The sequence below is a fragment of the Prunus dulcis genome, chromosome 4, assembly GCF_902201215.1.
Source record: "Prunus dulcis chromosome 4, ALMONDv2, whole genome shotgun sequence".
Classification (NCBI taxonomy): Eukaryota; Viridiplantae; Streptophyta; class Magnoliopsida; order Rosales; family Rosaceae; genus Prunus; species Prunus dulcis.
The window spans coordinates 19,181,882-19,235,194 of record NC_047653.1 but is presented as its reverse complement, the minus strand read 5'-3'; the positions used below and the strand labels follow the sequence as shown (position 1 = coordinate 19,235,194).

The following is a 53,313-nucleotide window of genomic DNA, read 5'->3' as shown; positions in this document are numbered from 1 at the left end:
TTATACGTGGCAACCGAATCATCGGAAGATCTCTTCCGTATGGCATCTGTGTGCCCATTGTTCCAAACTTTGGCAAACAGTCCACAAGTGTGGAACACCATTTCAATGTCAAAGTACCCATACCATCCTATCTGGTACCGTGCCAGACCTGCGATCCAGCATTTCTTGGAACAATGCAGGGCTTGCGATAACCCTGAGTCCATATTTAGAGAAGCATTCGATATTTTTTTCAAGCACGGTAAGGTGGAAGCGTTGTATGGGATGCGCACTGCAGCCAAGGCAGGCCATATGGAAGCGGCTTATGTAGTTGGACTACTTGGTATGTCCGGAATTGGTCAGTCAAAAGAGGATGCATTACAATTCTTGTGTTCTTTGAATCAGCGTAACAACATTGATATGAAAGGAACCAGGGATGCTTTGACACGAAGATTAAGCCGAGCATGTGTTGCAACACATATCGTAGATATGTTTGACTATGGGAAGATTAAGTTTAATCGCTGCAGCGCTTGTAACAACAATGAATGGTATTTTGTTATTCAAGGGTGGCCTAGTGAAGACAAGATAAATCCTGCCTTCTGGACTTGTTGCAATCGATGCAAATGGCACCGTGAGAGTATTTTTTGGTCCAAACTGATGCGTGAGTATGTTGTGCGAGGGAATCACGTTTTTTTGCATTAGTTTGAGTACGAAATTACGGTTTTGATGCATTGTGGACTTGCTTCTCTTCACTTCTAGGTTGGCTGGCTACGTTGTACATATGTTGTATAAATGTTGTTTAAAAGTTGGTATTTTGTCATAAACCGTTTTATATATAAATGTATAATATTTATTATATAGGGGAATTATTACTTACATCATAGGCGGCTAGGATTGATATTTTACTGACACAGATATTTTGCTCACCGACCCCAATCTTCATATTTCGTAAACGAAAAGTCATGCATGGAGTAAATAGGTGTCTTTTCACCGGTGCTTGGGAATGACATTTTCCCCCTCTGCAATGAAGGATTTGGTTACACGTTTCTTAAGCAAAAGTTGAACACTGATTGACGTTGAATACTTTTTTTGTGTGGAAGGAGTACAATGGATGACTTGTATATTTCCATATTATTTTTCAAAACATCCCTTAAACCTAAAAATTAAAAAAATTAACAAATTGAAGAACAAGTTGGACTAAATATAAGTAACAAAGGGACAGCGTAAAAAGTAATATCATAATAATTATAATAATTGTGGATAAATAATAAGAACATACTAATGTAGCATAACCATGAAACAGGGAATTAAGTAGGAAGATGAAATCTTAATAAGTTCGTAGCAATTTTCGGGTCGTTTTTCTAATTTTTGTGTATTTCGTTCTGATTTTTCCAAGAAAATGGAATAAAAAAATAATTTAGGGTAAAATGGGAGGATGTGGCCATGTTGACTGACGTACACTTGTGCAAGTGCTGAAAGGTGACCGGCTGAGATTGCGCCAGGTGTCTTTTTGCAATTAGGGTTGGCTATTTTCGTGGAAAAGGCATCAGAATACGTAATAAATAGTTGGAAATTCATGAAAAAGGTTGGGAAAATTACCCGGGCCTCCTTGTGACGTCCTAAAACTAGGACAACCTATAAATCATCCGTCTTGCAATGAAATAATCCAAATTGTTTAACATAACTCACTTCCCTCTAAACCCAAAGTATTGATGTTTCTTCACTTGAACTTAAATAACCTACTTGAACAAGCATCTCCCGTTAATGTTCGGAATTATTTTTAAAACTGCGTAACAATGAATTGGAGAATTCAGCAAGGGAGATGGAGTGTCAATGAGATGGTAGCAATTTTCGGATATTTTTTATATTTTTTGTGTAATTAGTTCTGATTTTTGTAAGAAAAAGGAATAAAATAATAATTTATGGTAAAATGGGAGGATGTGGCCATGTTGACTGACGTACACTTGTGCAAGTGGTGAAAGGTGACCTGCTGAGATTGCGCCAGGTGTCTTTTTGCAATTAGGGTTGGGTATTTTCGTGGAAAAATCCTTGATAATAGGTAATAAATATTAGGAAATTCCTACAAATGCCCCGAAAATTACTCCGGCCTCCTTGTGACGTCATAAAACTAGGAGAACCTATAAATCATTCGTCTCGCAATGAAATAATCCAAATTGTTTTACATAACTCACTTTCCTCTTAACCCTAAGTATTGATGTTTGTTAACTTCAACTTCAATAACCTACTTCAACAAGCATCTCCCGTTAATGCCAAGAATCATTTTTACACAGCGTAACAATGATTCGGAGAATTCAGCAAGGGAGATGGAGTGTCAATGAGATGGTAGCAATTTTCGGATATTTTTATATTTTTTGTGTAATTAGTTCTGATTTTTGTAAGGAAAAGTAATAAAATAATAATTTAGGGTAAAAAGGGAGGATGTGGCCATGTTCACTGACGTACAGTTGTGCAAGTAGTCATAAGTGACGGGCTGAGATCGCGCCAGGTGTCCTCTTGCTATTATTTTGGCTTTTTTAGTGCAACAATTTGTGGAAATAGGTAATAAATTATACGAAAATCCAAAATTTGCCCGGATAATGACAAAATCAAAATTATTTGTACATAACTCACTTTCCTCTTAACCCTAATTCACGTTAACAAGTATATTTCGGATAATATTCGATATATAATTTGTAATAATACAATAATTAGTTTCACTATATACAATAATATGTTTTGTTATAAAAGTTGAACATAAATAATAATTGCACATGCTTTGAAGCCATCATTGCAACTACGCCTAGAGCTTTGAACACGTCAGAGGTATTCAATAAGTTGTCCACATGCAACTGCACCTAGAGTTTTAAACACGTCAGAGGTATTCAATAAGTTGTCCACATGCAACTGCACTTAGAGATTTGGTTACACGTCAGAGGTATTCAATAAGTTGTCCAAATGACGCCGCATTGGGAATCAGTAATATATTTTCAATCATGTCCAATCACATAAAATAATGCCATACTTTTTCTCAATAACCTCACACAAGTGAAGCAATTTTAAAACCCTTAGTGAATATTTGTCCTAGTCTATATGAGTGTTTATATATTCAGTCTGCATTTTTTTCACAGTATATGTTAACTTTTAGAGGGATTCCACAAACATAAAATATAAAGAAAGCAAGAAATAGTAGGAGATGAACCAGTACAAAAAACAATATATAAATGGTACATAATAATTCCATAACCTTGTCACAAACGCACTCACAAAAGGTTTTCCATAAACCTTGTCCTAACATATAATAAATAAAGGCAACATTGCATATGATGCAACCATGTCCAAATCTGATACATGATCAAAAAAAAATGGACATGGCAGCAACATATGACTGAAGTAGATGGGCTCTTTGCATCTTGTGTTTTCGTAATTAAAGACATCAAAATATTAAGGTTTAAATCTTCCATAGTAGTTAGCATCAAAATAGCTTTGAAGCAGAGTGTAACGAAAAGTCCAATTCCACTGATTTGCCTCTGCTCAAACACGAGAACCAAAATGGTTACTTCCCTTGCTGAGTATATTTGGTGACATCGGAAACGGTAATAGATGACCAATCAAAAACAGGTACGACGAGTTTTGCATAGGATCGGAAGTAGTCGAATCCAGCTTGCATCACACGCTTCTTTGACTCCACTGCATTAGATGAGTTCTTGTATTTTTGAACAGCTAGACTCCGAAGTCGTTTGTGTCTACGCTTCATGTGCTGCAACTTCGCCCAATCCATATTGGCCTGCCTTTTGTCATCTTCAATTTGGCCTTCAACAAATTCCAAACGTGCCCTTGCCCTTTGGATTTCATCAACAAGTTGAAGATGCCTCTCCTTCCAAAAAGCAACAACTCTTTCAGACTCAAAACTTCCAACAAAATGGTCATTCTGTCTAGGAATGTGACATTGCTTGTCTTGTGACTCACTTGCGTGTCGAAGGCGGTCTTTGTTTGGAGGGTGTTTATTATGCTCACATCAAACTTGGTTAGTAAATCCATTCTTTGGGGGGAATGAGTTTGTTTGGTTGAGAGAGTATCAGTAGATGGAGACAGATTCGGTTGAGGAGTGAGTTTTGTGGGGGAGGAGAATTTATATGAAAGGGGTGATAGTAATACCAAGAAAAGGCTTCCCGCCAAAAATATTTGGTGGACAATGTATAAATTAATTTTTGGTCTGATACAATATAAGTTTAATCCTAACTAGTTTGGTTGAGTTAACTAAGTAGATGTCACTTCCATTGAGTTTCTTTCAACCACTATCAGTGGTGTAAGGAGAGTGTGAGGTTGACATGCTTGAAAAGCAAAACCTGACACCTCTTTTTTAAAAAATTGAAAAAAAGTACATATGTTGACTACACACAAGCTTTGGTATGTTGGTCTATAAACCTATGTTCCCTTTCTCAAACTAAATTGCATATGCAATCCTCATCCTCCCAAAACAAAGAGGATTATTCAAGCATGTCAACCTCTTCAGGCGCCAACAATACAATCGAAGATGACAAATTGGAGTCGCAGGTTCTATTTCCACATTCTACTCGCCGACCCCTTCCTTTTTCAACATCATTTGGGAGTGAGGGGGACTCCGATGATCCATTAGAGGCAATACATGCAGTCAGGGCCAAGCTGGATTATAATTCCAGACTGATCAATTCATGGCACGAGAAATGTGTTGAAGGCGAGGCAATTTTGGCTGATCTTAACATTAGAGTGAACAAAGCGTTCTCCCAAAAGAACAAGTATTTAAAGCTGAGTCATAAAAGGAAGCTGAAAGCTGAGGAGTTGGATACAGTAATGAATGATGAAATGAAAGGTTGTTTGATGAACCATATGCGAAGCGAAGAGCACCATAGTGAACTGGAGTTGGCATTCAACGAAGGATTCGACAAATTCCGAGCATTTGTGGCAACAACTCATACAAGTTATGATTGGAACTATGTGTCCCCGGATGCTGTGAGAGAGATACTAGACGATGGGGGTGACATGAATGAGCATAACCACGTCAAAGCTGCTCGGAAGAAGACGACCGATCCGAGTAAGTGATTGCAGCTACCGCTGTTCAGTTGGTTGAGGGTGACCGTGGTATTGCACATATTCTCCCTTAATGTCATTATCTAATTTAAAATAACACAAATATCAGTTTCATTTGCTTCATATATAATTATTGGGACTATGTATTGCAAGTCATCATGTGTTATAATGTCTAACATTCTATATTGAAAATATGGACATATTATTCAATAAGAAGTCAATATCAGAGCAGCAGGGAATCAGTGAATGCTCCTTATCATGTGCAAAATATTGCTGAAGATTTATTTCGTCTATATCAGTAGGGATATGAGTGGCCATAAGCATGTGAGACCTGCTAAGAAGAAGCTGACGAGTACGACCGAGAGATTGTGGCTACCGTTGTTCAGTTGGTTTGGGAGATCGTGGTATTGCTAAGAGGGAGCACATAATATGTTTTGCAATCAAATGTTCTTTTCTGTGTGGAATTATGAGTATTTATGTAAGTTAGTGTACCCTTTAATATTTGTCATTCAGTATCGAAATGTAATTGGCTGCAATGTTATGTTTCTTTTTTACACGCTGCTTTCTATTTGCTCTGTTCCAACAAAGTGCTTAAAGTATCCTTCAGTTACAAAAGTGTACAAAATCGTGCCCCTATTAACCAGTTGGAAAAAGTGGCTACTGCTGGAAATGATTACTGGTAATGGAAACAACAGAGTAACTGCTGGAAATGCTGCATTAGCCTGAGGATTTGAAAAATGAATCTCTGTTAAAGCATAATTCACCCTAAACTGGCCATTTTAGATGGTAAAAGTCATTCCTTTTAAATATAAATCAAAATTTCATACTTTATCAAATGTCTTTGCAAATTTATAAATAGGGAGAAGACCTAAAATTACCATGTCTCCAAATTTCATGGACGAATGAAACCAAGCAAATTTTCATTTCAATTACCAATGGACATAGTAAGAGCTCATCGGTGGACATGAACAAAAACACAACAATATTCAAAAACTGAATCTATAAAAGTTCACCTGATCATTAATCTTCATAACAACCACATTTCGTCTAATACAAATATAAATCATTCACTTGGTCCGTGCATCCTGTCAAAATCGTCGAATAATGGGTCACTACGATGTATTGGAGTTGATTCGTCGTTGTTCGACGGTGATGTCCTGCATAAACATCAAACACAAGCACATCAAAATTTTACCTATTCAAATTTTAGATGCTATTACAAATAGTGTTAGCATCTTACGGTGTGTTCAAGGCTGGGCATTGTCTTCTATCATGACCAATGTGTCCACACTCCCGACCGTGTCTAATCCCTCGCTTCATTGCCTTTTCCTTTGCTCCCGTTACTCCTTTCGACCTTCCTTTGCACCTCACTCTCTTAGGGTCTTTCATATATTGTGTTTGAGAGCTGGACCTCCAACTTCGTTATTACTTGGTCCATCCTTCAACAACTTCAACTTCACCAGCAAACTTTTTAGAGTCTCTGACAGTAGCTCACATCCTTCTTCACTCATTAATGCATCCTCAACCACATCTGAAGCAAGTCGAGACATTGTACTCCGCTTTATTAGAAGGCCAGGATCTGCACAGTCTTTAATTTCTTTGCCATTTGCATCTGACACCAATCCACATTTCGCAGTTTTCTTCCACCTCTTCAAAATATATTTTTCGGACATATATTCAATCTGGTCCCTTCTGAACAATGCTAGGATGTGCTTGCAAATAATTCCAACAAATTCAAATCTTTTGCAGCTACACGATGCGTGGTTAGAATCTTTGACATATACGACTTCTGCCACTCTTGTTTCCCAATTTTTCCTTTCGCTCACGTTAAAGACAACTTTACAAGCATCCTCTGTTTTGAGCTCTAGGAAACATGCTGTACTTTGTATTAGTTCTTGCTCAAACTTTTGAAACATTGTCCTTGTGTACAAGGTAGCCATTTGTTTGTTCATTGGCATCGGTAGAAGACATTGAGCCACTTCAAATGCATCTACGTGATCAGCAACTAACTCTTTTTCGCGTTGATGAGAAAGTGCCCTCTCAAATCGTATTATGAAATCCATCAACGAATTTCTCCTTGATATGTATTGCTTGAAAAAACCATGAGAACCTTCCGCTCTTTGGCTGCTTGACATTCCAGTGGCAAAAAATTGTCGTGCGTAGGCTGGAACCCAAGATTCCCTTAAATCAAACATTGAACTTAGCCATGGATGGTCAGTCAAACCAGCCTTTGTAACCACAATATTCCATTTTGCATCAAACTCATCCTTATTGTCATTATCCCATATGGCTTTCTGAAATTCACGCCAATACTCATTATAAGCGTCACGTGGTAACTTAACAGAGAACTTTGATGTGATGTGCCATATGCAAAGTCGATGAAATGTAGTCGGGAAGGCTATTGAAATCGCTATGGCCATTACCGCATCTTGATCTGTAATGATCGTTTTAGGTTCCCCACCTGGCATGGCTTTCTTAAACTCCTCAAACATCCAAACAAACGACTCAGTCGTTTCCTTGCTCAAAAATGCGCATGCTAAAACAATTGTCTGACCATGGTTATTAACTCCCAACATTGGTGCAAATGTCAAGTCTTATCGATTCGTGTTGAATGTGGTATCGAATACAACAACATCTCCATAAAACCCGTACGCCCGTCTAGAAGTTGCATCTGCCCAAAAACATCGACTAAACTTGTCATGGCCATCTCCCTCAATCTTGAAATAAAAAGCCTCATTTTTTTCTGTTCAGCCATAAAATACTCGGTCACTAGTTCAACATCGTGGTTCCTCAGCTTCCCATTCACACTACATTCAAGATTGTAGATATCTTTTTTGATAAAACCAATTTTATCCATTCCTCCGGATTGCACCTCAAAAATACTTACCTTCTGATGAATGAGAATATTAACTGAACCCAATTGTTTTGTGAGTACTTTTGTAGAATCTGAAATATGACGGTGTGATCTCAATAAATGCATTCTTTCTAAGGGTGTCATCTTATGATTGTGTCCCTCTGCAAAAAGAGATATGGTATACTTCTTGCTCCCATTTGTCTTCACAGCCACAATCTTAGCTTTGCAATTGCATCTACTTATTCCCCGTTGTCTTTTTCTCTCCCGAGTTTCATCCCTCCTGTATGCACCTTGTTTGCAACATACAAATTCTTTCCTCAAAATCTCTTTCTTATTTTTCCCCCAAAAGCTGGAATGAAGTCGAATACAAAAGCCAGCTAAGAATGCATATCTATTATAGAAATTGTAAACGAGGTCAAGCGAGTCAAACTTCATCCCAACTGCTGGTGTTTCCTCATTTCTTACTTCAGGAATATAAACCCTCCCATTAGCTGTTGCACATTCATCACTGTCTGAGCCCCCAGACATTTTATCTACGTATATTATTGATCCACTTCTATATTACTGCATAGCAATTATTCATTCATTACTCAGTCATTACTGCATCACAACATATCAATGCATTCCACTTACACAAAACATTGCCCAAATTGACACAAAATACGCATAGCCTAACTTCCAATTACACAAAACGCAAACAAAATTTCATAAGTTACTAACATTCTATTGTGAAATAATCTGTTCAAAATAACATTAGAACCAATATGTTCAACTAAGAACACAAATGTAATTCAAACCACCAATTACAGAACTTCACCCAATATCCTCTCGAAATGCTTACTCCTAATGTCATTAAGCCTAAGTTTAGGTTCTTTTACCTACATTTCATAATTTTCCACCCCGATCAACAACAATGAACTAAGTATATTGAATATTCATAAGGAAATGACACATTATTGATTCCAAAAATGACGCATTATTGATGCCACAAATGACAAATTTCCCACCCTCACAAAAAATAAACCAAACCCAATAAAATCAATCTAGCAAGTGAACTTACCTCTCAAAATCAATCGGGACCTCTGAAGTCAGTCAGCTGGAAAGAATGTGGTGGACATTAGAGAAGACTCTTTGGTATTTGAGACTCCATCTCTACCAGAATCGATGACCAACTGCTGCTGCGGCTTCTAGCTACAAAAAGAGATATGCTACTTTGCTTTCATCTGGAATCTTGTCAGCTGAATGAAAAAAAGAAGGGGTTTTCACTTGAGCCATAGAATCAAAACAGGGCAACAGCTAGGTAAGAGACATTCTTCGTAATACCCAGGTTACCATAGATCGCAGGCCTCCCAGCGAGCTAATGACAATCGAGTGACTATACGGTTTGGGAGATTTGGATCCTTCTAATTGTGGGTTTGCTTTACATTCAAAAAGAGAGGATTGTGTTCTTGAGTTTTTCACAGAGAGGGAAAGAGGGGAAGATCTTCAACTGAAGTTGGGTTTCTAACGGGTTAGATTTCAACCCGATTCTACATGCACCCTCTTTTAAAAACTCATCGTTGGATGAAATTCAACGGCTCTTACATACCCCTCAAAAACACCCCTTATAACTTTCCACTCACTATAGAAGCCCCCTTCTAACTCTGTTGTTTCACACTGATGCCCATATTGAGCAAGACAAAGTCTGGCCCAAAGAGCCTTTAGAGCAGTGTTTGTTCCATTTGCGGATCCATTAAGGGACATATAAGGGTCGGACGATCCATGGAGGCCTGGTAAGCTCCTTCGCTGACCCATCGCGGCTGGTGTGCAACCCTTGCGCGCCCACAGCCTGTTTGACAAAAGTCCAGATAGCCTGGCCGAGACAGCAAATGACCTGGATGAAACGACGTCGTTTCATGCCAGGTCTTAAATAAATAAATAAACCACCCCAGCTCTTTTTACTAGCCCAGCCCGACTCACCCCAAAATCGACATTTCTTCCTCCTCGTCAACAAATCCACCCCATGTCCCTCCAGTTGTTGCCGCCGACTCCAGCTGCTGCCGTCGCCTCCAACCGCTGCTGCCTCCTCCTTTGCCGCGCGTATTAGTGGGAAAAAGCTCATATTCAAGTAAATTTTGAACTCTAAAGCCCTAATTGATGATAATGCATAATGTGCTGAATTTAGTGAAAGTTATAATGAGTTATCGCATGAATACTGTTGATTTTGTGTTTGGATAATGATTTATTGGATTGGATGAATATATATATATATATAATGATTTGATTTGTTAATGCCGCTACTCAACATTGCTATAATATCTATTTTCAAATAAATTTTAAACCATAATCGCCAATTGATGATAATATATGAAGTTTTTAATTCAATTGAAATTGAAATCATGGTCTATTGAACTTGGTTTGATTTATTGGATGAGATTTGTATTTTGATTAATTGATTATGGTTTTATTTTTAATACATCATGAAGAGAAAGATGAAAAAAATGAAGTGTAATTCTGATTATGATTGAATAATCATTACAATCTGTATTCATACAGTTCTACAAGAGCTTAACCAATCAAAACAGACTAAACAGATTCAGGTAATGAGAGAGATTAGACTCCAACAGACTAGAACTATAATCTCCTATCTATCAGGCTTATGATAAGCCTGTGCACCTCCATACTATGTGACAGATGGGCCATCTGATGATGAGTCCTTTACAGCCATATTGGTATTTGCTACTATCCTGATTGAGGCAATACAGAGATGGATTTTAACAGAAGGCATAGTGATGCGACTTGAATTCAGTTGAACAAAAGTTATAGGGTCCACCTTAATTCAGCTGTGGTTTGCTTCCCGAGTTTTTCAACTGTTGGTTGCATATTGTTGAGTGATTAATAAGTGCTCCAACAAAGATTGCAATGGAAAGTTCGATTGTTAAGATTTGGTCGTTATTGCTATGTTGTTCTCCATGTTTACATGTTAGTATTCGTCAAGTGTAACTATTACACTTGTCTTAGATTTATTTGCCCATGCTTTTACTCTTTTAGTTGGTAATTTTTCGTCTTCAAGATGTGAAAAGAAAGAAAGAAGTTAACAAATTGTTTGTTCTGCTTGTCTTATTTGTATTTTGGTTTATCTTGTTTCGCTTCCATTTATAAATTATAATATCCTACTATTATGATATGCTATTTTTTCCCTTTATTTTTGTAAACTTGCTGTCTTTACATGCAGTGGTGGATAAGGTATATAGTTCTTGTGATAAGTTCCTTTTACATTCGTAACTTTATGTTGATTTACACCCTTGAATGAGTCTAATGTTATCAGAACTTGAGTTTGAACATTTTCTATGCATAAATAAGATATTTAGATAAAAGAATTTTTCAAACTTAGCAGGGGAATGTATTACGTAATCTGTGTGTCTGCAATAAGCAGTATCTGTGAACCTTGGCTGCTGGATGGTGTGTGAATACGTGGACTCTAATTATGAGCCCCTAACATAGACTTTGTTACAGCGTTGGGAGATGGGATCCATTTTTCTAAAACTCAAAGGAATTCTATTTTATGTATCATAATGCATCTGCCAGACTATTGAAGCTATAACCATTAAAATCCAGTAGCTGAATTCTCGTTTGTTGAATAGTTTCTGTTTCTTAATTTTACATTGAATTTTGAATTTCGACATTTGTCATGCATATAGGTAAAAATAATTTTCTTTGTTGTTTGATAATAATTTTCCTGCGCATGTGGCTTGGGCTGAGGGTCTTCAATTACTACTACTAATCTCCTGCTGCCACCTCCTCTAGCATGCATGAAGTGAAGGGAAATACAATGTTATAAAAAGTTTGGTGATTTGTGTATCTTTGAAACAATAAAAGTTCTGGACTGATGAAATCACTCAGCTGTCTGACCCAACCAGGATATATAAGATCCAAAACCAGTCTTTCAGTATTGAGTTGTATTTCAGATTTGAAATTTCAAGAATGCGAGAGTTCTATTGTTTTCTAATTTCCTGATACCCACTTAGTCAAAATCTCTTGCTATCTTCACACATGATTTTGGGCCCAAGGCTGAAGTGTGTAAATTTATTTAAGTTCTTAATTTTGGTTGCTATGTTTTACATTTTTTGTCTCTCATTTTGACTGTCATTTTGAGGTATATATGTTTCATTGTTCTCCTGTTATAAAAACTGATTCAGTCATTGCTAGTATCCAAAACATGTAGCAATTATGGTTTTGGTTCTAATCAAGTACAGCTGCATCAATGTTTCCAGCCTTCGAGGTATCTTATCAGGGACCTGTTCCACCATGGGTGATTTTAGCATTCAGATTAGCTCCAATCTGGTTGATAAGCTTGTTCATGATGCTGAGAAGTCAAAGAGAAAACCCAGAAGAACTAAAATTAAGGTACCACGAGAGCCTCAACAGCCCCAAATGAAAACAAACCAGAAACAGGTTTCTGATGATTCTGAAACAGCCAAGGGGACAGGTGCTAAAGGATGGCCTCTTCAGCCTCCTATATTCGTGCCTGTAACCCCTCCTTCACAATCTACCTATGCGGAGTTAGATGCTATCAGATCTGTTCTTCAAGAGAGCAGGAGGGTTCTGGAGCGGTTGCAGAAGCAGGAGGAGAATATGGTGCAGGAAGTGACACAAAGAGCAAAGGAACTTCGTGATAAGGAGTTCAAGCTTCCATTCCAGAAGCCTATGCCCTGCTTAACGGAAAAGGATGCTTGCTTGGCTTGCTACAAGGAGCATGCCGACAACCCTCTGAAATGTGCTGGTTTTGTCAAAAGTTTTGAAGATTGTGCTCGCAGAATTAGGCAGCAAGTGGGTTCAGCAGAGAAGTAAATGATTTAGAGAATTGTTCAGGTCATATACTCGAGTGCAAGCTGATTTCCAAGATTTTGGTAGAACTAAATAAACCAAACACTAATTACTAGTGTCCTTGTTATTGGATTGCTTGCTCTGTTCTTATACTCTCGTCACAATTGTGTTAATTTTTTTTTTTTTTTTTTTTACTGTTTCTAAATTCACGAGTGCAAGTGAAATGCTCACTATTTTTAGGGTTGGAAATTAACTTGTCACTTCCAGGATGCCTAGACATGTCCAGCCTCTACTAATTTTTAAGGTTAGACACGGACAATTGCCGAAGGAACTATACGGCCATGTGTTATAACAAATACACTTTGTATTTACAGCACTTGGAAAACTATCAAACTCTGCTCTACACACACGAAAGAAAAGATTAACGACGCAATCTTGGCATTCCCAAAAATAATTAATTACTTTCTAAAGGATAAAGAGGCAACATCTTTGGACAGTCTTTCTCAAATCCAAATCCTCATGAACAACATGAGCTCATTTATAGTAATTAATAATGATATAACTGAGTTTTGATTTGTACCCAGTTAAGCAGCAGAGCAGTTATTTCTTAAGCTCTACAATAATGTAATTTTCATTTAGTAAAGGGACTTTGGTCTGGTATTTTGTTTTGCGAAGGTACTTGTGAGAACATATATTTCACCGGCCAATAAGAAGACGACACGTGAAAAAAGAATATTCCTTAGTTCACACTAATTACCCTAATTAAATCATATTTAATTAGGAAAATTATTTTTTATTTAAGATAGGAATATCTCTCTAAATCAAGGAACCAATTTCTACCGTAATTCCCATAATCTTTTTGGGGAAGAATAATCCTAACCAAATAAGGATTATTCTCCCAAAACCCTAGCACAGAAGGAGATTACAAATACATAGCTACACAAGACATTCAAGGTAATTCCAAAACCCTATGAAAACTTCTCTCTCTCTCTCTCTCTCTCTCTCTCTCTCTCTCTCTCTCTCCTCACTTTCTCTCACACGGCTCCGACCACCCAGCACTCCACGCGAGAGAAAACTCCGATTTTTTTGTTATCTCATCTTTCTCAAGATCATTTAATTGACTTAGGCACCGGAGGGTTTTTGGCCAACTCTACCCAGATGTGATCTATTTACTCATATTTGTTTAGCAGGAATTGAGGAAGAGAGAGAAGGAAGATCGAAGAATCTATCCGCGAATATTCCCCGTGTGGAATTTTGCTCAAACATTTTGGTGCTTTCATTGAGAGCACGAGTTATACTCAATGCTTGTTCTTGAATCAAAGGAATCTGTTTCCCCTTATTCATCACTCAACCGAAGCCTTCCAAACAACCATGGTTGGAAGCAAACGAACGAGAAGCAAGGCAGCCGCGACTGTGCGATCTGGGAGACAAAACCACACGTCTTGCAACCATGCAACCGAGACTATGGCTCCACTTCACGGCTCTCTAGATGTAAGCGTCGGTCCTCCCCTACACGGCCTCATGGTTAAGACGCACCTCTTCCGCACAACCCCACGCCCAGGACAACACCTCCCTCACAAGGCCCCATGGCCAGGACCGCATCTTTGCTCGGCCTTGTGGCTGCAAACCATGAGTTGTTGCAAGGCCCTATGGTGGAAGCCGTGGTGCAGTAGTCTCATAGACCTGTGGTGGCCGCAACTTCGCAGCCACATGGCCTCAGGCCATGCCCAGAATCCATCTTCAAGGCGCCGCCGTGACGCATGGTGAGACCCCTTATCATGGCCATAATGGCCGCCATCGCAGGTTATGACCCAATCTTGGAGCAACATCATTCATTCCCTCCTTTGTCGGTGCGCTCGACGTACACTCACGTGTACACATCCAACGAAACCTTAGCCCGCGTGCAATTGGGCACATAATTCTCTCCCCCCGATCCACGAAGTCAAGCAGACTTTAGTCTTAGAGTTGACCATCTGACTCAAAGAGTAGGCCAAAACAACTTGATTGGATAACTCCTCAACCAAATAGACGTGGTCCGAGACCTTGGCCTTAGATAGCAAGGCGAAGACAGAAAGATAGGAAGAACGCACTGGCAGACGGTTCGAGAGGTCCCAGGCAGGTAGAGTAGGACCGAGCATGCAAGGGGAAGGACAAGAATGAGCTGCTCAACGCACAAGCATGTCACAAGAGTCTATAAGCCTCGCTCAAAGTATATCGAGTGACCATTCAAGATTAGACCCGATCAACGTGCACGAGAGGTTGGGCCCATGATTTGATGTTCATGACTGCCTGGGCCCACAAATAAGTGTTCGTGAGAGGCTAGGCCCTCTGGGAGGTCAGTCTATCGACCCTTGTCATAAGGTACATGAAGAAAGATGCCCTGCGGTCCGCTCCTGAAGAACTAATTTACGTCAACAAGCCACAGAAAATCCCTCGCAGGCAAAGTCCATCGATACGCCACATAGGCTAGACAGTCGAAGAACTCAGCCTTCACGAGTGAATGAAGAAGTTAATTAGCAGTGTCCGTGTCATGAGAAAAATTGACGTGAACCACGTATCTTGCAAGTAGAGGATGTTGAGAAATTTGTCAATGTCCAACTTCGAAACTGGAAAATCGGAGGAGATTCAGAGGATGCCCTATGCAGGGAGATAGACCAAGTGAACTCTTCCCCACTCACTAGTGAGATCGAGTAGGCAGCTTCCCCAAAGCGGTTCTCAACGCCATCCTTCACGCCATTTAAAGGGGATTCCGATCCCGAGAGCCATCTCAAGCACATAAAGAGTGTTATGATCCTCTACAAAGCTGAAGACGCGCTGATGTGCAAGGTGTTTGCAATGACGCTGCAATGACTAGCCCTAGACTGGTTCCATACTCTAAAATCCGAGTTAATTGGTAGCTTCAAAGAGTTGACCCTCGTCTTCTCCAAGGAGTACACTTCTTATCAGACGATCAAAAGGAATCCTGACCACCTGTTCAACCTGCTCAAGAAGCACAATGAATCCCTTTGAGACTACATCAAGATATTCAAAGCAGAAAAGGCAAACATTATAGGATGTGATGATCGAATCACATCCTCTGCCTTCAAGAAGGGCAACCTAGCATGACTGATTCCACGAGCAAACTTTCACTCCTAGCCAGTCTTTGGCAGAGGTCTTCGCAACCACGGAACGCTACGCACTCTGGAATGACGATTGAATTGCCGCGAAAAAGTTTACTAGGCAGGTTGACCAATTGACCAAACAGGCAAGTCAGAGAAGTGACTGGTTCAACAACAAGAGCAGTGGCAAGCGCAAGTCACAGCCCCAAGGGGAGGCTTTTGCGGATGAGAACTATACCAAGTTATCCTTCCCAATTGAAGACGATCCCTTGATCGGCTTTTAGAAGAAAGATTTGATCGGCCTTGATCTGCCGCGCAACGACGCCTTCATCATCATCATTCAAATTGCCTAAGCCATGATCGACCTAATCCATGCAGATTAGGGTAGCACAGCTAACATCCTACAATTGTCGGTCGTCCAACAGATTGGCATGGAGATGAAGATCAACAAGTCAGCCAGGTCGCTGACTGGCTTCAATGGGGCAACTTCGGTTACCATAGACACGATAGACCTCAATGTCTACTCTCCATTGGTAATCAGCTTGCAAACCTTTATGATCATTAATGAAGTCTCCCCCTACAATGGCATCATGGGCATGCCTTGGATTAGCAAGATCAATAACGTCACTTCTTCCACTCATAAGAAAATCCATTAACCAATCCCTGGAGGCTGTATTGGGCAGATCAACAGTGATAAGGAAATGGCGAGAATACGGGTCTCCCAAGGGCTGAAGAATAGCAAGCAAGCACAGTCATACCTGCAAGCAGGACAAAACAAAGGGAGGAGGAAGTAGATCCCGTTCTGACAGTTGGGGAGACAAAAAAGGAAATGGAATAGTTACCTCAAATAGCAAACAAAAAGTCAGGACCAAGGCAAGGGAGTTCGTTCAGAGGTCTCTCCTGAAGAAGGATGGAAGCCCGAGGAGGACGTTGAGCTAATACCCCTTAACCTTGACAAGCCAGAGAAAAGCGCAGATCGGCTTGCGCCTAAGCCCAGAGGAGAAGGTGTTCGCATGGTCACCATCTGACATGCCTGGAATTGACCTGTAAATTATCAGTCACTGACTGCATGTCAACCCAAACAGGTAGCCAGTGGCGCAGAAGAGACGCAACTTCGCTCTCGAGTGAGTTGCCATCATTGAAGCCAAGATTGACAAGCTCTTAGCTGCCGTCTTCATTGAAGAAGTGTCATACGCAGAATGACTGGCTCACATTGTTCTAGTAGCAATGGAAGACAAGGGCTAGTGGAGAGTTTGTACTATCAAGAATTGATCAACTCATAGATTCATGGACATCTACTCCGGCTACAATCAAATTATGAAGCATGAAGATGACAAAGCGAATACCTCCTTCATAATCGAAAGGGGTACATATTACTACAAAGTCATGCCCTTTAGGCTAAAGAACGTTGGGGCAACCTACCAAAGGTTTGTGAATAAGATTTTCAAGAAGTAGATAGGCAAGACTATGGAGGTTTACGTATTTCAAGAGCGGACCACATCACGAACCTTGCCAAAGCCTTTGGCCTACTCAGAAAATACCACATGAAGTTGAATCTGAGCAAGTGCACGAACTCCCAAAGAGGCATTGGCCTACTTAGTCACCCGAAGAGGCATTGAAGCATATCCCAATCAAATCAAGGCCATCCTCAATATGAAGTCCCCTACCACGATGAAAGAGATACAAAGTCTGATGGGCAGAGCAACAACTCTCAACCAATTCCTCTCGAGATCTACCGACAAGTGCAAGCTATTCTTCAAAGTCTTGAAGAAAGGACAAAGAGACAAATGGGATGAAGAGTGCAAAGTAGCTTTTCAAAACTTGAAGACCTACCTCACTTCACCTTTCCTGCTCTCAGCAATTAGCTCAACTCTAATTCGACAAGAGTCAGGGACACAAGATTTGGTATTCTACACTTCAAAAACCCTATTCCATTGTAGAAACTTGCTATCCAAAAATGGAGAGGCTCATTTTGTCTCTTGTAGTTTTCGCGAGAAAGTTAAGGCGCTCACCGGATCATTGTCATAACCAACTTTCCCTTGAGATCAATTCTCCACAGCCCTAACCCTTCTTAGCTACTCATGACCAAGTCAAACAGCATGTCAAACCTCTAAGTTGTTGCAAAAGAAAAAAAAAATTGCCTTCATCCATTATCTCTAGCTCTCCTTGATGCCCATCTGAGTTGCGTTTCCAACTGCAGAGCGGTCGCGACAGCAACCCTTTCTAGCGACTGCCACTCCCGCCACCCTTGCTCCGGTCACCACATCGTGACGACAACCAACCAGTCCTCGCTTCGAGCAAAAGAAAAAAAAAAGTGATTCACGACAGACGTCGTAGCAGCCATTGCGATGCCACCACCGCTGACAGCAGCGTCGGTCAAGACGACAACTAGTTATTATTTGAAAAGGATTTTAAATTTTTTAAATGTGTTTGGAGGTTACGAGTTTTGGATGCCTATAAAAGGCCACTCCTCCTTCACATTTCAAACACACTACAATCAGATTTCTCTATTCTCATACTTTCACATATTCCATACTTTCTATATTATTTTTGGGCAACGGTTCTGTGGCTTTGAGTTTTCTATCCGACTGTGAACGTGCTCATAGCGGATCTTAAGCCTGCGTATTGGGGTCGTATCTTGGAGTCTTGTAGACCGTCATTACCTGCACGTAGGGAGGCTACAAAGGCTTTAGGACAGCGTCTTTGACGTGCTTTCACTATACCAGGCTTGCTTTCTTAATCTTAACTTGTTTTATTTATTTGTTTACTTGACTCTTTATTTTACTTTACTGTTTAATATTTATTTTATTATTATTTATATATAAAAGTTTTAATAAGAATTTTATAAAAAGGGAAAAACCACAATTTCTAGTAACAATCTAAAGCCTTTGTAAGTTAAAATTATTCTTACCGTATTTGTTGTTGCTATAAGTTTCTCCAAATCGTAAACACTCTCTGTCTTCATTAGCTGTGTTTTCCTATTATTGCTTGTCTATACAATTTTCAAAACTATAGCTTTAAAGTCCAAAGTTAGAAAACCTTTTTACCAATATTAAACCTTTAACCTAATTGTTCTGCATCTTTGGTTTTAAAAAACTTATTAAAGTTATTATTCAAAACCTTAAGTACTACAGTTGGAAAGTTTTAGTTACTCGTTTCAGTTTTGCTTGTGTTTTGATTGCTCACACGCTTTGGTTACCAACCCCAAACAAATTTAAAAATTAATTAAGTGCATCAGATTTTGTAACCGTTGTTTTAAAACAAAACACGCTTTGGTTACCAACCCAAACAAATTTAAAAATTAATTAAGTGCATCAGATTTTGTAACCGTTGTTTTAAGACAAAATTAAAGTTAGATATTTTGTCATAAATTTGGCACGTTTGTTTCTTTAAGTTATTGTTTGTCCACCAACTGTTTGATTAATATTCAATCTTAATTTCTATTATATTTAAATTTCAGATTTTGTTGCTTCATTACTGTTTATTGGAATTGAAATGGATAGTGTAGAAACCAATAATGTTAAACCAGGAAAATTTAATGGGACAAATTTTAAGAGGTGGCAAAGACAACTTAAATATTGGTTAACTGTTTTAGGGTTAGTTTCTGCCCTAGAAGATCAAACCACACCTGATAAAACTACTGAAACCACTTCTAAAACTAAGGAGAAGATGACCAAAGAAGAATTAGAATATCATTGCCATAATAGAATCCTTAGTGCTCTCTCTGATGATCTGTATGATGTTTATCAAGATACTAAAAATGCAAAAACTTTGTGGGATGAATTAGAAGCTGAATATGGGATAGAAGATGCGGGAATAGATCGTTTTACAATCTCAAACTTTAATAACTATATGATGGTTGAGAATAAAACTGTAAGTGAACAAATTCATGAGTACCAAGATTTTTTAAGGAAAATAGAACTTAAGGGTACTAAGTTTAGTGAAGAGTTTAAAGTCTCTTGTCTCATAGATAAATTACCCCCAAGTTGGTTAAACTTTGCAAAAACGCTTAGGCACAAACAAGGAGTTTTAACCTTAACCCAAGTTTTAAACTCCCTTAGGATTGAAGAGAAACATAAATCAAGTAACAAGCCTAAGGAAGAAAAGACAAATGTGAACCTAGTGGAAAGTTCAAACAATAGGAATCGTTTCCAATCTAGAAAGAAATCTTTCAAGAGGACAAACAGAAATAGCCAACCCAACCATAATCAAATCAACCGAAACCAAAATCGCCAGCATAATAGACCCCATAACAATTCCAATGGCAATAGGGATCAACCATGCTTCGTTTGTGGAAGAACAAATCATTGGGCCAAAGACTGTCATTACAAGAAGACCGAGCCCTACAAGCCCAAGCCTAAGTGGAACAAAGGACAAAGTGGTCCTAAAGCCCAAGTGAATGTGTTGGTGGATCAAGATGATCAAGATGAACCCAATCTAAGGTATAGTTTTAAGCCTCTAGTTAATGTCGCATATTTAAGTAATAGTGATTGGTGGTTAGATTCTGGGGCAAACGTACATGTGTGTTTTGACAAACGGTTTTTCAAAAATTACCAGAACTCAAGTGGAGGAAGTGTAACCCTAGGAAATGACACCGTCGCACAAGTACGTGGAATCGGAGAAGTGGAATTGAAGATGACATCTGGGAAGACTCTAACTCTCAAGGATGTGCGACATGTTCCTGAAGTGAGGAGAAATCTTATCAGTGGATCGTCCTTAGTAAAACAAGGATACAAAATTGTAATGGAGTCGAATAGGATTGTTATTACTAGAAACGATGTCTTTATTGGAAAAGGATATGTTTGTGATGGATTGTTCAAAATAAATGTAGTTTTTGAAGATAATAAAATTTCTCCTCAAGTTTTTAACGTTGAATCTTGTAATGTATGGCATGGAAGGTTAGGACATGTAAGTTTGAGCAAAATCAAAACGTTAATGGATCTTGAGCTAATCCCTAAGTCTAACATAGACCTTAAGCATAAATGTGAAGTGTGTGTTCAAGCCAAACAAACTAGGAATTCTTTCAAACTTGTAGAGAGAAACACCCAAATCTTAGAGCTCATACATAGTGATGTGTGTGATTCAAATAGGTCTCCTACTAGAGGTGGAAACAAGTACTTTGTGACTTTTATTGATGACTTCTCTAGGTATTGTCATATTTATCTTATTAAGACAAAAGATGAGGTGTTTAATAAACTCAAGATTTATAAAAATGAGGTAGAAAACCAATTGGAGAAAAAGATTAAAAGACTTAGATCTGACAGAGGTGGAGAGTATACCTCAAATGAGCTTGGAGTGTTTTGTGAAGAACATGGAATTATACATGAAGTTACTCCACCATATTCACCCCAATCTAATGGAGTGGCTGAAAGGAAAAATAGAACCCTGATGGATATGGTAAACTCTATGCTTCTTCGTAGTGGACTACCTGAAAATTTGTGGGGGGAAGCAATGTTAACTGCTTGTTTCATACTTAATAGGATAACATTGAAGGATAATGAGAAAACTCCTTATGAGTTATGGAAAAGAAGATCACCTAACCTTAGAATCCTAAAAGTGTGGGGGAGTTTAGCTAAGGTACTCATACCCGATCCAAAGAGAAAGAAAATAGGTCCTAAGACTATAGACGCAGTTTTCCTCGGTTATGCGAAAAATAGTAGTGCCAATAGATTCCTGGTGATTAACTCTGAAGTAAAGGAGGTTGCAAACAACACAATTATGGAAGCAAGAGATGCTACATTCTTTGAAGATATTTTTCCGTACAAGACAAGAATTTCTAAGGAAGTACAAATAAGTGAAAAGCCTTCTAGCTCAACTACGATTGAAAATTTAGAATCTCAAGAACTTAGAAGAAGCAAAAGGGCGAGAATTGAGAAGAACTTTGGAGATGATTTCTATACCTTTCTAGTAGAAGGAGATCCCACAACTTATAAGGAAGCCGTTATGTCTGTGGATGCACCATTCTGGAAAGAGGCTATAAATGATGAGTTTCAATCTATAATTCAAAATAACACATGGATGTTAACGAATTTGCCTGCTGGAAATAAAGCGATAGGGTGCAAGTGGGTGTTTAGGAAAAAGTTGAAACCTGATGGAAGTATTGATAAGTACAAAGCGAGATTGGTAGCTAAGGGTTTTACACAAAAGAAAGGGATAGATTATTTTGATACTTACTCACCTGTTTCTAGGATTACCACCATAAGGACCTTGATAGCTTTAGCATCTGTGCATAATTTAGTGATTCATCAAATGGATGTGAAGACAGCGTTTCTAAATGGAGACTTAGATGAAGAGATCTATATGGAGCAACCCGAAGGATTCATAGTTAAGGGCCAAGAACACAAGGTGTGCAAGTTGGTTAAATCTTTATATGGCTTAAAGCAAGCTCCTAAGCAATGGCATGAGAAATTTGACAAGGTGATTCTAGATTATGATTTTAAGTTTAATGGTCATGATAAATGCGTTTACTATAAAGAGAATAATGGAGAACACGTAATCTTGTGCCTATATGTTGATGACATTTTGATCTTTGGGACGAATTTAGAGATTGTGAATGATGTGAAGTCATACTTATCTAGGAATTTTGACATGAAAGATATGGGAGAAGCACATGTAATCTTAGGAATGAAAATTGAGAAGACGACACAAGGAATCTCTCTAAGTCAATCTAGTACTATTGAGAAGATGTTGAAGAAGTTCAATTACTTTGAGTGTAAGCCCACACCAACACCTTATGATCCCAATGTTCATTTAAAGAAAAATCAAGGTGAACCGTTTTCTCAGCTGAAGTACTCCCAGATGATAGGTTCTTTGTTGTATATTGCAAATAAGACTAGACCAGACATTGCTTATGCTGTTGGAAGGTTAAGTAGGTATACACATAATCCAAGCAAGGAACATTGGAATGCTTTGGAAAGAGTTTTCAAGTACCTAAGAGGAACAATAGATTATTCACTATGCTATAAAGGATTTCCAAATGTAATAGAGGGATATAGTGATGCAAATTGGATAACTGACAATGAAGAAGTGAAGTCTACTAGTGGTTACATTTTCTTATTAGGTGGAGCTGCAATTTCATGGGGGTCGAAGAAGCAAACAATTATTTCTAGAAGTACTATGGAGTCTGAACTCATAGCTTTGGATACTACTTGCATTGAGGCTGAATGGATTAAGAGTTTATTAATGGATATACCTATGGTGGAGAAACCATTGCCTGCTTTATCTATTCATTGTGACTGCAAGGCTACAATAGACTTGGTGAAACAATCTCACACAAATAGGAAAATGAACAGACACATACATGTGAGATATAAATCTATGAAGAGTCTATTAAGTAAGAACATTGTGTCTTTGGAGTATGTGAAGTCGGAGAACAACATTGCTGACCAATTGACTAAAGGTCTTTCTAGGAGCAGAGTCCTAGAAATGTCGAGGGGGATGGGCTTAAGCCCATAAGGGAGTCACCTAGGGAGGTAACCCAACTTCTGTGATTGGCGATCCCATGAAGGAAGTTCAATGGGTAGAAACAATCCATATTGCGTGACTCATTGAGCATTGTTTATATCATGTGGAGGCATCCCAGAGATGTCCTCATGCTCATCCCTATGACATCAGTGCTATATAATGTGACGTTAGGAAGGGAGTTATCCCTGAATGAGTTTCGAGGCGGGCAATCTCCCGCAGAGTGCAGGTCACATGTACTCTTGGAGAACTCACCTAAGTGAGAGACGTCGTGAGGCCGCGACTGTGAGAATTGGGCTATTCTCTAGCAACTCTCATGAGAATCAAGATTAGCGCATGGCCATAAATAGCGCTACCCCGCTTCCAAGCCTCAACCAATACTATGTGTGGGATATGTTGAAGTTTGGTCAAAGGTACCGAGTTCAATACTGTGTACACTCAGGTTCCTCAAATGGAAACTATCATCACTAAGTGAAGGTTCAAGCCCGGAAGGCACCTACACCTATTGCATAGTATTATGTTGCCCATATGTATATTTCTTTATATTTTACAATTTTAAAATTTTAAAACCCTTTGTGGGGGATTGTTATTATTTGAAAGGATTTTAAATTTTAAAACGTTTTATTTTCTGTTTTAATTTTTGGTTGGTTTCTTTTATTTATTATAGGAGTTACAAATTGTTTAATTTTCAGTTTTTATTTTCTATTCATTGCCACCAACTTTTATGGTTAAATGTGTTTGGAGGTTACGAGTTTTGGATGCCTATAAAAGGCCACTCCTCCTTCACATTTCAAACACACTACAATCAGATTTCTCTATTCTCATACTTTCACATATTCCATACTTTCTATATTATTTTGGGCAACGGTTCTGTGGCTTGGAGTTTTCTATCCGATTGTGAACGTGCTCATAGCGGATCTTAAGCCTGCGTATTGGGGTCGTATCTTGGAGTCTTGTAGACCGTCATTACCTGCACGTAGGGAGGCTACAAAGGCTTTAGGACAGCGTCTTTGACGTGCTTTCACTATACCAGGCTTGCTTTCTTAATCTTAACTTGTTTTATTTATTTGTTTACTTGACTCTTTATTTTACTTTACTGTTTAATATTTATTTTATTATTATTTATATATAAAAGTTTTAATAAGAATTTTATAAAAAGGGAAAAACCACAATTTCTAGTAACAATTTCTACCAAATCTCTTAGAGTAATTCCTATAATCTTTTTGGGGAAGATAATCCTAACAAAGTAAGGGTTATTCTCCCAAAATCCTAGCACACAAGGAGACTATAAATACATAGCTACACAAGATATTCAAGGTAATTCCGAAACCCTACAAAAACTCCTCCCTCTCTCTGCCTTGTCGTCGCCCTCTCCCCTCACTTTCTCTCACACGACTCTGGCCTACTTGCTCTCCCTGTGAGAGAAAACTCAGACTTTTTTGTTATCTCCACATATTTCTCAAGATTATTTAACTGACTTAGGCATCAAAGGCCCTTTGGCCAACACCCGGGTGTGGTCTATTTACTCTTAATTGTTTCGTAGGAATCGAGGAAGAGAGAGAAAGAAGATCAAAGATCGAGGAATCTATATGTGAATATTCCCCGTGCGGAATTTTGCTCAAATAGTATTGATCATGCATGATACTGTATTTACAAGTTTTAGATGCTGTTTTGAATTGACATACTAGTACCTTAGAATGAATAACCCTTGTGGGCTTTTGGGAAATTCACATAAAAAGGAAGATATAAGTTGTGTATGAAAAAGAAAATCTAAATGACAGAACCCAATTTGAGTGGAACAGGGAAAGGTGTTATTGAGCTGAAGACCATTTTGGTCATTGGCAAGCAAGGCAACAATGATCATGTATAAGGCTATCAAGCTTGAGTCATGGAATGGATTAGTTCATTTGTAATGGGATAGAATACCTTTAAAGTTAAGGTTCTTTCTGTTATAGGATTTGAAGTTAGGAAAACCAAAAGAGGATATGTGTTGTCTATAAAGTTTTTCTCGATCTAAAATTGAAGAATTTGCTGCCTAAAGATTCAGGGTAGTGTGTAGAACTTGACTACAACAGATGTGCTCCCTCAAATTTGGTGACTTTGACACAGTCATTTGACTTTTGTGCCACATAAGAATACATTACTTTTTAAAATATTTTCGGATGTAATTTTTTTTTTTTTTTTTTTTAATAAATCATTTTTTGTTCCAATGTTGCCCCTTATGCCTTGACGTGGGTAATAACAATTTACATATAATCTGAAGCTATTTAACACGTTTGTCATTAAATTGAAAAGGAAAACATTGCAAACGTATCACGTTGTTACAAATAATCATTCTCCTTTGAACCCAATCTCTACTGATTCCTTGCTTCTTCAATGATAGTTGGATGGTCAGAAGTACTAACTCTTATGGAAGAATTTCACAATTTAACACCAGTTCCAGAACCTATCTTCCAGGTATTTTCTATTGTTTGAATTTCTGGTTGTTATTGTATATTGGTTTATGTTAGTGAGGAAAAAAATCTTTGACATTGTTCCCAATTTTCTAAATAGGGATTGGGTCTCTGACATTGGGCACACAAAGAACAATGTCAAACGTCAAATATGGATTGGGTCTCAGACATGTTGATTTGAATGAGATATATAACTATTTCTTTAGGTAGATAAAACGTCAATCATTTTTGGTTTGTTAGATTAGATATGCAGGCCAGGTGATAATATATTAGATCCCTACTCTACTACATATGTACATTATGTGTTTCATTCATTAGGACTTTCCCATATCTATTGTGGAGATATATTGGTTGATTTGGTACATGCCTACAGTATAGATATATTAGTTTTTTTCTTTCTTCTTGTAGTATCCTCATGGCTAGGAAAGAGTTTGCAAACCTGGAGTACAGGTCAGATGTGTTGAAGTTTCATCATGTAATGGAGCGAATAAGAGAAAAAGTGAAGGAGTCACATGTTGAGCTCTTCCGGCGAACATTGTTTTGGGGGTTGTTCAATTCATACCATGGTGGTCTAATTATTGAAGATGCTCACAGAAAATTTAATACTGATATTGTGTCTGTCTTAAAATGTTTTGACAAAGGAGAAAATGCATTTATTTTTGGTGAGATAAAGGCATGAATAATAGAAACTAACATATTGAAATTGTTTGGGCTGCCATGTGATGGGAAAGTAATCAACTTGCACTAGAAGAAAAACAAATTAGGTAATGGTTTCGTTGAGAGGTGACTTGTTGTTTACAAAACTATTAGCAAAAGGCTTTTAGAAGATCATATACTGAAAGTGGTCAATTTGAATGGGAGTGCCAAAGAAACTGATTTTGTACGATTGGTGTGTTTGTATTTTTGTGTGACACTATTCTTCTGTAATAGTGGAAATAATCTTATGAAAAATATTATTAGATATGTAGAGGATTTGGACACGATGCCTACTTATACATGGGCAATTGCTGTAAAAAAGTATTTGCAAAACTCCTTGTTGAACATGAACTCTGTGGAGAGTACATGTGGTTGCATGGTAGCTTATTGGTAAGTCCATTGTCTCTTTTTTGATATTGTTATTTGTTTTTTTTCAAGAACATAATCCATATGTTCTTATTTAGTATCTATTAAATAATGTCTCTATTTAACTGTTTCTATGTGCAGTTTAGGGTTTGTGAACGTACACAATTGATTAACCCAATTAATGGAAAAGAGCAAAGTTTCCCAAATTTTGTCAAATGGAATTTGTTGGAGCTACATGCAAAATTGAAAACCCAGCCCCTTCATGCATTAAAGGTACATATAATATGTATAGAGTACTGGTTTTTTAGTTTTGTCTTTGTACACTTTACTCATGTTCTGTTCTATTGTCTATTATGAAGTCAATGGAGCCACATAAGGAAATCAGTCCAAAGATGCCTATCAAAGTAAATCAAAGCGTGAAAATAAAGACGAGCAATGGTGGGAAGACAGTCGAGCCACACAAAACTTCAGTGAATGAGTTTGATCATAGTAAGATGTTTCAATTGCTACCTACGCAATTGATGGATTGCAACTAGGAAGGCGATCCAAAGACGCCTACCAAAGGGAATCAAACTGTGTAAATAGGGACGAGTAGTGGTGGGAAGACAGCTGATCCACACAAAACTGCAGTGAATGAGTTTGTTCATAGTAAGATGTTTCAATTGCTATCTACACAATTGATGGACTGCAACTAGGAAAGCAATCCAAATGTGCATACCAAAGGGAATCAAACTATGGAAATAAGGACAAGCAGTGGTGGGGAGAGAGTTGAGTCACACACAACTTCTGTGAATGAGTTTGATCCTAGTAAGATGCTTTAATTGCTACCAGCGCAATTGATGGATTGCAACCATGAAGGCCCTTCAAATAGTAAGGTCGATATTTATGACATGGAAAGAAGACTCGAAGAGCTCAATGGAATGTTGGATGCTGAACGGTCACAAAACCAAGTTCTTTCTATGGAGACTGATAAACTGAAAACAGAACTGGACTTGTTTAAAAAACTAAAAACAGAGCTGGACTTGTTTAAAAAACTAAACAAAAATGAGAAATCACCATAACAACGTAGCCTGATTATTAGGATGAAAGCAAGGCCAAGGCAGGCTTTGATTCGGCTAGAATACGACTATGAAGACATTAAGGGCAAGGGCTTAAAGTTGATGCTGGAGACACCAATAACGTGGAACATCAACCCAAAAAAGTACAACCAAAGAAAGATGTTTCCACACTGTTCAAATAGTAGCTGTAAGAAGATTGAGGGTCGGAAAATGTCTTTCACTCCATGACGCCGACATACTTAAAAATATCTTGATGCCAACAGTCCTTTGTAAGACTAACATTATCTTGTTCATAGGTAATTTACGTATTTTCTATAGTTACTATTGTCCCTAATTGTATGATGACTCTGTTTTTTTCTTGCATGAGGAATATGTTATTATACAGGTTACCTTTGTTAATGTTTTTACTATTATTAATGTGCAAACAACTATGACACTTTCTTTATATGTTTTCTATTTTAATATTCAGGCAATGGAATCTTACCTAGAGATTCTAAATGGTGATCAAATGGATCTGTCAAGGGGCCACCTGAAATCTTGTTTCATGCCCACATTTGATTAGGTATGTCCAAAACATTGGTTTTCAGTTTTCACTACTTTATTGAATCATCAGTGAGCATACGTGATAACTACTTGCTTATGAATCTAACAATTCTCTGTTTTAGGAACTTGTCAATTGCGGCAATGCGTTCGGTAAAAAAGCTGTATATCTACAGGATCTTTTGGAAAAAAAAAAAAAAAAAGATCTTGTGTTTTTCCCTATCATTCATATCAAACAAGAACTTTTACTTTGTTAGTCTTGAACAAATAAAGTGGTTGGTGGGAATTTTACAACACTTTACAACTAAAAGGTAGCTCAGTTGTAGACCCTTAAATGGATGAAGCATTTAAATTGGTAAGTATCTCTTGCAACATTATAATACATTTTACAATTGCACCACTTTGTAATTCACATTTTCTTGTTGTGTAGAATGTTGAGATTATAAATAACTTCCAATATACCAAATCCAGTGTGGATACCATGCTGCAAACAAATAAAACCTGGAAACATGTTATGAGGAGGGGCAAAGTGGTGACACAGTAGTGCAATCTTTCTGCATGTGATCAAGACCTTCTCATGTGGCTTAGGTCGAATTGTGTTGAGTATCCTATTAGGTCAAGCATAAATTGCCCACAACAAGATCCTTGCAGGTTTGTTTCCAATTTTTTCTGTAATATATTACATATATTTGTTTCAATTTCACTAACTGTTCTCAAATTTTATAGTTTTGACTATGGGGTAGTTGTGATGTACATAATGAAGATGTTATCTGAAGGAAAGGCATTGGATCTTGTGTTCCTTCCAGGAGCAAAGAAAAACATGCGAGCACATGTGCTTGGGAGGTTCAAAAGTGATGAAGAATGTTCCTGGGATACGTACAGGATTAATTAGAGTGCTATTTCTTTAATGGTTACATTGTTTAATAAAATCACGATAACTGTATTTTTCGTGGTTTAGTTCATGGTTAATTTTTTTTTTTTTGTCAACTGCTGGATAATGTTTTTAAAAGAGACAATATAATTGTTGTTTTTTGGTAATACGTGTTGTCATTTAGCATGGGTTGTAGGTAATATTTCTAGGTATAATTAAGCCTATAAAATGTGTGGTATAGGTATAATGTGAATAAGCTACCTATTCCACAAGCATTAGTTGTACCTTTGTTTACATAGACTACTATGTTGTATTGAGACGTATGACTTATGTACAGTATAGTTATGATATAATTCAGCTACCTAATCAACATATACCTCATTGTACCTCCGGTAAAATATAACTCATCTGTGGTATATGTATAATATGAATCCGTTACCTATGATACAAGTATCACATTCTTAGCTTAGAAAAAAAAAAAAAAAAAAAAACTTCATCTCATATGTTTCTACCTATGTATTTTTTACTATAAGTATTTTTGTGTGTCTACGTATTTGACAGGTATAATCAGATACAAATGCGGTATGTATGTACTTTTCTGGGGAGAAAATATGTGGTATAGGCATAGTATGATAATGCTACCAACACAATAGATAGGTATTTTTGAGCTTATCAAAGAAGAGTGCTTTATGTGATATGTTTCTCTATAGTCATGTATTTGGATTCTCATTCTCATTCCATTAGAAAATATTTTTTTGTACCCTTTTTAATTTGGGGAACACAATATATTGGAAATGGTTAGGTTGTTATAACCATTACAATCTGTTCATATTTGTACACCATATTTCATAAGCCACCTTACTCTAATGACATGTGTCTGAAAAAAATTGGCCTAACGATAATGACAAATGCATATTCCATAGTTGAAGACGTACAAATCTGAATTTTTTCAACAAAATGAAATGAAACAAGCAAAGCAAATTCTGCTGATAGCAAGTACACATTCTGTAAACACTCAAATCTGATAATTATAAGTCTTCCTGCTGTGTTGACTTGTGGGACCACATCGACTGCATTTGTTGGCCCTTCTATCCTCGACACTAGATTTAATCCTCTTTATTCTCGGTCTACCAGCTAGTTTTTTAGTTAAAGGAGGTTTGACTATAAATTCTTCGAGACCCTCCGGGGACTCTTTCTCAACATCAGGAACAGGGACAATTGAGATGTCATAATAACTTCTGTTTATACCGTATATTAACGACCAATGACCACCTGACACGTGGACAGAATCGACAATTTGACATCACAGGCCCTTCGGCATGTGCCCTACCGAACCCTATACATCTTGACACTTTTGACCTGGGACACGTGTCATGCTCTCGACCAGCTCCTACAGTCCCACATCGGAAATTCCAACATAAGCACGCCTCCCAAGGCCTATATAAGGAGACCCCTATTCCCAAAGAAGGGGGACAGAGAAACCAACGGTACGCTACCGCTTGATCTGTAGTCTAATCTTTACTAAATCCGTACTTACTTAAGCATCGGAGAGCCTTCGGCCGGTACCGCACCGGTACCCCAAGGTCTTACTGAACGTTCCCTTTTTGCAGGAACTTGATCTTCCGAAGACTAACTCCCTTCCGAAGGCACAATATCACTAAGTTGGGCGAACCACGTGTCAAATCACTTTTTCGCATCAACAGTTTGGCGCCGTCTGTGGGAAACGAAACAAAAACAATTAACCCACTATCCCCTAGACACATGGGGACCACTTCAGTACCCACTTTCCTATCGGAGGAAGGGGTGCCGTTCGGAAGGCAGGCTGGAGCTAGCCCAGCGCTACCCCCATGCACTCCCTTCGGGAACGCCCCCTCAACCCAAACAACCGCTGAAGCCGAGCTAATGGTCCAAATCGCGTCCCTGCGGAAGGATATGGCTAGGCTTCAGGAACACAACCACCTTCTGTCGTCCAAAGTGGACGAAACCCAGCAGCTGCTGCACCAGCAGCCCACGCAGAACATCCAGACAACTCACTCTTCCGAGAGCTTGGGAACCCCTCATAGGAGGAGGTACGGAAAGGCAGCGAGGGCAACGCCCGCGCCTTCCAAACAGTTGGTGGTGCCGACACCATGGGATCAACCACACGTCCCCAAGAAGGTCTACACCGATTGCCGACACCGGCTTAATGATCGGGAGGCAGAGAGACAGAGGTCACCGATCAGGATTAGCGCTCGGCTAAGGGAATCCCGAATGAACGCCTTAGGAGACAAGTCGCCCATTCGGAAGGTCAGAGGGCTGGACACCACGGAGGAGTCGGCATCTGAGTACATCCCTTCCAATACGCAAACTTCCACCTACCGTTCGGCACCAACTCAATATTCGGAGGATCACTCTGTGAGCCCGCGATGGCGCTCGGAAGACTATGGTTCCGAGGAAATTCCGAGCCGAGACCCTGTTGTCCGACTCCTTTTTCAGAAGGTCCAGAAGATGGAAAACGACAAGGCTCGCTCCCAGGAACCTGAGTGGGGAAAGCTTCGGCCCGGGCCGTTCACGAGACGCATCCGTCGCTCTCGGCAGGATCGGGAAGTGCAGCCCTTGCGTATACCATTCTACACTGGTACCGAAGATCCTTTAACCCACCTTCATTCATTTCAGTCTGCTATCGGATGCAAGGGTCTGAGCGACGAGGGGCAGTGCCTGCTATTCCCGTCTTCACTTACCGAGGCAGCCCTGAATTGGTTCTACCGTCTGGAGCCGGAAACGGTCGATTCTTTTGACGAGCTGAAGCAAATTTTCCTCAATCACTTCATGATCCAAACGGACCGTCTTTACTCTGCCGATGATCTGTACACGATTCGGCAGAGAGAGGACGAGCCATTGAGAGAGTATGCGGCGCGTTTCAGTCACGAGTACTCAAGGTGTCCGGAAACAGATGATAGGGCAGCCTACGGCGCCTTCAAGAGTGGCCTTCGGTCCTCGCATTTCCGATACCTAGTACACAGCAGCAACTGGCGCACGTATGATGAGCTGATGAAGCAAGCAGCGGTACACGCCAAGGCCGAGTACTTCAACTCAAAACCCAGCGTTTCGGCACGCCAAGAGGATGCAGAGCCAAACGCTTATCCGGCGAAGGCAACATCCTACGAAAGGGCCGACTCATATTCGGCGGGCCATAAGCGGAAAGACAACCGTGCCGATCGAAGAGATCAGCCAAAGAAAGGGAAAGGGCGGTATGGTCGCAACGACAACCGAGGACCCCTGCCCAACCGTGACCACCGCAACGAGGTCTTCACCCTACTGAATACCACGTATGAAACCGTTCTGATGAACGAACAGGAGGTCATACCCAAGCCGAATATTCGAAGACCCAATCGGCAAGACAACCGGGAGACCGGTAAATTCTGTCGATACCATCAGCACAACAGCCACAACACGGAAGATTGTATAAGTCTGAGAAAGATTGTGGAGCGGCTGATCCGAGAGGGGAAACTGGACCAGTATATCGCCCGGCAGCCACCGGCGCCGGTGCCGAACCCCACTCGGCAGATAAACATGATAAGCACTATCAGCGGTGGACCTACCGTTGCGGGGATGAGCCACCGTTCGATGAAACAGTATGTGCGTGCCGCACAGTTTCCTCAGGTGCTCGGAATAGAGGTGAATCGGTTCCAGGAAATACCAAAAGTTCATTGGGAGCCGATCACATTTTGCCAAGAGGAAGAAGAGGGAATCCTCTATCCCCACGACGACCCGATGATCATCCGAGCTGAAATTGCCGATTACGATGTAGGGCGAGTGCTGATCGATACCGGGAGCTCCGTGAGCGTAATCTTTGCCTGAAGCTTTTAGAGAGATGGGAATAAATGACAACCAAGTCGACCGGCAGTTGACACCTCTGTTAAGCTTCTCTGGAGACCTGGTCCAACCGATCGGTAGTGTCAGACTGCCAATTACATTTGGCACGGCGCCGAGAAAAACGACGACGTACGATCAGTTCCTCATCGTCGACTGCCCGACGGCATACAACGTTATCGTTGGCCGAACGGCACTGACGAGGATCAAGGCGCATCTTTCGCCCCACATGCTGTTGATGAAGTTCCCAACCCCGAACGGCACGGGGGCAATCCGGGGAAATCAGTTGAGCGCGCGGACTTGCTACGCTACGGCGCTCAAGGCAACCTCGTTCAAACTCCCCAACGAGACCATGACGGTGCAGGGTTTGCCGAACGGTACTGGACCGGTTGACGACCCTAGAGATGAATCTCCCACCCCTCACACACAACCTGCCGAAGAATTGGAACCATAACCTTGAGCGATGAGCAGCCCGATCGACAGGTTAGAATCGGCACTAGACTCACTGCGAACCTCCGAACGCAATTCATAGACTTCTTGCGGCACCATTCGGAAGTTTTCGCATGGTCTTACGAGGACATGCCCGGCATCGCCCCGGACGTAATTAGCCATAAACTCACCATCTCCTCCGCTTATAAGCCCGTAAGGCAGAAGCGCCGATCATACGATGCCGAACGGTACGAAGCGATGCGTACGGAGGTCGAAAAACTCCAAACCATCGGCTTCATCCGAGAAGCAACATATCCGGTATGGCTGGCAAATTCCGTCATGGTAAGAAAGTCCACAGGCGGGTGGCGAATGTGCCAAGACTATACCGATCTCAACAAAGCCTGCCCGAAGGACAGCTTTTCGTTACCACGGATAGACCAGCTCGTGGATGCCACGGCAGGCCACGAACTGCTGAGCTTTATGGATGCCTACTCCGGCTATAATCAGATATTCATGCACCCTCCCGACAGCGAACATACCGCATTCATAACGGACAAAGGGTTGTACTGCTATAATGTCATGCCGTTCGGTCTGAAGAACGCAGGGGCAACATATCAAAGGCTCGTCAACAAAATCTTCGCCGGTTACATCGGCAACATCATGGAGGTTTATGTTGACGACATGTTGGTAAAAAGCAGAACTGCCGAAGAACACCTGCAGAATTTATCAATCATGTTCGGCATACTGAAAGACTATCGGATGAGACTGAACCCGAAGAAATGCGCCTTCGGTGTATCTTCCGGGAAATTCCTCGGATTCATGATCAGTCAGAGGGGGATTGAAGCGAATCCCGAGAAAATAAAGGCAATCATCGATATGGAGAGGCCGAAGACGACGAAGGACATCCAGAGCCTTACCGGACGCGTGGCCGCCCTGACCCGCTTCATATCGAAGGCTACCGATAAATGTGTACCGTTCTTCAAAGCCTTGAAAGGGGGCAAACGGGATATCACATGGACTGCCGAATGCGATAACGCATTTCAAGACCTAAAGAACTACATGAGCAAAGCCCCCCTTTTGTCAAAACCGCTGCCTGGGGAAATTCTCTACCTATACCTTTCGGTATCCGGAACTGCCGTCAGCTCGGTACTAATTCGGAAACCAGAGAAGGCAGAGTTACCAATCTTCTATGTCAGCAAGGCACTCCAGAGTGCGGAACTTCGGTATCCCCCATTAGAGCAGCTGGCTCTGGCCCTTGTTGTCTCGGCACGAAGACTTCGGCCATACTTCCAGGCACACGGGATCAAAGTCCTGACCAACCAACCCCTCCGGCAAGTGCTCCAGAAACCAGAAATTTCTGGCCGACTGATCAAGTGGGCGATCGAACTCGGGGAATTCGACATACACTTTCGTTCCAAGGCCCACCGAAAAGGGCCAGGCTGTTGCCGATTTTATCTCCGAGCTTACCCCAGCAACAGTACGGCCGACATCTGAGGCGATTACCGAGACCATCTTGCCGGATCAACCAGGCGCCGAACGCCTTGACACATCAACTCCCGTCTGGGGTTTGCACGTCGATGGCTCGGCAAACCAGCAAGGATGCGGAGCGGGCTTGGTGCTGACAACACCGGACGGACTCAAGATCGAGTACGCCCTCCGATTCGACTTCCGGACATCCAACAATGAAGCGGAATACGAAGCCCTCTTGGCCGGCCTTCGGTTAGCCAAGAGCATGAATGCAAAGCAAATCCGAATTCACAGCGACTCCCAGCTCATTGTGAACCAGGTAACGGCAGACTTCGCCGCCAAGGATGCCTCCATGTACGCCTACCTTTCAACCGCCCATCAGCTACTCCGAAGTTTCCAAGCATACGAGATCAAACAGATCCCCAGAGGCGAAAACAGCCATGCCGATGCTTTGGCAAGACTCGCTTCGGCGATAAACGACAAAGTCGGAAGAAAGGTACCAGTGGAGATTCTTGCCCAACCAAGCGCTGTAGCCTCCGAGGTATGTGCCGTACGGTATGAGGATACATGGATGTCTGATATATACTTATACCTGACGAACGGCACCCTACCTGAGGACAAAGCCCAGGCCCGGAAGCTAAGATACCGATCGGCAAGATACACAGTCATCAACGATGTGCTCTACAAACGTGGCTACACCACCCCGTATCTCAAATGTCTTACGGCAGAGCAGGGGGACTACGTCCTTCGGGAAATTCATAACGGTGTATGTGGCGACCATTCCGGGTCCCGATCCCTCGCCTACAAAGTCTTTCGGCAGGGATACTTTTGGCCAACCATGCATCAGGACGCCAATACACTGGTGAAGAGGTGTGACAAATGCCAGCGCTTCGGTAATGTCCCACATATCCCTGCCGAACCTCTCACACCGATTGTAAGTCCTTGGCCTTTCGCACAATGGGGACTGGACCTGATTGGCCCAATGCCGCAAGGCAAGGGGCAGGTAAAATATGCAGTGGTTGCCGTTGACTACTTCACCAAATGGGTAGAAGCCGAACCTCTTGCAACCATAACGGCAGCAAAGATTGAAGATTTCGTCTGGACTCACATTTGTTGCCGATTCGGTATCCCATATGCTATCATTACCGATAACGGCAGGCAATTCGATTCGGAACTCTTCAAACAATTTTGCACCCGTTTGAAAATCAACTTGTTTTTTGCATCACCAGCCCATCCCCAGTCGAACGGTCAGGTCGAAGCAATAAACAAAATAGTGAAGAAACTGCTGAAACGGCAGCTGGACAAGGCAAAGGGAGCCTGGCCGGAAAAGCTTCCCGAAGCACTGTGGGCCATTCGAACGTCTTACCGAACGTCCACTGGAGAAACCCCTTTTTCTCTGGCTTTTGGATCGGAAGCGGTGGTACCCGTGGAAATCGGCGAACCTTCCTACCGAACGGAAACCTTCGCACCGAAGCAGAACGAAGAGGCCATGTCTCTAAGCCTTGACCTACTCGAGGAGCACCGAGCACAGGCCAACCTTCGGAATGAAGCCTACAAACAGCGTGTGTCTCGGTATTACGACTCTAGGGTCAGACCCCGCTCTTTCCGAATCGGGGACTGGGTCATGCGCAAGGTATCGCTTGCAACGAAGGATACCACGGAAGGAACCCTCGGACCTTCCTGGGAAGGACCTTATGAAGTCATCGGTATCCTTCGCTCGGGAACCTACCGATTGAGAGGCTCCAACGGCAAAGCCCTCGGCCATCCTTGGAACGTAGAACATCTCAAATACTACTACAAGTGACCTAGCCTACGGCAGGTTGGAACTGTAATTACTCAATGTATTTGTTCTACTGGAATTAATAGAAAGCCCTCGGCACTATTACTTTAGCCTCCCTTTAATTATCATTTTTGCCCACGGCAACTAAATGTTAAACATCCTACGGCATTCTATACTAGCCTACGGCAATGAATGACCGTTCAAATTTTTACCCTACAGATCCCTTCGGTAATAAGCCTACGGTAAACTTGACAACAGCGTCCTTATTAGCCTACGGTAATAAGTGACTTTTGATCAGTAATTAGCCTACGGCAATTAGCAGTCATAGCTTGAGAAACTCGATGATTGGCGGTCTATCGGCGATTAGCCCACGGCAATTAGCAATTATAACGCACTCACACGGGTTAAAATTTGAGAATTGGACATTTGAAAATTGAATAAAAATTAAGATTCAAATTAAAGGATGCCCTCGGCACCAATGTGTTCAAAGTAAATATTAGAAATTAAAATACAAATACAAAGATAAAAACGCCCTCAGGCAGCGGCTTCGTCACCGGCAGTAGCCTCGGCAGCCCCAGAGCCCCTCGGCGCCTTCCTCCCCTTCGTAGTCTTCAATCATCTCTTCGGTAATTCCCTCCGGAAGGGGAGGAGGATCGGCGGCAAAGTTGAGGTTCAGCTTCTGGCCGGGGTTGTACCGTTTGAATCGATACAATATGTCCGCCATCTCAGAGCCAACTTCCCCGTCCAACAGGGCAGTGAACTCCTCGGAGGAACGGTATCCCCGGATCGCCGCTTAAACGGCAGCCTCGACCTCCGCTGCCTTGGTCCGCTCGGACTCCTGCAGGGCATCCTGAACCGCCTCCGAAACGGCCTCGGCATCCCGCGCTGTCGCCCGCGCTGCCTCCAAAGCTGCCCGCATCTGCTCCGCCTTCGCCTCCGAAGCGAGAGCTTGCCGTTCGGCGGCCTCTTTCTCCTTGAGCAGCTGGGCGTGCTCCTGGAGCGCCTTGCCGGCCTCGGCAACCTTGGCCCTACCGTCATCATAGGCCCTTTTCGCCCGTTCGGCAGCGGAGATGGCCCGCTTGACGCACAGCCACATCTCCATGGAGGCCTGCACACGAGGAAGATGGTCAGAAAGAACCGAAAGATAAATAACGAAAGGACGACACCGAAAGATAAAATCCTACCGCTGCCTGCAGTCGGAAGGCACGTCCCGCCTGCTCCCGAAGTATCTTCTTCGGCAGTTCGTCAACCTCGGGCAGCTCCATCTGCGACCCGAGGATCATGTGGTTGACGAATTGAACCGTCTTCGACGGGCAGGCGATGGTGACGGCCTCCGTAGGTCCGTCGTCATCCTCCGCCGCGAAAACAGCCGTTGAAGCCTCTGACGGACGGCTCCGTTTGGAAGCTGGCGAAGCCTCCAAGTCCACCGTCACCGGACGTTTGCCGGCTGCTCTTGAGGCAACGGCCTCGGCGTCCGACCGCCCCGGCGCTGAAACTTCGGCAGAGGGCCAGGCAACGGGCTCGGCCCCCAGCTGCCGCAGCCGTTCCACCAGGGTTACGTCCTCGGGATCCGTGGACGGCCGAACGGAAGGCGTCTCGGGCTGTTTCCTTTGTTTCTTGCCCTGCAGACCCATCATGAGCCGCCTGTTGGACGACTCACTCATTTTCTTGGCTTCGGCAGCCTTCCTTGCGTCCGTCACTGATCAAAATACTCAGTCAGTCGGCATGCAAAACAAATCAAGCAAAGGACATGTAAAAACGCAAGTATACTTACTCTCGGCAGGGGCGACGAGCTTGGCTTTGATCAGGTTGTTGGTAAAGAGAAAGCGGGGGTAAATCCGATCGGCAGCCGGGACCCTCAGCCTCACTCTCTCGAGCTGCCGAATCTCAGCCTGAGTGGGGGTCGGCTGCTTGATTTTGCCTGCCGAAACAAAAAAAAATATATATCAGTAAACAAAATGTCAGAAGGAAACAGAAATACAGCTTACCGATCGGCAACTAGGGAACCTACCGGCAATTTGGAAAGTCCTAGGCACAGGAAACAGACGGGATACTCCTGATGGCGATTCCCAATCGCCGGAGAGTAGTACCCGCCGATTTCTCCACGACTTCTGGGAAGTCGGCACCGAGCTGACGAAGTGCCCCCGCTCGGAAGCCCTCAGGCAGTTCGCCTGTACCCAACCGCCGTGATCGGCACTCTTGGACTTCGTGATGCTGTATAGGTACGAGAATTGCTCATAGGAGGGTTCCCCCTCCCCGGCAATCCCGAATGCAGCGATCACCCCCATCAGGGCCACCCAGAAGTTGGGGTTGTACTGGCCCGGGGCATAGCCGATCTGGGCAAGAATCTTCTGGACGGTAGGTTGCAACGGCAACCTGACCCCCTGCAGGAGCACGTCGGTGAAAAAGGCGACTTCGCCATCCCCGGGGTCGCTAAGGGACTCGGTCGGGCTCGGGATCCTCATCTTCACCGATTCTGGGATGAGGTATTCGGCCCTAATCTTTTCAAGCTCCCGTTCGGTAAGCTTGTTCGGCTCCAAATAATCGACCCCAAACAAGGTCTTCTTCGGTACGCCCAACGGTATCCTCGACCGCGCTCGATGGACGATCGTAACCCTCGGCCGGGACGGACCGGCGACGACATCGTCGCGCCCAGAGGTGGAGGCCTCCGGCTGACGTTCGAAGGTACCGACGCTGGTACCGTCCCTATAGACGGCGGCCAAGGGAAGAGGTTGCCCCGTCATCAGTCCTTTGCCGACGCCGTGGACAGGAACGGAGGTCACCTCCTCACCGATAACTTCCACATCGGTGTCCCCTCCACTCTCGGCTCCGAGGCTCGCAGCCCCGCTGGACGTGTCCCAGCCCGATGACAACTCCTCATCGAACGCGTTGGGCTCACTGCCGAAGGAGGACTCGCTAGAAGACATCTACAAGAAAAAAGAAGGATGGCTAAGGCTCTGTAATGACTACCCTACCGATTTCTACACCACTACCTATAGTTCACTAGACTACCGAAGGAGGGCCCCTACAGACGATCGGCTAAGCCTATACTACGAAAGCACGCATGACAATAAAAGAAAGAATTTTTTAGAGTACCGAACGGCACCTTACCTTGGGTGTTGTTGGAAGCTTTGATCGCCGAAAACTCCTTTGGGAACCGATTCACTACCGTTCACACGCTTCGGAAATCGCCTTGAATGCCGAGAACTCGCGTAAAAATCGCCCGGGTTGCCGTTAACACTCATCTGAAATCGCCTACGCAAAGCTCTGGCGTCACTCTCAAATGCAAAGTGAGCTCTATGTCTGGAGCGATCTCTATTTATAGGGAGAGGGCTGCAACGGTACGCCTCGGGAAACCAAACGGCTCATAATTGCAGCCGTCAGACGTCGCTTCGCCGACCACGTGTCGCCCGGTGGATGGTGATGCCAGCTGCACGCCTGGTACAGAAGACGAAGCGTCTCTGCACGCCGGGTGCAGAAGGCGAAGCGTCTCCACGCGCCGGGCCCGGGAAACGAGGCGTCTTTGCCCTCTCCCCTCTGAGCTTTGGCGACCCATCGGGTCTCAGGGGAGCCTTCCACAAACGAACTTGCCGAACGGCAGGGCATCTACGAACCCTCAGGGTAGAACCAAATTCCCTTCCGAAGAACCTTCGGAAGAGAACTTGGGGGACTACTGTTTATACCGTATATTAACGACCAATGACCACCTGACACGTGGACGGAATCGACAACTTGACATCACAGGCCCTTCGGCATGTGCCCTACCGAACCCTATACATCTTGACACTTTTGACTTGGGACACGTGTCATGCTCTCGATCAGCTCCTACAATCCCACATCGGAAATTCCAACATAAGCACACCTCCCAAGGCCTATATAAGGAGACCCCTATTCCCAAAGAAGGGGGACAGAAAAAACCAACGGTACGCTACCGCTTGATCTGTAATCTGACATTTACTAAATCCGTACTTACTTAGGCATCGGAGAGCCTTCGGCCGGTACTGCACCGGTACCCCAAGGTCTTACCGAACGTTCCCTTTTTGCAGGAACTTGATCTTCCGAAGACTAACTCCCTTCCGAAGGCACAATATCACTAAGTTGGGCGAACCACGTGTCAAACCACTTTTTCGCATCAACAACTTCTATTATAGTTTGCAATGAAGTAAGGATCAACATAATCATATGTGTCACCATAATCAATAAGGATAGCCGCAATAGCATAGGCACATGAGAAGCCATTAAGCTAACACTGATGACAAGAACATGTACGTTGCTAGATATTGATGACAAAAGAGTACTCAACACGAACCTCAAACACTTTGTTCACTTGAACAGCTAACATCCCAATGCCTCCCAATGCCCACAGCTTTCTGCAATTTGTTATCCATATTAGGGCATAGATATGTAGTCCATTTCTCTACTACACGATGCCGAGCTGCATATTTAACCATCATGTTCACCTGTAACCATTCAAACAATTGGAAAATAGGCCACTCATGCTCCACAACAATCCATGAGTTGAAGCACTCTGCCAGATTTGAACACATGTCACCATATTTTTTACCTACATAATTTTTAATTTAATTAACATGTAAGAATATAAATTGGTAAACAATAAAGTTCATAATTTGAACTATCAAATTGTTACCTGGAAAAATGGCATTTGACCAATTCTCATTATGTATTGTGTCCAAAAACTCCAAAATGGTCTTACCACCATCTTTTTGTAACTTTTTCATATGATGATTAAATGCTTCCTCAATAGGGGCATATGCACACCTTGTAAAACACCAAACGATCCAATTTATGTATGTTTTACCCAAAGAAGTTGGATATCTACCTATAACATTATGCTTCAGGTGGTGGAGATAGAAAAAATGATAGGACTCTGGAAACACATTTTGTACACCTTCTAGCAACCCTTTGCAACAATCCGAAATAAATGTGATGTTACAACCTTGGGGAGACAAAATTTCTAATAGGTTTTCCATAAACCATGTCCAATTGGCTTTATTTTCAAAATCAACAATGGCAAAAAACAAGTGGAAAGAACCCTGTCACAATGAAATGAAAATTTAATTGCTACCAATAGAAAACATAAATTAATACGGAGCAAATATTTTTACCGCACGCACATTAAATTAAAATTTTGCTCATCACCCTACTGTTTGACATTGCAATCTATTCTGCATGTACAGTTCGAATTATACAACTATTTTACAGGTATACTCAAGATATTATACATGTAAAAAACAAAGGAATTAAGACTGATTTCACCCTATAATATAAAACAATTTCCGGCAACCATATTTAGTACATTTGAGTGCATGAAAAAAGAAATTCCAGCCACCACTTATAGGTGTGCAATTAGGTCTGACTTCACCTATAATATAAAACACAATTCATAATTTAGTTCCCATACTTTTTTATTTCCATTTTTCCTGTAGCCGCAAGCATGTGCCCTTTATACTTGTTCTTCACAAAAGTACCATCCAAACAAAGGAATGGTCTTTAGTCCTGTGCTTAACTTGACTCCCTCTCTCCACCCATAAGCTAGATCAATCGGCATACCCAAACTTTGATTCCACTTGATGATGTCGCACAATACAAAATAGTAGAGAAAAAGACTTGTGCAAATTTGAACCCTTCAATGGAGGCATGATATGATATGAATAAGCGCTCAAATCGTGATGAGTTTGCATCGCACTCTACATAACGATAAGATCCTAGATTTGTTTTTAACAAAGCATCAATGTACCAAACCAATTGTCTATAGGAGAAAGCTCCACCACCATGGACTTGTTTTTTGGCTAATTCTTTACTGTACCTTGATATGAGATGTTCAAGCCATAATTTTGCTTGAAATCTATGATGATGTCCACTGGTTTAAGTTCAGGTTTTGTTCGAATCTGTTCAGCTACAACTGAGGAAACAATCTTTGAGCCCATAAACATCTTTGAAGAGTGCGAATCATGCCCTTGCAAGTATGCTTAGTCATCAAATGTTTAATGTAGAAGAAGCCATTCACCGGATTTACTGTACATGAACGTGCCAAGGACAATTTTCACTTTGCTTATTCAAACACTCCGCTATCACACGATTCAATTATTTTTCACGTAAATGAACCTAAACCCCTTCTCAAAAGCATATTTGCACAATTTGATCCTAAACTCAATAACCTTGCCTTCATACTTCTGCCCTACCTCCCTAATATATGTTTTCCACTCATGGGACAAATAAAGTCTACCTTCCTTTGCGGCATACGTTCTCAAATATTCATCAATTGACTTATTACCTTCACTATCGGATTAATCAATCTTGTCTTGTTCATCACTTCCAAATACTTTACCTCCCGCGCGTATGACATTTATATCAATCGCATTTACATTTTCCTTAGATAAAGAAAGATGCAACACACGAAGATCCATCTCAGTCTCCAGAAGACAAGATGAGTGTTCTTCAATTGCATATGTTAACTCGATTTCATCAGCCTGCAATTCTTTAAACCTAGTACAAATTTGACTGCATATGTCTGAATGCTTGGTGTCCTTACAAATCAATATTGACAAGGTTTTAGAACTGAAACAACATCTGCCCACGATTGACACGTCCATTAGCTGTCCAATTACAAAATATGATTGTAAATGCATAACAAACCAAACGCAATACATTTATGACACAACTAATATATCTTTGGCAGAACCAATATGTCTATACTGTAGGCATGTACCAAATCAACCAATATATCTCCACAATAGGTAAGTTCACGCCTACGTAGAAAACAATACTTAAAAACACCATATAACACTACATAGAAATAAAACTAAAAAACACCATATAACATACCAATTATCCTTGTGACTGCTTTGCTTTGCTGTGTTTTGGTTCAGGGTTTTTAGATTTGTCTAGAAAGCAACTTTCTTAAGAAGATACAAAGTATGTATTACTAATAAAAACAACACGAAAGGCATGAAAAAGTTCTAATGTATGAAACCCAGAAAGCACCTGTGTAGTTGAGTAGGGATCTAATATATTATCACATGACCTGCATACCTAATCTAACAAACTAAAAATTATTTACGTTTGATTTACCTACATAAATAGTTATATATCTCATTAAACTTCAACACATTTGAGACCCAATCCCTGTTTGATGTTTGACAATATTCTTTGTGTGCCCAATGTCAGAGACCTAATCCTTATTTGTCGACAATAGGTAAGATGATGACCAGATAGCAAACCAAATGCAAAAAGAAAAACACACAAACCAGATTGTTTCAATTAAAAGGTAGAAATTAAAAATGCATGTATGTAAGGAACTGCACTCGAGCAACCCAGTGTCAGAAGAACCAATCCCTATTTGTCGGCAATTGATTTATTGCTTTTGACCATCAAGTTCCTATAATTTTCATACCTAAAAAACTCTCTATTATTGTGGCAAGAAATCTATAGTGATTGGGACGCAATGAGCATGATTGTAGGAGTTGCCATGATTGCTGGGATGTGTCGCTCTAATTACCTTTTCTATTTAATGACACTGGAAGTAAATAAGTTTAAAAAGGAGGACAAATACTTTGCTTATATGTATACACGCTGACTTGGAGGACTTTTATTGAGGAGCCCAATATTGATGTCATAGATCCATTATATCTAAACAAAATAGGACCTACATCTAAGAATTTAATTGATTGGTCAAATGATATCGGATTCAAGTAATTTTTTTATAGAGATGATCTTTGAATGAATATCTACAAAATAGACGTTTGGATTAGTGAAATACTATGCAGAGTGGGCCTTACAAGGGTGTCCCTCAATGGAAACTCTCTGTATATATATAGGGCTTGATTTAATTGCAGAGTTTATTTATCGGGATGGATAATTATAAGTTCATAACTTATGAGATATTATAGCTAGTTCCCCAAGTATTTAGTGACACAAAGAAGAATGTCTAATAAATTGTGCATGTATAACTCACATTGTAATTTATGATGTATTACCTGACTTCATTTGTATAGGTGCATGGGATGAGACATTTCCCATGAAAATTTGTCTTTTATTTGCTTATACAGAAAAACAAACAAATAAACAAGCAAACAAGTTGTGAAGATGCATTTTCTATATCAATTACTGTGTGGATTAGTGCATTGTTTTTATGAAGATATATAGAGAAATAGAGTCTCACTTAAAACTTAGATTATGGGAAGGAGGAGGTATGGGGTTATAAAGTTATTGAAACCTTAGGTAAGAAATGCATACTATGATTCATTTAGCATGCTTAGATCAGGTACCATGCAAGGATAAGAAAATGTTGAAAGATGTAGTAAATTATTGCTTCCTTTAACAATTCATACACTATCTTGTAATGTTCAAAAGCAAAAGCAAAAGTAGGATGTTTCCGATACAAAAAAAATTATGTATGTGTTCTTCTCCCACAATTATATCCCTTTTAGTGCTGCTAAATCCATACATTATTAGGAAATGGTGGATGCTAGATGTGAAAGCTTGAGATCTACTTTGTTGGAAAAGTGAAAGACTTGCATATGAGATTCTAGTGTTACCTCTTTGTTCTAGTTGGTTCTGGAAGTCACAATCAATAGGAATAAGATCTAAAGAGCACTTCCACTCAACATGCCACCCCAAAGTCCTTGTGTTGTAAAATCCATAAATAAATAAAATTAAGAGTAAATTAAGCTAAAATGAAAATGAATTATTAAATAATGTTACAACAACCAACATTAACCATAGCATAGCCCACATCTTAGACTCAAAACAATTTAGAACAATAGCATTTTGTGTCATATTGGTAAGCCAAGTGGATGTATACATGTGAGATAATTTGTCGTGAGAGATAGATAAGCTAGTATTATCATAGTACCCAAATTTGATTTTAAAGCCAAGAAGGACTGCTTTGGTACAATTTGTGACCAATATTAATTTTGTCATTGAGAAATTGGTCACTAAATAACTTTTTTTGTTGCAGTGATTTCTTCCACACTTCTTTGGTCCTATTCTTTCCATATTTTCCTCTATATTGAACAAAATATAAAAACTAAAAATACAAGACATATGGTTAACGAATGAGCGTTAATGCTAAGATATTAGTCATCATCTTCAAAATTTAAAACTAAGGTGAACAGTGTCTAATCCAGTGAAAAATGGCCTTAACTTGTAGAATAATTGTTTTATATAGGTTTCAAACCTTCATGACACATTGGTAATGTGTGTGAAAGAAACTCCCCCCTCTCCCTATGACTATCGCTTAAAAAAAATAAAAAATTTAAACTAGGGATCATCGTTTGGCTGACACCCCAAAGAGGGTTAGCTAGAACTCAAAAGGTCAAAGCTCGTACATGCATGTAATTAGGGGTGCACATGCTCATCCTAATTTTTATTGGGTAGAGCTAGGTTGATGGGTTTAATATCCAAGCTGGGCCCATGGTCCAGCCTGTTTGAGTCCAAAGTAGCCCATCCGGTCTAGGCTCATCAAACTATGCCAGTTTTACATTTTAAAAGAGGGTTTTATCACAAATGATCACTAAACTAATCAAAAGTCATCATTTGAGTCCCTAAATTTTCAAATCAATCAACGTTATCTTAATCTTTAGGTCCACACATTCGTTTGGTCCTTGTCATGGCATTTCATCAAAATCTTCATTAAATTGGTCACACAAAAAACTTTAAAAGGATAGTAGTTCTTTTCTTATTCGGATATTTGGATTTTCTTATTGTACGAACACCATTGTTGCAGCTATATTTCTTACATCTAAAGCTTGTTTTGTATACCCACTCTAGCTCGTTGAAGCATATGAATACAAAAGACAAGGAGGAAAACTAAGAAAGGGAGAAAAGTATGGAGGAAATTGAAAAAACAATGATGTCCGTACGATAAGAAATGCTAGACATCCTGATAAGAGAAAATAAACCTATCCACCCATGGCACAAAGTAAATCTCACGTCTTTTACTCAATAAGGCTATTTGCTCTCATTTATTGAACTGCAATCTGAAATCCTAAATGGAGAACAGATGACATTGTTGAGGAAAAATATGAGTTTTAGGACTAAAATGTGTATTTTGATGAAAATGCACATATAAACTCGTTCAAGAGATGACAAGTGAACAATTGTAATGAAATTTTTTTGGAATGCGACATCATGGATCAAATAGGTGTGTAGACCAAAAGATGAAAGACCACATTAATTGATTTTAGAATTGAAGACTAAAATGAAGACTTTTAAAAAGTTCAAGAACCACTTTTAAATATTTAGTCTATATTATGCATTATTTTTAGTCTGAATTGTAATATATTTAACTTAGAATACATTAGATTTAGTCTATAGTATGTAAAATAGTTTATTATTACAAATTAAGATAAAAAAAATTGAATATATTTTTGTTTTAAAAAAGTTCATTTTCATTGCCCAACCCTCGTGGGTGGACTTGGGTTGGTGACAAGACCCGATCCAAATTCCGCTTTAGAATCCAAGCCGGACTCTGTGCGTGTTCGACACCTGGCGGATGTCGGGCACAAATGACCTATTTGCCCTTCTATGCAAAGCACGATAAAATAACAAGGTTGACTTCTACCAAAAATTCGGTAGAGTTTCCCTTGTAACTGGCTGAATACCAAACCATTTTCACCTGCCAAACAAGTATATATATATATATCATTATTTTGCTGCATTAGTCTGAAAGTTGTTTAGGTTGCATCCATTTCTAATTTCTTTCTGATCTTCACTCTATTTTATATTCAGTCGTCTTCTATTTATCTCTCTTTGTTCTGTTGGTATCAGAGCCGTAAGTGTTGCGGTCTTTGTCTAAGTCTGCTACTCATCCCCGCCCAAGTGGATGGTTTAAGCATCTGAGTAGAAGGTTTTCATTTTTTCCTTTTCTTCCCTTTTATTCTTTGGGTCCTCTGTTGGTTTTCTCTAAGGTCTGACCCGTGAGTCCTTTTTGCTAGATCACGTAAATCCCAGGGAGGTGGTGTGTGCTGGGCAGGAGACAGAAAATTGAGAAAATTAATAGGTTGCTTAGAGTCTAAACGGTCGGTTTAGGATCTACTGTTTATCTTCTTCCTCGGTCTGTTTAACCTAGTTTCTTGAGTAGTCATGAATAGTTTATTTAGAACGAAGTCTTGTAATTCTGCCAGTTCTAGTGCCAGTATAGGACGTCTTCCAGAGATAGTTAATGAAGAACAATTTGAATATAATTCCAGTAGTAAAGAACAATTAGATTTTAGAGATTGGAATATACCTAAAGTCCCCAGTCAGAAAATCTATAAGAAACATTGGTTGCCTTCTAGTTTCAATAGCACCACACATGTTAAAACAGTTGAACAAGTATACGCCTTAAGCAAAGAACATGAAACTTGCCAGTTGCTTAATCTTGAGTCTATTTTAAAACATAAGAAAGATGGTAATAATTTTCTGCATATTGGTTTAGTTCAAGTTGCTGTCAAACCTCTGACACGGTTAGGATTGAAAGCCTCAATCCTGCTATGTCTTCGCGATGCTAGGTTCACTGAATTTAGCGATAGTACCCTTGGAATCATTGAGTCCAGTCTGTGTAATGGCCCTGTCCATTTTGACTGCTATCCTGATTTCACTGTAAGCCTTAGTGATCCTCATATCCTGAGAACTTTGACTCTGAATATTAAGACTGAAGGTTATAACGTTCTCCCGGGAACTCAACCTCTAGCCTTAGTATACAGAATCTATTATAAGGTCACAGGAACCAATATGAACTTCCAAGCCCTTAATAAAAGCCCGAGGGATCAAACCGTCCTGATCCAGAGTCACACCTCAGACGCCCATATACAAGTACCTCATACCATTAAGTGGTCCGAAGTTGCCCTACCAAAAGATTGGACCTTAGTTACCGAGAGCCAACCAGCTCCCATCCAACGTAGTCTAAACATTTTAGACTACATTCAACAATACTTAGATGGCACAGTTAAGATTCAGTTCGACAGTCATCCTCTACGTAAGTCTAATGTCCAGTTACAACAGTTGCCCACACCTGGTCAGTCCCAGAGGCATGCCCCTGCTCGGCATTCCTTTGCTGCCTCTTCCTCCACTCTAGAACGAGACCTAGAGTTAGAAAAGGCTATGATCGATTTCAAAATTGAGTCCCTGAGAAAAACCTCTCAGGTTACCCAACCTTGCTACGGCACGGTTCCAGTTCAAGAAGACAAGTCAGAATCTCCTGAGTCCCCTACCCAGTCTGACTTTGTAGTTGAAAATCAGCTTAGAACCCTCAATAAAGAATTTGAAATTAATTGGGTAAGTCTAAATCGTCATCTAAAAGCCCCTGAAAACAAGCCAAGGCGAGATCTTTATCATCAAGCCTATCCTAATAGCAAACACCGAGATATGATCTTTAAACAATGGAAAGATTATATGCGGTCAGCCAAAGTTGAAATTTTCTACCTTGACTTTATTGAAAGCCGTTACATGTCTAATGATGAATTGAAAACCCTAAATAAAGAAAAATGGAAATTGGTTGATAAATCTGTAGTTGAGTCGAGTCACCCTCCAGTAGAAACAATTATAATAGAACACCAGAAAACACCAGTTGCCGCCACTCCTTTCAAAACCTTTGAAAGCAGTGATCCTAATAGGAAATTAATTGAACAAAATAATTACACGAACCAAAGTCTAATCACCATAGGAAAACAGTTAGACACAATTGAAACCAAGGTTGATCTGCTGAGTCCGCCTGTTGCAGACTCCAGACCCAAACCCAAAGTAGAAAAGCCCATAGTACAGTTCCAAGAACTTAAGTCCAGTCCAGTTCTCAAGGTCAATTCCACAATGAAGAAAATAGAAGACATGTTAGCTCAGTTGACCCCGGTCAAACCCGAGAAAGGTGATACATCTGGTATTAAAACGCTAGATGCTTTTACCGCTTCTCAATCTGAGTCAGATTCAGTAAGTTCAGAAACTAGTGACATTTCTAAAATTGAAAATGCTTTCAAAGATTTAGAAATTCAAACTAAGCCCAGAGTTAAAAAGATAGAAAAACATGTAAGCCCTGTTGTTAAAATGTTAACTCGCAATTGTACGGGCCAATTAGTAGTATAGCAAGACAAGTACGAGGTCGTACCCACGAGGACTGAGAAGTTAAAACTAGTTATGTACTTAGATTACCAAATTCAAGAAAGTAGGAGGTTAAGTCTAAAACAGAATTTAAAGCAAGAGTGGTTGTAATTGTTGAACAAATGAGGCAAAACGAAATTTCAAACAAAAGCAAGGTGAACAAATGTAACAAAGAGTACTTTTGTAGGCTGGAAAACAGGTTGGGATACTAGGGCATTCGATTCACCATAACAATTCAATTATGGGTTATAAGGAGTCAAGTGACAAGTCTCATTCGGATTCAAAGGTTGATTCTAGCTAAAGTATGATTAGGCCATGGTGTCTGGTCCTAACCTTGTGCTCCTAATTCCCTAACTTGATTATTTGTTGTCTAATCTAAATTAAGCATTAGGAACCCATTAAGCATAGAAGAACAAGTTAAACAACCAAGCATGTATCTAATCCCTGTTGTCGAATGTCCATACATACTTTTCTTATTCATAGTTCAATTAAAATCAAAGCATGGTGTCTACTCTTGATTCAAACCAAGGTAGCTAATATACAAGTTCTAATGGTGATCAATCATCCAAACAAGCATATTAACTGATAAGCATAAAGAATAGGAATATGAATCATGAATCAAACTTGAAACTCAAAACTTCAACTTATAAACCCAGAATATTCATGTTAGGTTACATCATAGCCCTAGTTATGAATTTAGCTACTCATAATGGAAATGAAACTTAAGCAAAAATGAGAAAACATATTGAATGCAATAAGAGTAGAGAAAACCAATTCTGAAGTTGCTTGTGGTTTCCAAGGCTTCTCCAAGTGCTTATCCACTTCTAATGCTACTCCAAGAACTTTCTCATGTCTAGAGTATGGCAACTAAAGAGGTGATTTGGGATGAGTTTGGGTGGCTGGTGATGGCAGAGAAAGAACAAATTCGTAGGAATATGGAAGGAAGGCTTGCTGGAGTTGTTCTTCTGATTTTGGGCTGAATGAAGTGATATAGGATGGCTGGAGTGAATTATTGGTGAATGGAGTGACTCCTCTGCACTTGAGTAGCTGACACACCTCCCTCCCCTAATTGCTCAACTCAAGGAAAGACCTCCCTTAATTGCTGGAAAGACCTCCCTTAATTGCTCAACATGTTCCTCCCTTAATTGCTCAACATGTCAGGTCTGGTGTGTACATGGGCTCACGAATTGGGCTCAACTTCATTATCTGATGCATTTGAGTAGTCCATCTTGAAGTTCAGACTCTCATCTTTCCAACCACAATTTATTTGGGCAAATCCAAGTTCGGAGGAAGATGTTAAGGCCGAAATGAGTTGCTAACCCAGTCTGATCGTTTTTGCACCATTTTGCATCTTTTCTTATCCAAAGACACCATTGTTACCTAAGGCCCAATGATCTGAATGATAAACAGAAAAAAGGGATTAAAAGCACATGTTTGACTCAATAACATAACCAAATCATAAGCAAGAAGGGTACAAAATGATATACAATTGTGAACTGATCAAATACCCCCAGACCTAGATTTTGCTAGTCCTCGAGCAAAACAAAAGAGAATAAAGTTGAAAACAAAACAAGAAGTTAACTAAACCACTTCCGTAGGTAACTCGATTGCAATGTGCATATGCAACAAGCCTTTAAACCTCTCGGCATCCCTAATCGGAAGAGTTGTGTCTCCTGAGGATTTAACAGAAACGATACCCATAAACGCTTTACTGACTCTCTAACAACAAAAGGTTAGAAAACTAACTTTGAAAACAACTAATGAAAGAAAACTTTAATCATGAATCCAACACCATAGAGTTGCCAAGATAGATGATCAATAAGTGTGTAAAGTGGAAGCTATAGCTCAAAGGCACACGGTTTCAAAGTAAACATACTCAAATCTTGAAGGAAGAACATGCTTCAACTCTAATTCTCACATCTAGCACACGGCTTCAAAGTAAACATACTCAAATCTTGAAGGAAGAACATGCTTCAACTCTAATTCTCACATCTAGCACTCAATCAATCAGAACCTATGGTTTTATTCTCTCAAACAAGCATAAGTGAGTATATGAAATAGACGCACAATATTTGGTTAGATCTCATGAAGGGAATCAAATACTAAGAGTAGAGATACACACATACATACCAGCACCCATGAATACATCCTCAAAGATCAGCTAGGTCTTTCACAAGGTTGTAATGAAAGGCTAAGGTTAAGGGAAGTGGAAGAATTGGAAGGAACACAACTAACTTAAGAACATACCAAGGTTGCATTCTTCATTGATCTGCAAGGTGTCATTGATTTAGAATGGTATGGCTGCAACTTCATAGCATCATCTGGCATAGACTTTATATTTCACATTTAGATCAAATCGAAACACTTTCTCTTTATCTTTCTCTTTTCTTTTTTTTTTCTTTTTTTTTTTCTGCATAGATTCACACCAATTTACATTTGGGCATGTGGCAGCAACCTCCTTGCTTCAAACTTTATCTTGGCACACCTTGGTATATTTCTAAGCTATAGGGTATGGCTATAATAGGTTAAATATCTCTGATTGAGATACAAAGTTAGGGGAATTATGAGGGTGATAGAAGAAAAAAGGCTTGTAGTGTTTGGCTGCAAGAGAGCTGATGGAACACACGAATGGGTAGGGTGAAAAGAAAGCACATAATATGGTTATACACGCAGAGCCTAGCATCACTTCAATGAGTTCATTCATGGGTGAGAGCACGCACCTGATATCTGCAAAGAGAATCATCCTTAGTATTCAACCAAAATGGAACAATGAGATCATTTAGAGTGAATTGAAGAAAATAAGTAGAGATGAGGAATAGAAACACTTTAAACCCTCTCAAGAAAGCAATTAGGCTCGAAATAGCTCACTAGGGTAGTCTCCACTATTTTCCTTCAAGAATCTGAGCATGGTACTTTAGCCACCAGAATTCTAAGAGCAAAAGCTTTGTGAAGTGTAAAATTTCTGATATGAAAATCTCAATGGCAGCTCCATAGCATTGGTTTTATGAAAGTGACAAGCGAACGAAAATTGTAAACACAAATGAACAAAAATTGAAAACCTCCCCCCCAGACCTGAATTGAACATTGTCCTCAATGTTAAAGCATAACAAAGATGAGTGAGAACATGTGAATAATAAGGGGAAAGTTTAAGACAAAGTATTAGAGAAACTCCCTCTTGATGCGATTAGGTCGACCGCTACCAAGCACCTTATTCTTCAACACATGGGTTGCCTCCCAAGAAGCGCCTTAGTTAATGTCTTGGCAAGACATTATGCCATTAGCTAACTTGATTGTACGAAGGGAAGATGATCCACCACATGACCAGTTTGAATTCCAACCGACACTCCCTCATAGAATGGCTTTAAACGTTGTCCATTTACTTTGAAAGTCGAGCCATCTTTAGGATTTTGAATCTCCACAGCTCCATAGGGAGATACATTGACC

The 53,313-nt window shown here is 40.6% G+C and overlaps 2 protein-coding genes and 1 long non-coding RNA gene across 4 annotated transcripts; 2 read left to right on the top strand and 1 right to left on the bottom strand.

The window, feature by feature from the left end:
- The first annotated feature begins 9,846 nt into the window (after positions 1-9,846).
- Positions 9,847-12,952, top strand: LOC117626776. 2 transcript variants are annotated; one of them, XM_034358616.1, is made up of 2 exons: positions 9,847-10,004; positions 12,151-12,952. In XM_034358616.1, the coding sequence occupies exon 2, from the start codon at positions 12,185-12,187 to the stop codon at positions 12,725-12,727; it is 543 nt and encodes a 180-aa protein (XP_034214507.1). In that variant the 5' UTR covers positions 9,847-10,004; positions 12,151-12,184; the 3' UTR covers positions 12,728-12,952. The 2 variants fall into 2 exon arrangements, with proteins under 2 accessions (XP_034214507.1, XP_034214509.1); XM_034358618.1 differs by having other exon boundaries at positions 12,133-12,876.
- Positions 12,953-20,419: 7,467 nt separating this feature from the next.
- Positions 20,420-22,235, bottom strand: LOC117626142. Its single transcript, XR_004585503.1, has 3 exons — positions 21,980-22,235; positions 21,702-21,764; positions 20,420-20,482 (listed from the first exon to the last, which is right to left on the bottom strand). It is a non-coding gene; the product is annotated as an uncharacterized LOC117626142 (long non-coding RNA).
- A 12,024-nt stretch (positions 22,236-34,259) lies between these two features.
- LOC117625570 lies at positions 34,260-36,798 on the top strand. The gene is made up of 3 exons (XM_034357110.1): positions 34,260-34,858; positions 34,947-35,997; positions 36,292-36,798. Exons 1-3 carry the CDS (start codon positions 34,260-34,262, stop codon positions 36,796-36,798), a joined length of 2,157 nt encoding a protein of 718 aa, XP_034213001.1.
- The last annotated feature ends 16,515 nt before the right edge of the window (positions 36,799-53,313 follow it).

Bases quoted from the DNA above. Each gene is read 5' to 3' on its own strand.
- LOC117626776 (XM_034358616.1), top strand. From the start codon at position 12,185: ATGGGTGATTTTAGCATTCAGATTAGCTCCAATCTGGTTGATAAGCTT.
- LOC117625570 (XM_034357110.1), top strand. From the start codon at position 34,260: ATGTTCGGCATACTGAAAGACTATCGGATGAGACTGAACCCGAAGAAA. The intron at 34,859-34,946 runs GCAAGTGCTCCA...TTTCGTTCCAAG, and splicing joins CTGACCAACCAACCCCTCCG to GCCCACCGAAAAGGGCCAGG. The intron at 35,998-36,291 runs GTAAAATATGCA...CTGAAACGGCAG, and splicing joins TGCCGCAAGGCAAGGGGCAG to CTGGACAAGGCAAAGGGAGC.